Genomic DNA, 72089 nt, shown 5'->3' with positions numbered 1-72089 from the left:
GGTTATGAAATATGATCATATTTTGAAAAAAAAAATTCAAAAATTTCCAAATTCCCAAGGACAGTTTTTGGGTGATTTTCTTCCATTCACAAAACTTCAACTTTTCTTCAAATAAAACGCATGTCCAGACACAATTTTAACTTTCTTATTTTTTAACACAACTTCAAAAATAATTTTTTCAAGTTTCATTCAAATCTATATCCAAACGCTAGCTAAAACATTTTGGAATTATGTTCATATCAATCTCAAAAGTAATTAAAAAAAACAAAAAAGAGCAGAACAATCTCAAGAGTAATAAAGAGCACACCAAGTTTAGGTTTATTCTACAGTTGCGAAGACAATTCGACTGTAGTTCAGTTGTCAATTTCTTTTTCTAACTATTTATTAGTCGAAACGCTATATTTCAACGTCGCTTGTTGTACTAATGTCCGATTCTGATTAATCAAAGAATTTTCAAGAAAATCCTTGTCGAGTCAGTGTCAGATATACCATTTAGTCTCAAATTACACCTCAACAAAAGACAAATCGCAGTAGGTGCTCGAGATCTCCTCTTATTTACTCTATTTCGCTAAATTTTTTACTTTCTACATCCCAATTTATGTGTTAATGTTTGGCTAAGCATAAAAAAAAATTTAAAGAAATTGAGACGTATGATATATATATATATATATATATATGTCAATAGATCATCTCATTAATAATTAAATGAGTATTTTAAAGTTAAATTATTAAATATAAAATGTGTTATTCATCATATAAGTTTTCCGCATGAAAAGTTTGAGATTCATTTTTTTTAAAGAATAAAAAAAGAAAGGTATTACTCCATCCGTTTCATTTTATATAAACCTATTTTCTTTATCCGTTTAAAAAAGTAATGACATCTTTCTAAATTTGGAAACAACTTAACTTAAACTTTTAATTCTACCCTCAACGAGAAGCTTTTATAGCCACATAAATATTGTGTCATGTTTAAAATCACAAATTTTAAAAGAATTATAGTCACATAAATAATATAATTTTATACCACAAATTTTAAAAGTCTTTATTTCTTTTTTAAATTTTATGCCGAAACAAATAGATTCACGCAACTTAAAACGAATGGCGTATTTTGGGACGGAAGGACTACTACTCACTTTTTATGTAACAGCAAGCGTGTGCCAGTGACGTAGTAATTTCAAAACGTCATCTCATGCGTAACCATTGAGTTCATGTCCATATTTTTTTTTCAAAAGGTCCTTTGTTTTCTATCGTTTTCTTTTCAACTTCCAGTTTGTTAGTCGTCTTTTTTGGCTTGATAATATAAGTCCATGATATTTCTAGAGTCAATTTGAAAATAATTAGTTTTCATATTTATGTCACGTCTCTATATATTTAAAGAAGGATGACATTGGCATAGTGACGTTTCCTTGTGACAATCATGTAGACGAAAAGATGACATGCCAGTTTTTCTGTTGGCTGTCCACTGCTTCATTTCTTTTTTTGGTTGGAATCGCAGAGATGTACAACTGTAGAACATCATCAAGGATTATATTAGAATGAATTAGATGTCTTCACGCTTAATTGTCCACATGGCACATATCATCATTATATATTATCCACGTGGCACATATCAAACACTCTATTGAACATTAATGAATAAAATCGTACCGGAGGCACCCAACACCAAATAGAAAAATCTAAGCCAATAATATCTCAACAGTAATCTATTATACCTTTGGTCTTAAATCAACGGCTCACTTTCCTCGTTTATCCAAGATGATATTTAATTTTGCTACTTAGAAAACATTTCAAAGAAGTAAATTTCACATGAATGGGATGCACATCTACCATTGTCAATGGAGTACAAAATTCACTATTCCTTTTTTTTTTTTACAAAACTTTATATTTGGAGTTAATACCCTAGAATCCCCTAAACTATCATATTTTTATCAATTTCCTATTTAAGCTATTAGAGTCCCCAAACCCCCCTAACTATGTTGCCCTTCATATATATTAAAAATCCCTCATTGCATTCTTAGGAGTGTGTGTAGTATACGCTCCTAATTATTTAAAAAACGTGTCATGTTGACTACACGTGGCTATTCAACTCAACCTAAAACTCGCCTAAACTATCACTTATTGTCAGTTATCTACTTAAACTATCTAGTGTCCTCAAACCCCCTGAACTATATTCCCCTATATATTAAAACCACATGTTGGACTTTTAAAGGTGCGTCTATCTATCTATATTAACATATGATTTTTAAAGAGTTTTTATATAGTTTACTCATGATGTATTACTCTAGGATGATTGAATAATTTTAGGAGTTTTGGCCAAAATAATATTTAATGTATTGTGTTAATTTTAGGTTTAATTGTGATTGTGTTGTATGCTAAACTCCAATTGAACAAGTCATTTATATTCACTTTGTAGCACAGTAAAAATATAATTAAAGGCATATAGTGTTGCATTTCTTAAAAATTATCTTATATTACATAAAAAAAGATTACACAAAATAAAATTTCGTAAATAAAAAATCAATTAACCAACAAATACAATTACATACTCTAATTTCAATATAAAGAAGGTTCAAGATATTCAACTTTATTTTTTACAAGATGTTGAGTTTAATAAGAAGATTTGAATTGGCATTCTTTCAACAATATGTGTAAGAAATAAAAGAAGACTAAAACAAGAAAGAGAATAAATCATTTCAAAGGAAACAAGGGAGGGAGAAAATTTTTCAGAGTAAACCCATATGGTGAACTGAAGGGAAAAGGTTAAAAAATAAAGAAGAAGGTGAAAAATAAAGAAGAAATAAAAAATCAAATAAAAAAGGAAGAATGGTGAAAAAATGAGGAAGAAAAGTGGATATAACTGAAATAAGGAGAATATTTATTAAAAAAATAAATGTGATAGAGGGTTAGGCTAATTAGCCATTATTTTCTGTCATATAAGCCATTTTGATGGCTTTTTTCAACTGCCACGTGCTCCCAAGCGAGTGTTTACACTCGTTATGTTTGGTCAGCAATGAAGGAGTTTTAATATGAAGGACAATATAGTTCAAGAAATTATTGGGGACACCGAATAGTTTAAGTAGAAAACTGACAAAAATGTTATAGTTCAAGGGGTTTTTAGGGTATTAGCTCTTATATTTGTTTACCCTTAAAATCGGATAACAATTAAACTTATAAGTGATTTTAAGGATATGTGATTCACTTGGCACAAACTGATAAATATAAGAATTAATGATAGAAATTATAGTAAAAATAAAGCAAACCAATGTGATGAACAATTATGGCATTCGAGCAGATTGCCCTCGAACCAACTAAACAAGCTATTGAAAGTGTGAACTGAACAACAGAGCTCGCAAGAGATAAAATTGTGATATATTGCTGTGATATGCGTGAATGTAAGATGATTACAAATGTCTAAGACCCTCTTTATATAGTGGAGGAATCCTATTTACGGTATAATTCTAATTACAGAAGGAAATCTCATGATTAGCTAAAAACCCGCCCTTAATTTGATCTGTTCCGAGATTTCCGCCATTATCCTCGACCAGTCACGAATATCTCGCCTTTTCGTTATATGTTATCTTCGGTCTTGCTCGATGTCTGTCCCATTCGATCTCAATCATTACTGGTCTTGATCTCGATAGGTAGCTCGAACCCCCAACTCGGTAGCTTATCCTCGTATCTTGGTCTGATATGCTATGGGAGTAATCCTCGATCCATCCCCCTGGTCTTGGTTAATCAGTAAAATCGAGTATGGCCCAGTTTTAACTGTATACATATAGTCCCGTCATTTTTAGAATGTAATGGCAAGAAACGAATTAAGTTTTTGAACTGGGCCTTGGTTTACCATGACATAAGCATTGTGACGCAAGCGGCAGAGGTGACCAAAACGTCCCATCGGTTCAATTTCCCAGGCATTTAAGGCACGTCAGTTGCCGGTCGGCCACTAGCAACTTTGAATCGTCGCCGTGAAACCCATAAATAGGCCTCTTTTCCACTCTTTCAATCTTTACTTTTAATTTCTTCTGCTCCAATCTTCAATGATCTTTGCATCCTTCAAGTTCTTCTTCTGCACATCTTCAAGTTTCATCGCTAGCCTCTTCTTAAAACGCCAGATATCCTAATCCATGTCCTTCCTCGTTCTCAAAAATGGCTAAGACCTCTAAAAATGTCCCTCACAAAGAAACTGCCTCTTCATCAAAATCTATCGGCGCCGCCCCCACGACAGAACATCCCCTTGCGGACTTCGTTTCGAAGAAGTGTGCCACTGCTGCTGATTTCAATGTGGAGAACACACCCTCGACACCGGACCAATGTGAACCCATGTCGAGGTACATGTGTACGATTACCGAAAGTCTCCTCAAGAAGGTGAAAGAGGAGTGCAACTGGGTAGGCAAGGATGTAGTAGTGCCTAGCCCCGAGGAATCCATCACAACTCACGTGAAGGGTAACTGAGTGTCTATACCTACCCTTTCACGATAAGTCCCTTGGACCCTTTCATCGTTGCCTTTTGCAAGAGGTACGATGTCACTTTGGGCCAAATCCACCCATCATTTTGGAGGATCGTGATCCTCCTCCGATTCTTTGTAAACAAGATCGAGGGGCATCTTTTCACCCTCGATCACCTCATGCGCCTCTACGACCTACAACTTTATCGAGGAGGCATGATCAAACTTTATTGCTGAGCCACCGGATTCCCATTCTCAAGCATAGATGAGACTCAAGACCGAGGTTGGATGGGCAGGTTTGTCCGAATAAAGACCTAGGATCTAATCCCCGCCGAAGATATGTTATTCCCTAAAAAGTAGAACATGAAACGTAAGTATTTCTTAGCCTTTTGAATATCTATTTTTGCCATTCTGCTTTCTTGTCTTTCCCTCATCTAAGTTTTTTGTGTTGTAGCCAAGGTCGTTGTGCCGGAAGTGATCCCCGACCTGAGCAATGGGTCGAGGTATTGGTGTCACAAAAAACTTATTCCGAGCGTGCTTGGATAGAGTTGTCAAGGGGCCAATGGGAGGCTCGTAACTATGGTAATTTTTTTTCTTAGAAAGGTTTTCATTTGGAATTTGTTATTATACTCCCTCATCTTTTTCATTTTGTCGGCCTCGGGAAGGACATGCCAGTGAGGCCCCCCCTATACTGAAGAAGAGGCATTTCTTTCCTCATCTGCCCCGAAGCATGGCAAAGAAAAGAAAAGAAAGGAGGCTCCGAGTTCTCCAGAGCTGGAGAAAAAAAGGCCGTCCAGGAGGTCCCCTAAGCCTAAGGGAATATGATCAACGTATCTCTGGAGTCCATCCAATAGTAATGGATGAGACCGAAGACGAAGATGATGAAGAAGAAAACTCTGGATTGGTGACTCGTGTGCGAGCTGGCACCGAGGTTCAAAGAACCATTGGGGGGGATTTAAGCTGCTTTTCCCTGACTTGATAAGCCCGAACCAAAAAGAGCCGAAGCTTCCTCACCTCGAGGTGAAGAGGCCACCGAGGAAGAGATCGAGGCCGGTGTAGAAACCATGCCTGATGCTTACCGTAACGAATGCGGAGCCCCAAAAGATTCACTTGCGGAATAGAGATTGAAGATTTCTCCTCATTGCCTTAGTTCTTTGATGCGACAATTAAGGACACTTAGGCGATAGAGGCTCATCCTAGCTAAGAGGTCCATAGAGCAGAAGACCTTTTCGGCGGCTATTTTGCTTAAGTGGAAGATGTCGCTGGTCTGGGTGACTTGGACATACCGAGGAAGAGCGTGAACGAGGGTTCCTTGAGCTTTAAACTAACCAACCAATTCTCGGCCCCACCGTCGACCTCGACTACAAGCAACCTCTTATTATCTCGATCTCGGAAGATACTCAAGTTTTCTCTACCCCGTAGGGGTGGCTAGCTATCTTCGATGCTTGGTCACTGAGGAAGACCAAGCCAAAATGGATGCAGTGGATGTTGCCTACTTGTTCAACGAGGCCCAACATGCTCTGAATCGGGTAAGTTCAAGGACCATTATCTTTTCATGACTTTGACTTGTAGATATCTCTAATATTTCTTCCTTTCTCGTAGGCTTCAATGTTTTATCATGAGGACTTTCTTTGAGTCCGAGAGGAACGCAAGGCCGAGGTCCAGGGTCTCACTGAGAAGTGCAATACTTACAAGGTTCTTAGTGAGAATCTTCAAGTAGACCTGGTGGAGGCTCGAGAAGCGCATGAAGAGATGGCCGAGCAGGTATTCCGAGTTCTTCATGATAGTGAGGACGAGTCAGAGATAACTACTAACGATCCCATTCTGCAGGTTCGACAGAGGCTCGAACAAATCAAGGGCAAATAGACAAAGTGCTAGCCGAAGCCAAACAGTTCAAGGGATGTATGGATATTCTGGCTGCACAAAAGGAAACCGTTCAAGTAAAGCTAGATTCTGCCAAGTCACAACTTCGATATGTTAGAGACAATGCCTCGGTTCAGACGAAGAAGGTCGAGGACCTCGAGTCCAATTTAGCCAATTTGACCAAGGAGCTCGAGGTTTCCAGATCTGAAGCAACCGCGGGAAATACTAAGGCCCAGGCTACTTCGTCTCAATACAAAGTCGATGCCAAAGCCACCCTCGAGCACGCCAAAGACATGGTAGATCATTCGAAGTGGCAAGCTTGAAGGGAGGCTCTCGAGGGGGTCCTTGCTCAAAGTCTCGACATATCTGCTAAACTCAAGATCGCCAAGGCTGAGGAAGCAAAGGCTCAGAAGATAGCATTTCCCGATGAGGATTCCGAGGATGCGAGAAGATCTGGTGGAGAAGACTCCGAGGGTGAAGAAACTGCTCCCGAAGAAGACTAGGCCTTTAGGATCAGTAGTGTGTCTTTTAAGGCTGTTTTGGCCTTTCTAAGGAGTTCAGATCGGGCCATGCCGCCCTTGTAATTGATTTTTGATATACAAAACATCTTTTTCCCTTTCTATCTTGTCTTTACTTCATTTTTATTTTATTTATGTCTTATGAAATTGCATTCATAGGTTCGAGGCTTAGGCAATTTGGACCGAAACTGAACTAGTGTTGAGTGAGTGCTTGCTCAAACTCGAAGTAAGGTAACCCTTAGGTTTTAATTGAGTGAAGATGATCCCTAGAACTCAAAACAAAGGATGGCCCTTAGGCTTTTGTATTAGGCCGATGTGGCCTTAATAAAAAGACTGGCTTTTTCCCCTTTTTGGCTTAAAATTTATTATTAATTATACAAAATTTGTTATGCCTTAGCACGATGTGAGAACGTGATTTTTTCCCTTGGTGAAATACTCCTACAAATTAATGAAATAAATTTTTCCAATTGTTTGAAATTTTATAGGATTTTTTGTTAATTGTTTGCACTGTTCAGCAGTCACATGGAACAACCAAACTAACTTGAACATTCATACAAATCTAACTAATAACAGCCTAAAATATCCAGATTTCAGAACATTTACACAAAACATAATGTCAACCAAATAAATTACAACTAACATTCATATAAGAACTATAACATTAACATTCACTTTTTATTACAAAAAAACAAGTAAAACATGATGTACATCTTCATTTGCTTTTCAACAGTTCATGAGTGTACCTGGATACCAAAGGCAAAACAAAATGTGAGGATCTCAGCAAAATCAGAAGTGTGAGCAAAGCAGCAAATCAACAACAATATTCAGCTTCTTTAAACCATCTTTAAATCCAGAAAACCAGAAATTCCGTGAAAGATTTTCAAGTTCTTACTAAAAGAAAAGTCAGAAAACAACTCGAGCCAATTTTCAATGAAGTAATGCAGAAACTTTAGTTCTTTTTTTAGGGTCCAGAATCTGTTTTCAGAAGTGAAAGAAGGGTTCTATATATAGCCCTTGAGGAGTGCCATGTGCTGAAGAGAATCATGGAATTATTCCTTCAGCCACAAGGCATCTTTTTTAATCAACTTGGACAGCTGGTTGTCCCTCATTGGTTTATGCATTTGTGCTAACCAAATGAGGCCAGTTGCCCCTTATTCTAGAACCTACCAGTAAGTTCTTTTACCCTATTAAGTTTACCCACCCCTCAAGTTTTCTTTTGTTCATTTAACCCCTACCAATTCTTAATGACTCAACAGAATGTGACAAACAGAAACCAACAAACAAATATCAACAAACGGATCAAAAGCAAAATCACACAACCAAAAGTTTGAATATTTGAAAGCTTGAAAATAAACCTAAACCTCAAAAATGAACCAAATTCATAATAAACTCCGTATTAACATGAAATTAAACCAAACTAAAGATTTAAACTAATTAAACGATGCAAGCATACTAAACTATGATTCAAAAAACAGCAAAAGGATAACTGAAACTACTAACTATTTTACGAGCTAAACTAATTAAACATGAACTAAGCCAAATTAATAAATCTAAATGAAACCTGAACAAACAACTGGAAGGTGACTCTGAAACAAAATGAACAAATTAATGAACCCTAAAACAAAATTACTGACTAATTTATTGGCTGACAAAACATCACACAAATAGAGTTAAACCAAACGAAAATAAAAATATCTAAAAGAGACAGTAGTTTAACAAGTTGAGAAATAATAACACTGTGGTTTTTTTTTCAACTTTCTCACACATGAATCAGAATACTAATTGAATAGGCAAGTACAAGGGTGTATCTATTTAAGAAAATAGGGAACGAGCTGAGGCGGATCTCTGCTCGGGCTTTGATATAGCTCAAAATCGACCCCAAATGATTGTTCTTGTCAAGAACAAGCATTTGGGGAAAATTTCAAAATCAATCGAATAACAGAAAAGGCTAGAGACTGATATGCAAAGCCCAGTACTCTTAGGACCTCTCAGATCCAACATTTTAAAGAGTTGTAAGAGGTTTTGACGGAGATGTTTGGTGATTTTTAGTGAAGAGGAGAAAGAGGTTGTAGGATGTGAGTTTGGGGCCATTTGGATGATTTAGGGTTTGAGGTTTGATTTTAGATCTAAAATTGGAGCATTTGGGTGGGGATTTTGGAGAAGAAGATTGTGGATTTGGAAAGGGGAGGGAAAAGTTGTTGCCTGGTAAAAATCTGGGGAATTTTGGAGCATCGGAACCTCCGTGAGGCGATTTTCGGCGGGTGGTTAATGGCAGAGGCGGCGATGGGTTTTTAGGCGGCTAGGGTTTGCTTCGGAGATGGGATAGATGAAATGAGGGATGTATGTAGGGGGGTTGGATTGTGTTAGGACAGTTATAAGGGTTTAGGTTAATCAGTTCTGAACCATTGGATCTCAAAGATCCAATGACTATGATCAAATAAGGGGTAAAACGGGGTCGTTTGGTTTAGTGGGGAGGGATGGACCGTGTAAGAGGTTTGGGTTTGGGTGGATTTCGGTTAGGAAAAGGTTTTTGGGCCACCATTAATCTGGCCCAATCTCAAATCTAAATCAGCCTTCTTCCAATTTTTTTTCTTTTGTTATCTTTTTGTTTCATAAATTAATAAAAATCCTAAATTAAATTCCTAAATTAATCTAAATTGTAAAAATTAAGCTAATTATCCAATTATAAAATTTATAACAATTAATTGACCCAAAAGTAATAGAGAAAAACTACTAATCTAAATATTAAAAGCTAAAACTGAAAAAGTGACCATTTTTTGTGATTTTTATCTTAATAAAACAACTAATTCACTAATTAATACTAAAATATTAAAACAAATTCTCAATGCAATGCATGATATTTTTGGTATTTTTTCATGATTTTAATAAAAGTAAACATGCACAGAAATTTCAGCTTATGTTCATTATTAAAAGCATGTCAATAGATTAGAAGCCTATAATCTGATTATTCCTGCATGTTTGATTTCTCAGAATTTTGTATAGTATTTTATTTATTTGTGAACTGGAAGAAATGTGGGTTTCAGCTATGGCCTTAGTATGTTAGAAGCCTTCATGTTAAAAATTTCTGGGCCTGGTTTTGGCCACATGAGTTGGCCTGTTCGAGATTTGTATAATATGAAATTGGCAGCTTTGATTTTCAGGTTTTGTGTGATAGTTGTTAATTGTATTCATAAGGCCAGCAGACTTTTAGTAACTAACTGGGCTTAATTTCAAAGCCCAAACAGTAATGGCCCCTTTGTGTCTTTAAATGTTTGTGACCAAATAGTTGGTTGGACCTTCTGTAGGCCCAATTCCCATACCTACTTGATTTGCTTCAGCATTTTATCTAAAGAAAAAAAAAGAGAAACTTTTCTGCTTAGTATAATAAATATGGGCTTCAAAACTGAAGGTTTAGTTGTATAAAATTGGGCCTGGTATTGGCCCAATCGATACTGCCCGGGTAAACCAGGTCATCCGCCTCCTCACCACTTCTTTGGGCTCAATTTCGAGCCCAGCTCTCTCAGTCGTGTTTTCTTCCTTTTTAAGTTTCTCTTAAAATGGCGTGAGACTTGTCTGCAGGCCCGAAATCTGCCTAAACAATTAAATGCCTAGTATACTATCCCATGCATACTTGCAATTAGTAGATTTGGATTGAACTTTAATTTAGAATAAACATAAGCATCCTTAATTTACTTTAGTTGAATACAAATCTCTTCTTTAAATAAATTGAGGTGTGCAATCCAATCACATAGTCTATGGCCCTCACATAAATACCTTTACTAATGTAGAAAATGTTTGAACATTCATAGTTTGCTTTAGGCATGTATTTAAAACATCACAATTACGAGTACGATTCCCGTGGCGTAGTTGTGATACCTAATTAGTTTTGAATATCCGTAGTTCTTTTAATTGAATGCATTTCCTTTGAAAGAAATTGAGGTGCGCCATTCACACAATTGAATCACATAGCCTATGGACCTCGTATTAATTTTCTTAACTAATGTAGAAAAACGCCCTGAATTTAAATTAAACTATTTCTAATCTCACCATTCATTGTTCTTAGGTGCTATTGATAATATGGGTTTCACGGATAGCCAATTAGCCATAGTGTAAGGGACCCCGATAACTTGTATGGGCCCAAAACCATTATAAGCATCCAAGGAGCGATAAAGATTTAGGAAATTTTTCTTATATATACTATAATAAGAACTTATTTATCTATTTTTTCTCAGTTTTGTAGTTTTTAAAAAGTATCTAGGCTTTTTTTATAAATTTTATACATTCCCTATTAAAAATCTTCTAACCCATTATTAATGCCTTCAATTAAGGGATTCAATTATATTCTTTTCCTTTTTTCTCTCATCTCCTCTCTCCCGCCTCTTCTACCAGATCTGAATCCAAATTTTTCTTCAAATATTGTTTTACCAAATTCTTCTTCCAATTTTTCAAAAACCTAATACAAGATTTTTGCTATTAGTACAAGAATCCACAAGAGAAAATACAGATGGACGAATGCAGTTTGGAAGCAAATATGAAGCCGTAATCACTATTGAAATGGAAACAAATAAATCCACATCAAAGAAATGCTTATTTTTTATACGGTGATATTTTCTAAAAAAAGTAAACCATATACAATTCATATTCAATTATCATACATTTATTATACAATTTGAAAATAATTCCGATACAATTCTGATATATATGTAATATGATTACGAACTTCTTCCTTTTCAAGTTTCAATATAAAATTGTCACGACCCGGATTTTTCACCCTCGGGAGTCGTTGTGGCGCCTACTAATGGGAGCTAGGCAAGCCAAACCTTAACTACTTGCTTCACTTTCATTTTTTTGCTTCTTTTTAACAAACACAAGTCGATAATATGATAAAAGCAGAATTTTAAATAAATAAGCGGAAGTCAACAATTATATAACTTAAGGCTACGTCTATTACAACTTTTAAAACCTCAAATAACCAAAACCTGGTGTCACAGCGTCACAGACTGTCTAAGAGTTACTATATACAAGGTCTGAAGAAATACAATACACTGTTTCTGAACAAAGAAAAAGAAACAAGAAATAGAGATAAGAGGGAGACGCCAGGGCCTGCGGACGCCTGCAGTCTATCTTGGGTCTCCGGGTGGACTGAAGGAAGAACTTCAACTACTGTCTGAAAGCTGCTCCTAGATCTGCACACAGTGCAGAGTGTAGTATCAGCACAACCGACCCCATGTGCTGGCAAGTATCTAGCCTAACCTTGACGAAGTAGTGACGAGGCTAGGACCAGACTACGAAATAAACTTGTGCAGTTCAAATGTATATACAACGGAAAAGAAATACAGAAAAATAACCAGTCAATGTGGGAGGGGGAAACATGTTGTGGGGAAGATAATAGTTCCGAATACAAAGGCATCAAGTAAAGAAAGAAACAACATAACGAGAATATCAACAAGGAAGCAGAAATCAACAATTTGCACGGCATCACCCTTCGTGCTTTTACTCTCAGCCTCACCAAAGCAGTTATATAATAAAATATGCACGACATCACCCTTCGTGCTTTTACTCTCGTCCTCACCAAAATAATCAATAGAATTGTCACGGAATGGTACGTCGTGTGGCACGACATCACCTTTCGTGCTTTACACTCTTTCCTTACAATAACAAACAATGCACGGCATCTCCCTTCGTGCTTTAACACTCTTCCTCACCAAAACAAAAATCAGAAGCAAAAGGGCAAGGGAATAAACAAAAGAATAATAGAGATCCCGGCAAGGGAACAACAGTTAAACAATTAAATCCCGGCAAGGGAACAACAATTAAACCATTAAATCTAGGCAATGGCACAACAAATAAATCAACAATAGCCTGGCAAAGGTGACAACATAATGATCTCTTCTCTTTCTCAATTTTACTTCACAATTCACTACACAACTCGAGCTAATGCTCTAGAGGTTTGATTACCACTTATACTTTCACAACTCATTTCACAACTCGAGCCAATGCTCTAAAAGTTCAATTGTCACTTATACTTTCACAATTTCGCTATACAACTTGAGCCAACGCTCCTCAATGTTCATAGGTCACAATTCTTTCCACAAACTTTATACAACAATTACAAATCTTCACCAAGGCATGAATAATACAACGAAATCATGAAAATCACAAAGACTCACGGTCATGCTTGACAACAACGTATAGATACTCGTCACCATGCCTATACGTCTTACTCGACAAGAAGCAAATAGCAACTAGGACACAACTCCTAATCCGTCAAGCTAAGGTTAGACCAAACACTTACCTCGATGCCACGAACATAACTCAAGGTTCAATTATAGCTTTACCCCTTGGTTCCACCGCCAATTCGCTCGTATCTAGCCATGATTTACTTAATTATATCAATAAACGCTAAATGAATCAATTCTGAATGCATGAAAATACGTTTTCCAAAGTTTTACCCAAAAAAGTCAAAATCGCCCCCGGGCTCACGTGGTCAAAACCCGAGGTTCGAACCAAAACTCGATTACCCATTCCCCCACGAGTTCAAATATGTAATTTGTTTTGAAATCGGGCCTCAAATCGATGTCCAAATCCCCAATTTTTGAAAAACCTAGGTTCTACCCAAAACACCTAATTTTTCCCATGAAAATAATTGATTTGAAGTTGAAATCATGTTAAAAGATGTTAATGATTGAAGAAAACTAGTTCAAAACGACTTACAATTGATTTGGAGAAGAAAGGTTGTTTGAAAAATTGCCTCTTATATTTTTGGGGTATTGAAAAATGCAAAATAACTGAAAATCTCGTCTACTTATGCCCCTCTCAGACCCATTGTGCGGACCGCACAAAATGGACTACGGTCGCATGCATAGGCCTTCTTGAGGTACTACGGTCCAGTGCCCTGTGCGGACCGCATGAAATGGACTGCGGCCGCACAGGCCTCCACCACGCACCGCACAAAACCGACCGCGGACCACACTGGCCCCCTTCCGCGGTCACACACGATTCAGTGCGGACCGCACTGGCGGGATCAGAGACCTGCAACTTCTGGCTTTAAGTCTAAAACATCCCGAACATACCCAAAACTCACCCGAGCCCTCGGAATTCCAAACCAAGTGTGCATACTAACTCAAAAACATCATATGGATGTACTCGTGTAATCAAATCATCAAAATAATATCATGAACATCAAAGTAAGACTCGAGATCAATGAAATTTTCTCAAAACTTCTTTAAACATAATATTTTTGCAATTTAAGTCCGAATCATGTCATATGACATCCGTTTTTCACCAAATTCCACAGAAATGTCTTAAATCATATATAAGACTTGTATCGGGCGCCGAAACGAAAATACGGGCCCGATACCTGTCACGCCCCAAAAACCGTAGGACGCGCCCAACGCTCAACCGAGTAAACCTGATTGAGCAAGCCTGCTATATTACCTTCTACCCAAACTAGTTCATAAATAAAGAGGGGATATTATCCCATTTAATCAAACGCTAAGAAATCTGCCGTTAGCAACCTTCATTTCATTCCCGCTAATTACTTCATTTAGTTTTCAAAAATATTACAAGTTTAATGAAAAACAAGCTTATCAAGTACCAACATTTCTAGCCCGGACTCCCAACATCAACCACCACCCACAATAGTCTACGGAGCCTCTAAATACAAGATAAGAGTAATAGAGAAATGCCGGCAATAAGGCTCCGGCTATACCTCAAAATATATTGAGAAATTGAACAAAAGATACATAACATGACCCCGGGATGGAGTAGGGCTCACCAAGACTGCTGGGAAGAGGGTACTACTATCACTGGCCTATGTTGCTCGTTGTGGAATTACCTGTATCATAAAACGATACAGCGCCCCCAGCAAAAGGGACGTTAGTGCCGTTGAATAACACTAGTATGTATAACTAATCATCATCTAATTAGAAAGAACTATCAACAAGAATAAAGGAATCATAAAGGTAGTTCAAAAGCTTTAACAATCACCACAACATCAATTCAAAGAATCATACAATTTCCACAAAATAGTAAGTCAAGATCAAAATTATACTAGCAACCAATTTTAAACCTGTAAATCCTTTAGTTTACAAAAAAATAATATGAATATATAGTTTTTGGTTGGGGGATCATTAGCACCGATATGAGTTATACCACCGTCTTTGTTAGCACGGAGTCCGATCACGACCCGATCGGCTAGGTCGTCCCTTTAGAGACATGTACCACAATTGCGATTTCCAGTTTTTTTTGAATTTCCAGATTTTTGAATTCCCAGATTTTAATTCTCAGCACGATACCACCATGTGTGCGGCATGACGTCCGATCACGGCCCGATCGGCTAGGCTGACTTCCCACTCATGCTGTGTGGGTTGGCGTTACCAATTTAGAAATGTTACCAAATTCATACCAATTAAGGGGAATAGCCATGATTCATCCCTACACCGGCACGTGTAGTTCCAGGAGTGAGCCTTATGACCCACCCTTCCTCGATTTTGCACATGAGAGGAATCATGAATCATGGACATATACAATGTTTCAGAAATCATACACCTCAAGTTTATTAACAATGGAACGTTAAACACAACGGATTCTTCCAAATCAATAGAGGGGATACACCAACCCGTAATAAAACACATCAAAGGCATCACCAAGTACATTTATAATTCAAGTTCTCGGCACATTGGCCACACTCTGTTTCCCAAATTCGTTTGACTTATTTCAACATCCCTACACACATAGGATTTCACATAGTTTGACATAATATATGCATCTCCAATTTCAATTTAAGGTTTTAGCACTTCATTACATAATTCATATCTTTTGCCCCTTTCAAGTTATCAATATAGCACGTTAATCATGTTGAGACACATATTTCATGCATATAAGGTAACAACACCAATTCATGGAAAATAATAATCGACGCACCAATTCAACTTTAATCTTACCATATTTACACAACATCGATGAAGCTCGATTTCTAAAAGACGGAGGTTTAGCCATACATACCTTGTTTAAGCTTTCCTTAAGTTACTACGATGTTCCAGAAATTCTAGCAATCTCAATCTACTTTGAAACATAACAAAATTAAACACAAATTAGGAAGGTATTTATGATTTTAGCTCATTTGAGTATTCTATCAAATACTAGTTGAGCATCTTGATTTCAAATCACTTTTATAAGATTTCCTTCATTCCCCAACCCAATCTTTACTTATTTATGATCAACAATCTTCCCACAAACCTAATTTGTACATGCATGTATACATAATACTATTACTCCCAAGAATCATACCCCAATAACCCATCTCACAATCTCTACAACACCAACACAACCTAGGTTAGGCACATATAGCTTCCAATCACCATCCCATGAGTTACCACACTTAATTCATACTCATATTTCCATAATAACTCCATATATGTAAGCCTAAGGGTAAAAGATTACCTCTTGTAGACCAAATCTTGAAAGACAACTTTGGGGTGTTCTTGAGATTTTTGAAGAAATCCTATGAAATCCAATCAAAATCATGTTGTAACTAGTGATTGAGAAGTGAAATCACCATGAAAACACACTTAAAAACTCACTAGGTGTGCAATTGGATGCCTTGGTCGAGTTGGGGGTGTAGAGGAAGCCCTATGCTTGAGAAATGTCTCAAATTCTCTTATTTCCGATCCTTAGGTGTATTTAAAAGCCTTCCACTACCGCGATCACGCACCTGGTTGCGCTAAAGCAGCGCACCAAAGGCAGAAAGCTTCGCAATATGCGCGTCCACTAGCGCGATCGCGCACCTGGGCGCGCTAGTGACACAGGCTTAGTAAAATGGTCATACCTTTCTGTATACACCTCCAAATGACAAACGGTTTATTGCGTTGGAAACTAGACTCAAAGGGATTTAATATGATAGGTTGTTCATCACACAATTCCATATATAACTGGAGATATTATTGTTCAAAGTGAGGTCTTGTGCGCACTCATTTACAACTTTCGTCTAATATGAAATTTATCAACTTGGCTTAGACTTAGGCCTTTACTTAGACCCCAATTCACCTCTAATATGACATATATGCTTATTAACATATCCAATTGATACCCATTATATCATGAATCCTCATTTGCACTTAAAATAAAATAATTAGCTTACCTTGGCACGACGAAATCTCAAGTTACTTGGAAAAACTTTCCGGGGCCTTACATCCTTCCCCCCTTAGGATCATTCGTCCTCGAATGAGGATCAAGGTTCACTCCTTATTCATCCTTATGTAACCTCTACTTTTTTCACATTATGGAGTATATCAACAACCCCGAATTTGGCTAACTCTTTAAATTTTTGAAAATTTCGGCAGAGTTTCCTTTGTAACTAGGACTATCCACCTGTCAGAGGGCCGCAAATACACATCACAACAGCATATAAATGTTCCATAGACATAACATAATTTGTTCAACACCAACCATGGCCGCATGGGCAACATACATAACCAAAATGGAATAGTTTAACATAGATCGGATCTAAAGATAAAAGTTTATAGGAACCAAATGCATGAAAGCTATTATATACCTATTCAAACAAATGTGGGTACTTATTTCTCATTCCTTCCTTGGCTGCCCAAGTGGCTTCCTCAACCTGCGGGTTTCGCCATAACACTTTTACAGAGGCAATTTCCTTATTTCTCAATTTTTGGACTTGCCTATCAAGAATGGCAACTGGGATTTCTTCATAAGATAGCTCTTCATTAACCTCAATAGCTTCAATTGGCATGATAACGGACAGATCTCCCACTACCTTCTTCAATATAGACACATGGAAGACCGGATGTACCATCAACATCTCGGGTGGCAGTTCGATCTTGTATGCCACTTGACAGATCCTCTGAATGATTCTGTACGGTCCGACATGCCTTGGACTTAATTTCCCTTTCTTCCCGAATCGCATGATGCCCTTCATGGGGGAAACCTTCAAAAATACCCAATCCTCTTCTTTGAACTCCAAATCTCTGCGATGAATGTCCGAATAAGACTTTTGGTGACTCCGAGCAGTTTTTAACCTCTCCTTAATAATCTTGACTTTATCCATGGCTTGATACACGAGGTCCGGCCCTATCAATTCTGCTTCTCCAACCTCGAACCACCCAATGGAAGACCTGCATCTCCTACCATATAGTGCCTCGAATGGTGCCATCTGGATACTAGCATGGAAATTGTTGTTGTAAGCAAATTCTATGAGTGGCAAATGGTCATCCCAACTTCCCTTGAAATCAATAGTACAAGCACGCAATATGTCTTCAAGCATCTGAATAGTCCGCTCTGCTTGCCCATCGGTTTGTGGATGAAAAGTTGTGCTAAGGTTTACCTGTGTACCCAAACCTTGCTAAAATTTCTTCCAAAAGTTGGCTGTGAACTGAGCCCCTCGATCTGAAATGATTGAGACTGGAGTGCCATACAACCTGACTATTTCTTTAATATACAACTGAGCATACTGTTCCGCTGTGTCGGTAGATTTAACTGGCAAGAAGTGCGCTGATTTTGTGAGTCGGTCAACGATCACCCAAATTGAGTCGAACCTGCGCGGAGTGCACGACAGACCTACTACAAAATCCATATTGATCATCTCCCATTTCCACATTGGAATTTCTATGCTTTGAGTCAATCCACCGGGCCTTTGATGTTCGGCCTTCACTTGTTGACAATTTGGACATTTTGCTACAAAATCTGCCACATCCCTCTTCATGTTGTTCCACCAATAAATTTCCTTGAGATCATGATACATTTTTGTAGAACCGGGGTGCACGGAATAACTGGATGTGTGAGCTTCTGCCATGATCCTTTCCCGAAGACCGTCGATATCAGGAACACATAGGCGGTCTTGGTACCGTAGAGTACCATCATTCATGCCAAAGGAAGAAGCTGTGGTATTGTGTTTGTGAATCCCCTCTTTCAATTGTGCTAACAATGGATTGTTGAATTGCTTTTCCTTCACCTCCGCTACAAGCGATGATTCGGCCCTATTCTGTATAATTACCCCTCCTTCACTAGAGTCCGCAAGGCGAACTCCCAAACTGGCCAACTGGTAAACCTCCATGGCCAACGACCTTTGACATATCTCCAAGTGAGCTAAACTACCCTTCATACATATTCAATTTAGAAAGCTCTACTGGCCCGAACAATATGCCGGTACCATCTTTTCTTTCTAACTAGAATATTCATTCCCATTCTATTTTGCTCATATTGCATAATTGATAGCATTATTGTGCCACACACTTTTCTACCTCCCGTGAACTTGTAATATCATTGTGCCTGGTTTAGTGAGTTTATCATACCACAACTTCACCACTATTAGTCTCACTTTCCATTGTATAAACATGATCTATCTCTAGCTTCTTTAGTTACCATTCAGTGTCACCCAAGTCAGTAGCATTACGGTTAGTCCTTTATACCTTCTATTAACATTTGTGCTCCAGGTGAGTCCACCATTATGATATGAACTATTTTGCGATAACCATGGACATCTCAATTTATAGGTTTTCTTCCTATTTCCTCTCGCCTTGTTCTTCCTAGATAGTGAATAGCCATACACTCTTCCTTATGTTATGAGGTCTTTTCCCTTAGTTATTTCATTCCGCTCACCTCTTAACTCTCGTTAGGATATCCGTGGGAAAGTGTGTTCATCGTCATATCACTTAACACTTCTTTGCTCGTAATATTCTTTAGAGGCTCTCCATCAAGCCCAAATATCCTCTTGGGTCATTATAGCCTCACATTTTATTTCTCCCACTCGTTCCAATTTTCTTAACGCCTTGGTACTTTGATTAAATCACAGATCTATGATTAACCCATTCTAAAAACTCGCAACCTTTCACCTTTGACCTATAGTACTTACTTAGGTTCCATTGTTCCTGACCCTCTAACAAGTATAAAATCCCTTTACAAACATACTCTTAGTTTCTACGATCATTGACCTTATCATTCACATTGCCCTATATGAAGAATTTACCTTCCTTAACCTTCCACCTTCTTGGGGGTACTAGCGGTCTATCATTAGCATATCCTTTCAGATAATCACGTCATGTCCGTAAATGTCTACTTTCTTTGTTAAAATGAAAAATAAAATAAAAACACATGTTGCATGCATAATTAGGATTTAATTATGCATTTAAGAGTTAATTAAAAATAAAATCACAAAAAAATACGCATTTATTCTATTTTAAATGTTTCACTGTGTGATTAATGTTTTGTCTATGTGTTAATAGTTGTTAAAAGTAATTAATATTTTGTAAGAGTAATTTTGTTTTTATAATTTTAATTAGGATTTTAATAATTAAAGAATAAAATTGGAAATTGAAAAGAGTTGATTAAAATGTAAAGAAAAACGGACTGGGCCATTTATTTGACAAAAAAATTCAGGCCCAAAACAATACATTTTACCCAGCCCAAGTCAGTCAACCCAAAAACCATCAAACAACGTAGTATAAGGAAAATACTATGTCGTTTGATGATGCCCGGTCATTTAATTACAAATGCAAACCATACGGCGTCGTATGGTTGCAATAGATCGGGGTCGTTCATTACTTCTGATCCAAGGGCTCCCAGGATTTTGACCTAAGCCGTGATCCCTACCCGATCCAGTACCCGGGCCGACCCATTCCCCAACTAAACCAAAATGACGTCGTTCATGTAAGCATATAGATCCTGGCCATCCATTCTGCCTGATCTAACGACCAGTATCAATCCACCCCATCCCTATATAAATCCAAATCCCTACCCGGCCCCCAAACTAAACACCCCCCTCTTCACTATTCATCATCCTCTCCGAAAGTACACCCCTAACCCTAGCCGCCCTCATTCCCCATCGCCTGAAACCCGGCGGAAACAACGCCGCCGGTCACCACCTTAACACCCCTGAACCCCCTGACCATCCTCTATCCGAATCTGTTAGCCACTGGGCTTGAATCCTCCTGAAGGTTCTCGAATCTTCATTTGAAGATTCGAGCCAAACTCGACCCTTTCCGATGACTTCCAAATTAACACCGTAGCTTCCCCTAACTACCCTAGCTATGGATCTAGTGTTGGTTTGGCTCGAATCACCTCAGAGTTCTTCGAATCTTCTTTTGAAGGTTCGAGCCAAACATGAACTCACTCAGATTCGTTCCAAACTAACACCAAATGACCCCTAGGCATCCCTCACCCTTGTGTCATCTTTGGTTTCTTTCGAATCTGCCCAGAAGTGTTCGAATTTAAAATCAAAGAATTTGAAACCCTAAAAATTTCCAATCTTGGAATTTTTCCAATTCGAGTGAAGGATTGAGGTCTAAGAGACTTTAATCGAGGTATTCTCAATTGAGGATACTTCGAATAAAGTCTGTTCAGCCTCAAAAGGGTCCGAATCCAAGTTGAGTTCGAGTCCGTATGAAATTGAAGATTCAGAGGTATTTTCCTATTTCTTTTGTTTCCTACATATGTTGTTGCCTATTTTAGTTGTCTGTTAATTTTTCATATTTTTGTTTGATTAATTCTGTTATTCTGTCTCATACCCGCTTACTTGATCAAAGTGTGAATTATTTCTGTTGGTTATGTTTGTTTACAATGTGTGTAATCGACTCGATTAAGTTCGTCGATTAGTTACATTATGAATTCCCGTTTATGATAATACTGATTGAAACAATCTGTTTACCTATTGTTTGTGGACAATTGTTATAGATAATCAGTTTAATTAATACTCGTCAATTAAATCATCCTTGTTTATAATTCAATAAGTTCATCAAAAGGATGCTGTGTATGTGTTGATTTCTGAGCATAAGTTTCAGGGCATTATCAGTATATTGACAATGCTCCTGTATTTGTTTGGATCTTAGTTCAATGCTGAAATTCAGTTTAACTTGTTATGTTGAATTCAGTGTAATGTTGTTGTGATGTTAGGTTTAAATTCAATTTCACAAATGTTGATTAGATACAATTGTGTTAGAAAAGTGCATTCTCAGTTAAGATTCAGTCCAGAACTTAAGAGAATTAGTTATAGCTGTTTTAAATCAGGTTGATAATTAGGTTTGAACAGATTTTTAAATCTGTTTTGTACTAGATTCTGATTTTTGTATTAAGGGCAGTAATAACAGTAGGATTTCAGGGTTGTTTTGGGAAAGAAACAGTAGGGTAATGTAATAATAGTAGTGTGCTGATAGTGGAGTGATAATGGCTATTACTTAATGAGATAATAGGAAACAAAGGGTAATGGGAATGCTGAAAATCAGGAAAAGATCACTTAATGGGATTTAAAGTAGTAAAAGCAAATTTTAATGGGAATTTCTGATTTTTAAAAGAAGAAGGGGGTCCAAGCAGCACTAAAAGGAAAGGGGAAGACCTGTATAAATACAGGGACTCGGATTTTAAAGGGGAGGAGATTTTTAGAGAGAGATTTCAAAAGAAAGAAAACTGATATCTGCTTTTAAGAGGGAGGAACCAGATTTTTTTTACATTGAGATTTTAAAGGAGATCTGATTTTAAGATAGAAAAGAACTGAGGATCAGATTATTAAAGAAGAAAAAAAACCAGATCTGATTTTTAAGAGAGGAAAACACACACAGAAGCAGAAAACAGAAATCTGATTCAAGAAAAGAAAGAAAAAAAAATAAAAAAAAATCAGAAGCAGGAAAAAACAGATTTCTACAATAGAGGCTAGTGTTAAGGTTGAATTTCTGAGATTGAAATTGTTAGTTTGCCTTCTCTTAAGTCTTGAAAAATCAGAAATATTGTGTTTTATCTGTCTGGATTTGTTCAAATCCCATTGTTGAGTTTAAAGTCTGAAATTTCTTAAAGAGTCATTCTACGTTGTGTCTGGGTTCTCGGGTTCTGTATTATTGCTCAAATCTGTGGAAATACTGGTATTCTGCTGATTTTGTTACTGCTGCTACTGCTGAAATCTACTTCTTCTACCTTCATTTCCAGGTACATATCTGTAAATTCATGCCATGAAAAGCTTTCAACATGACAAATAAATGAAGCTCGAATTGTAATTCTGTCTTTTATTCATTTAAGTTCGTTAGTTTAAATTTCAGCTTTGTTTCATGTTGGTTAACTAGTAGTGAGTTCGACACGATGGCTATAAGTTAATTGTCTTATTTTGAAATTCGTATAAAAGTTTTGTAATAATGTTATCCATTTCGAAATCTCATTAGTATAGTTATATTTGAATTGTCAAAATAGGGAATATGGCATAAAAATGGGCCACTAATTACATCCCGTAATATTTTTAGCTAAATGTAAAGTAGAATGGAAGTATCAAGAAATTACATTATTAGTATATCTTGTAAAAGATATGATTTTGTTTAGATTGATATAAGTTATATGTTCATATATGGCATGATGACGGGTATATATATAATCATATGAGTAAGGTGAGTTGATATAGCTCGTTACGATGTTAGAATATTATGAACGGTTCAGGCGTACAACTATGTTGCATGTAATGCAATTTTATTGAATCGATTCGAATAATAATTTTTTTTACCAACTTGATGCCTATCTACCATCGTAAACAAATTAACCAAATGATTACAACTTTGGATTAAAAACAAGTAATATAGAAGGTAATTAGGTTTGTAGATTATAACAATTTTTTAAAAAAAATATAAAAAATAGTATTCACCTCAAATAGAATAATGAAAATTCTTGGAAAATATCATTTCCTTTCTTACATCAATTCTTTCCCAATGTTTATACGTAATTCACATGTTGTTTATTTGAGTAGGCAAATATTGTATTCACTATAAATGGTAGTATTAATCACGTTGTTCATTTTTACTCCTTAAATTCGAATGGCTTGGAGGAATATAATTTATACGCGAAAAAATATAATTTGCAGTCAACACTCAATAATTGTGAATTCTTTTCAAAGAATTTAAGGGCATCTCAAATAGGGATTTCTCATGATTTTTCACATAAAAATAATATGGATGTAATAAATAATTTGTAAACAAATTTATATTACCATCAAGAATATATTTGTGATTAGGGATACGTTCGCGTAACCTGATTATATTTCTAAAAGCAATTCGGATTATGCGTTCGCGCAACTTCGAGCGAATATTTAATAAAAGAAATTTCTCCGAGGATGTTAAAATAATTTCATATAACCCGAGATGTGCAGTTCACTGTTTAAATATAAGGGTAACGATGTTCTTAATTTTATTTTAAATTTCGAACGTATGATATTTTAATAAAAAAAAATATATTGTCAATCTTATTGTGTACACGTATGTGTGACACGATTCTTTACGTTTATAAAAATAGAAAAGGCGAATATACATACGCGTGATTCGTTTCAAGAAAATCTTTAATTTATAAACAATCTAAACGAAAGCGGTAATAAAATCAGGTAACAAGAAAAAGGGTATTTAGTAAATCAAGATAATTAAGCCAAGAATAAGAACAGTTAAGCGACCGTGCTAGAACCACGGAATTCGGAAATGCCTAACACCTTCTTCCGGATTAACAGAATTCCTTACTCAAGATTTCTGGTTCGCAGAATAACAAACAGAGTCATATTCTCCTCGATTCAGGGATTAAAACTGGTGACTTGGGACGCCTTAAATTCCCAGGTGGCGACTCTGAAACAAATAAACAAATCCCGTTTCGACTGTCCTTCAATTGGAGAAAACTCCCTACGCGCCCTCACGGGGCGGCAAAAAGGAGGTGTGACAGCTCTGGCGACTCTGCTGGGGACCAAAGTGAAAACCGTAACCCAGAATCTCTGATTCAGGGTTCAAGAATTCGAGCTTAAAATAACTGTTATAGTTGGCTTTATTTATTATCTGATTTTTTTACATGATATATGCCAAATGTGCTAAATGACACTTTTACCGCTTTAATATTATTTGAATTGTGAATATATACAACTGCTACGAAACCCCCTTCTTTCTGAGTCTTCTAAATTTATGGTGCACACGTGCGCGTGGCCCACCTTTCTGTTAAAGTCATACCAAATAAGACGAAGTTGGGACAAGTAACTAGGCCGGGTAGACTTTCGTGCTCCCGGTACGTTGCCCCCACTTCGGCTCAAACTGTCCGTTTGGGTGAGCCAGGTTTAGAACAATATGCCTCAGGTTTTTCACCTAGAATAACTCAGCCATGTACCGGATCCCTAGTAGGAACGTCTATTTGCATCATGTACATTTGGCCTTGGAGACTCCACACAGGGGTTGGGTCTGTCTAGGACAGGTGAACCCGAAATAAAAAGACCATCCTAATGCATCCTACTTGTTACCTGTGCATTCATTTGCCTCGGATTTGCTTGTTGACCAGCTTAATCAAAATCATTGTGAGGACCGAGGAATAAAATGGGTTGTTTTAAGAAATTCCCAAAAATAGTTTTAAATCTTGAAATAAAAAGTGTTTAATAAATAAAAATTGAATTTTTTTAGTGTATATTTTCAAAATGAGTCTTGACTTTATTAAAATTAAATTTCAGATACAAAATGAGCACCACACAAAACCCCCCATCCACGAATACAGCCGAGTTTCTATTTCAGCTTCAAATGTGGTGGTATGAATTAGGCGAAGATGGTCAAAAATGGGTCGTCAAGCATTTGGGAAATCTCACGGATATTATGAAAGTTAAACCCCGTGATGATCTGATTGCGGCGTTAGTAACTTTTTGGGACCCTGTTCACAATGTCTTTCGTTTCTCTGATTTCGAGCTTACTCCTACATTAGAGGAGATAGCTGGATATGCTGGTTTTGACGGAAGTCTAAGAAATCAAAACCTGATATTTACAAAGGCTCCCTCGGTACATCGATTCTTCGGTCTTCTGAACATCAGTAATCAAATCAGGAAAAGCAATGTCATCAACGGATGTTGTTCTTTCAACTTCTTGTATTCAAGGTTCGGAAAGCCAGATGGATTTGAAATTCACGAGAAAGGCCTTACTAACAAGCAAAACAAAGACACCTGGCAGATTCACCGTCGCTTCGCCTTCATAGTGGCTTTTCTAGGAATCATGGTCTTCCCAAACAAAGAGCGAACAATTGATATTCGCACCGCGAAAGTTGTGCAGGTCCTCACCACCAAGGAAAATCACACCCTTGTCCCAATCATTCTCTCAGACATTTATCGGGCGTTGACTTTATGTAAATCAGGAGCAAAAGTCTTCGAAGGATGCAAAATTTTGTTGCAAATGTGGGTGATTGAACATCTCCAACAACAGCCCAAGATCATACAGTATGGGCCAAGCAATGATAATTGCATCGAGAGTTATGAGGAAAGAATAAAAGATTATAAGTCCCCAGAAGGGATAGAAGCATGGGTATCTCATCTAAGGGCTTTAACGGCAAATCAAATTGAGTGGACTTTGGGATGGCTCCCGATGAGGGAAGTGATACACATGTCAACCTCAAATAGTTATTTGCTACTATTGGGATTGAGAAGCATCCAGCCATATGCGCCACTAAGAGTCCTAAGACAACTAGGAAGATACCAAGTAGTTCCTGATGATGAAGATTTGAGTATGCAAGTAATCGAATTACACCATGAAGCCACTATTCCCGAGGCTCTAATTCAGCAGATGTGGAATGCATATCGATACTTGAAAAGTGATACTCAAGTCCCAGACACTACAAGGGGTGAAATAAATCCTGGGTATGCAAGGTGGTTTGAGAAACGGTCTCGCGTGGATGATGTACCAGAACCCGAGCTAAGTAGGCCAACAAAAAGACCCCATGTTCAAAACTTTAATGATAAAATCCAAGAGCGGTTGATTTGGGGAGAAAAGGAAAAGGGGTACAAAGCAACTATCCATTCCCTAAAGGAAAATCTGAGGAGCCTCAGTCTGGAGAAAGATTTGCAAGCACAAAAAGCCGAAGGCGAGAAGAAGAGTCTAGCTTGTGAGAAGGAAAATCTTCATGCTCGATTTCAAAAAATGAAAAAGGCTTCTGAAACACCAATGAGGAGTTGGAAGGATCAAAAAACCATCGCCAATCTTTTTGAAAGAATGCAAGATTATGATTCCATTCTTGCTAAAAATGAAAGGGAGTTGAGCAAAGCAAAAGAAAGAATCCAACAATTAAACGAAGAAGCCAGATCTAATAAGGAACGCCAAGTAAGGCAATCCGAAGAAGACAAGGCACAATTCAAGAAGGAAAAAGACCATTGGATACGATCAGAAGACCAACTTCGTGCACAACTAGAAGAGGCAAGAAGATACAACAGAGAACATCAACAAGCGGACATCGACAGAGAAAGAGCGCAGGCAAGATTAGAGCAGGCCAGACTCCGAGCTCTATTAGACTAAGCTCTAGATCGTGAAGACCGTGTCAGAGATATAGCCACCACTCGCCAGCAGCAATTGCAGAACCAAGACCAACATCTCCAAGATTTCAGGGCACAAATCCATGACCTGGCGGTCTACACCTCTCAAAGTTATGTAAACTGCTAAGGAATGGATTATGAAAGGTTTATAGAGCATGCACCCATTTTTGCCCGTCATCTAGCAATGGTGTTGGAAAGGATGTATCGTACGCTGGGAGGTCATCCAGGTCAAGCCCCACATTGAGCAGATAATCCAATGATTGACAACAAAAGTGGAAAGTGGGGCATGTTGTGAGATGTTAAGAGTTGTATCTTTTATTTTGATTTGAGTGTGTGTGTTTCAAACCATTTTCTTATAAAGGTTTTCAAATGTAATGTCTGTTCCATCTTTGTATAATGAATAAAAGTGTTTGCCTTATGACCGAACTACGCAAGGTCTGATTCATGCGGGGGCATGATACGTAGGCAATCTCTATAAGATTCGACCACAATAAATAAAATAAATTAAGAGTGAGTAACAATAAAAATTTCAAGAAAACTGGGACGATACAAGCAGACGAGCAAATGCATAGTAGAAAGGGGTTATTTGTCTAGGAGCATTGCATCTCAACGTGTAATTATATATGTGTTAAACTCTCAAAACTAACAAGTTTGTTCATTTCCAGAATTCAAGCATTTAGTTTCTCTAAAGAGTATACTGGCATATTATCATTATCACACGAGATCAAAAGGACCAATACCCGAAAGTATGTCTATCCCAGATGTTGACACAGGTATTGAGCTAGAAGAGATGGATGTCGGGAAAATGAAAGAAGAGATGTTTAAACTCAAGCAGAAAATGGCTGAGATGTACCAGGCCTGGTCTACAGGGCAGTTACCCCCATCTTACCCAACTAACCCTGCTCCATCAATGGCCCAAACTCAAGATAATCTGACCACTGAATTATCCCCAAATTTCCCCATCTACCAACGCTACCGAGGCACTGCCTCTCAGACACCGCAGTCTCCCCCTCCTAAACCAGTTCCATACTTTCCTCCACCTGTAACTCCTATCTTTGTTACACCTCCCACAGCTACACTCCACAAATCTCCTAGTGAGCCTACATTCCAGGCCCAAGACAACCAATATTACCCCCCGGAGCCCACCCTCAAAGCCTCCGAAATCCATTCAACTACTCATCGTTTTGACCTCCCAACCGAAATTGATAAGCCAGCCAAAAATGCTGAATAAGAAGAGATGTTCAGGAAGGTCAAAAGCCTAGAACAATCATTCCGAGACATGCGAGGGCTAGGTGGGCAAGTCAGTGTAGCATACAAGGATTTGTGCTTGTTCCCAAATGTACAATTACCAGTTGCCTTCAAGATGCCTAAATTTGACCTATACAATGGGCACGGCGACCCAGTAGCCCACTTAAGGGGTTTCTGCAGCAAGATGCGAGGAGCTGGGGGAAAGGACGAATTATTGATGGCTTACTTCAGTCAAAGTTTAAGCGGATCAGCTTTGGAGTGGTATACACGCCAGGACCATGGGAGATGGTACACCTGGGATGACCTGGCACAGGCATTTGCATACCATTTCCAATACAATCTGGAAATCATCCCAGATCGACTATCTTTGACAAAATTTGAGAAAAAACACAATGAAAGTTTCAGAGAGTATGGCTTCCGGTGGAGAGAATAGGCAGCAAGAGTGGATCTTCATATGAAGGAGAGTGAAATGGTAGACTACTTCCTTCAAGCCTTGGAACCAACTTACTATGCCCATTTGGTTTCAGCGGTAGGAAAATCATTCAACGAAGTAGTGAAGATGGGAGGTATGGTGGAAGAAGGCCTCAAGACAAATAAAATCATGAGCTATTCGGCTATTAAGGCAACTACTCAAGCTATTCAAGGCGGGGTAGGAGGAATCGGAAGAAAGAAGAGGGAGGAAGCAGCGGTAGTTGATTCAGGAATTTGGTCGGGACCCAGAGGTTCACCGCCTTACTATAATCAACAACGACCTCGCCAATCAACTTACCACCACAATTCATCCCAACACTACTATCACCCTTCGGAGCCTCATTTTTCCATTAACCATGCACAAGCATACAATCAGCCACCTGTTCACGCTAATTGGCGTGCTCCTACCATACCAGGTACTTACCCACGAGCCTATCCCGGACCAGGTTTCAGGCCTAGGCCAGCCTTCAGGGGAGAAAGGGAACAGAAAAAGAAGACCTACACTCCATTGGGAGAGTCTTACACTAGTCTGTTCCACAGGCTGAGACAGTTGGACATACTAGGACCAATACAATCCAAGCTACCCAATCCTCCTCCAAAGAATCTGGACTACACCATTAGCTGTGAGTATTGTTCCGGTACACCAGACCATGATACGGAAAAATGCTGGCATTTAAAAAATGCAATACAAGAGCTGATTGATACTAATAAAATCGAGGTTCAAACCCCCGAAGCTCCCAATATCAACAGAAATCCAATGCCAGCCCATCAGGAGGTTAATATGATAGAAATCGTACAAGCTGATGGGGAGACAAAGAAGCCGTCACAAACTATCATGATGATCAGGTCTCATGAAGCCAAGCCAGATAAGCAGTTAACAGAGGAGAAGCCGGTACCTAAGCAGAACAGAAATGGTGATGAACCATCTGTGGTAGTCTAGAAGGGATCTTCGAGCAAAGTTTCCACAAAGCAAGAAGGGACGAAAGTGATAGTACGAGGGGTTGCCAGCAAACCCATTGTAGTCGTGTAAGGAGCCCGTATAAATCGGGTTATTATCAAACCTGCAACCCAGCTACCAGTGATCAACAACAAGGCCATTCCATGGAACTATGAATGGGTGACTGTAATGTACAAGGGAAAAAAAGCCAAGGAAGAAGTCTGTGAGGTGCAAGGCTTGACTCGTTCGGGAAGATGTTTTACTCCCGAAGAGTTAAGAAAAACTAAAAATAATCCAACCCCAATAAAAAGAGCTGTGACAGAAGAAGAAGCGGAAGAGTTTTTAAGAAAAATGAAGCTCCATGACTATTCTGTTGTGGATCAACTGAAGAAGACGCCCGCTCAAATTTCATTATTGTCCTTACTGATCCATTCAGAGGAGCATCGTTGGCTTTGATGAAAATCCTTAATGAGGCTCATGTTCCTGAAAAAATCTCTGTAAATCATTTGGGAATAATAGCCAATAGAATCTTTGAGGCGAACAGAATTACGTTTTCTGATGATGAATTGCCTGTGGAAGGGACTGAGCACAACAGAGCTCTTTACCTCACCGTGAAATGTGAAAACTCCGTAGTAACCCGGGTATTGGTTGACAACGGGTCAAGTGCAAACATCTACCCTCTCTCCACTTTAAGCAAATTGAAAATCAAAGAGGAAAGGATCCAGAAGAATAGCATTTGCATACGAGGGTTTGACGGTGGAAGCAGAGATTCATTTGGCGACATAGCGCTGGAACTAACAATAGGGCCAGTTGAATTCACGATGGAGTTTCAAGTACTGGACATAACTGTTTCTTATAATCTATTGTTGGGTCGACCATGGATCCATGCTGCCAAAGCAGTCCCGTCAACACTACACCAGGCAGTCAAGTTTGAATAGGATCATCAAGAAATAGTTGTGCATGGGGAAGAAAGTTTAAATTCTCACAGCAGTGCCATTGTACCGGTCGAGGGAATAGAAAATGACCAGGGACCATGGGTATACCAAGTGTCCGATACAGTGTCGGTAGAGAAACTTCCAGAGGGGAAGTACCTTCCGAATCCAAAGATAACCTCTGCATCAGTCATGGTAGCCTATGAAATGTTAAAAAATGGTTTTATACCCGGCAAAGGTCCGGGCTCATCTTTTCAAGGAATTATATAACCAGTATCTCTCCCCGAGAACTGGGGAACATTTGGTTTGGGATTCATACCCACTGTCACAGACGTGAGGAAGGCCAGAAAGCTGAAACAAAAGGCATGGGTTCTTCCAAAACCAGTCCCACATCTATCAAAGTCTTTTGTCAAGACCGGTGCTAAAGATCGCCCGATAACAACAATTCCTAAATCACTGGTCAATCATGAGGAGGAATTAATTGAAAGATTCGAGAAATTGTTTGACGATGTGAATATGGTGGAAAGCGAGGAAGGTTGTAGCAACGCAGAAGTTCAATTCGTTGGGCCAGAAACAAAGCTTAATAATTGGAAAGCCACTCCTCTCCCCATTCGAAAGGAGTCTTGGTAGTTTATTTTTGATTTTCCCTCAGTTTGTTTGGGTTACCTCAGGGTTGTAATCCCAATGCTTATCTTACAGTTTGTTTGAAGTGTGCAAACCTTGTTATCTTTCATCATCCAATAAAATACAGTTTCCTTTTTCATTATCATTCCTGATAATTTTCTTTTCCTTTTCTTCTTTTTTCTGTACAGTTCTCTTTACACTGGCTCTAGTGATATGGCATGCATGAGGAATCCTCAGCCCAGTCTTAAAAATCAATCAGGTTCCGAAATAATAATTCAAGAAATATATTGTGATTATGAATCAGAAAATGATGAAGATGAGGCTTTTGAAGAGATTAGTAAAGAGTTAATTCACTTTGAAGAAAAGACCAAACCTAACCTGAGTGATACCGAGGACATCAATATAGGGGACACGAATAATATCCGGGAAACTAAAATAAGTGTCCATCTCGAACCAAGGATTCGAGAAGAGTTAATTAAAGCACTCATAGAATTCAAAGATGTTTTTGCATGGTCATATGACAACATGCCGGGCTTGAGCACTGATTTAGTGGTTCACAAATTGCCCACCGATCCAATGGTGCCTCCTGTCAAGCAGAGGCTGAGAAAATTCAAGCCTGATATGAGTGTGAGAATTAAGGAAGAAATCACCAAACAGTTGGAAGCAAAGGTCATTCGAGTCACTCGATATCCGGTTTGGTTAGCTAATATCGTTCCTGTACCAAAGAAAGACGGCAAAATTAGAGTATGCGTCGACTACCGCAATCTCAACAAAGCAAGTCCAAAGGATAATTTCCCATTACTCAATATCCATATTTTGATCGATAATTGCGCCAAGCATGAGATAGGATCTTTCGTGGATTGTTATGCCGGGTATCATCAAATTCTAATGGATGAAGAAGATGCAGAAAAGACGGCATTCATCACACCATGGGGAACTTATTGCTATCGGGTAATGCCATTCGGTTTAAAGAACGTCGGGGCAACTTACATGAGAGCAATGACCACAGTGTTTCATGATATGATACCCAAGGAGATTGAGGTATACGTGGACGATGTGATCATAAAATCAAAGCATCAGGACAACCACGTTGGGGATTTAAGGAAATTCTTCTTAAGACTTCGCAGGTACAACCTCAAGCTTAACCCTGCCAAATGCGCATTTGGAGTTCCATCTGGAAAGTTGTTGGGATTCACAGTCAGTCGGCGAGGCATCGAGCTAGACCCGTCAAAAATCAAAGCCATCCAAGAATTGCCACCTCCAAGGAACAAAACTGAAGTAATGAGTTTGTTGGGAAGGTTGAATTACATCAGCAGGTTTATTGCTCAGCTTACGACAACCTGTGAGCCTATTTTCAAATTGTTGAAAAAGGATGCTGCGATCAAATGGACCAATGAGTGTCAAGAGGCGTTTGATAAGATAAAAGGATACCTGTCGAACCCACCCGTGTTGGTCCCGCCAGAGCCAGGAAGACCTCTGATTCTTTACTTGACGGTCTTGGAAAATTCATTTGGTTGTGTATTGGGGCAACATGACCTCACCGGCAGAAAAGAATAGGCCATCTACTACCTTATCAAGAAATTCACAGCTTATGAGGTTAAGTATACTCATATGGAGAAGACATGTTGCGCCCTGACTTGGGTAGCTCAAAAATTGAAACACTATTTGTCGTCCTACACTACTTACCTCATTTCGCGTCTGGATCCGTTGAAATATATTTTTCAAAAGCCTATGCCAACGGGAAGACGTGCAAAATGGCAAATATTGCTCACAGAATTTGACATCATCTATGTGACTCGAACTGCAATGAAAGCCCAAGCACTGGCTGATCATTTAGATGAAAACCCGGTCGACGAGGAGTACGAGCCATTGAAAACCTATTTTCCCGATGAAGAAATAATGCATATCGATGAGATGGAGCAAATTGAAAAACCTGGCTGGAAACTTTTCTTTGATGGGGCCGCTAACATGAAAGGAGTCGGGATAGGAGCTGTAATCATTTCTGAAACAGGGCATCACTATCCTGTTACGGCTCAACTACGATTTTATTGCACCAATAATATGGCTGAATATGAAGCTTGTATTTTGGGGTTAAGGCTAGCCGCAGACATGGGTATCCAAGAAATCTTAGTCATGGGAGATTCGGATCTTCTGGTACATCAAATTCAAGGAGAATGGGAAACCCGAGACTTGAAGCTCATACCATACCGACAATGTCTACATGATCTTTGTCAGCGGTTTCAATCAGTAGAGTTCCGGCATATTCCAAGGATCCATAATGAGGTTGCCGATGCATTGGCTACCTTGGCATCAATGTTGCACCATCCAGACAAAGCTTATGTGGATCCACTACATATTCAAGTCCACGATCAGCATGCTTATTGCAATATGGTTGAAGAAGAATTTGATGGTGAACCATGGTTCCACGACATCAAGGGGTATATCAGAATGGGGATATATCCCGCACAAGCCATAGGAGATCAAAAGAGGACCATTAGGCGATTGGCAAATGGATTCTTCTTAAGCGGAGGAGTTTTGTATAAAAGAACACCAGATCTTGGATTATTAAGATGCATAGATGCCAGACAAGCTACGACTATCATGTCTGAAGTACATTCGGGAGTTTGTGGACCCCACATGAGCGGATATGTGTTGGCAAAGAAAATCCTCCGAGCTGGTTATTATTGCCTTACCATGGAGCGAGATTGTATCAGTTTTGTGCGCAAGTGTCATCAATGCCAGATACACGGAGATTTGATTCATTCTCCACCATCTGAGTTGCACACAATGTCGGCACCATGGCCCTTCGTTGCTTGGGGCATTGATGTGATTGGACCAATTGAGCCGGCAGCATCCAATGGGCACAGGTTCATTCTGGTAGCCATTGATTATTTTACCAAATGGGTTGAGGCCAAAACATTCAAATCAGTGACCAAGAAAGCTGTGGTCGATTTTGTCCACTCAAATATCATATGTCGATTCGGAATCCCAAAGGTTATCATCACAGATAACGGTGCTAATCTTAACAGTAACTTAATGAAGGAAGTATGTCAACAGTTTAAAATTACACATCGCAACTCTACCCCATATCGGCCCAAGGCGAATGGAGCAGTCGAGGTAGCTAACAAAAACATAAAGAAGATACTTCGAAAAATGGTAGAAGGTTCAAGACAATGGCATGAAAAACTACCATTTGCGTTATTGGGATATCGCACTACTGTTCGCACTTCAGTAGGAGCAACTCTTTATTTGTTGGTATATGGCACTGAAGCAGTGATTCCTGCAGAAGTTGAAATTCCTTCCCTTCGGATCATCGCCGAAGCAAACATTGATGATGATGAATGGGTCAAAACCCGTCTGGAACAGTTAAACTTGATTGATGAAAAACGATTGGCCGCAGTATGTCATGGCCAATTGTATCAAAGAAGAATAGCAAGAGCATACAACAAAAAGGTGTGTCCACGGAAGTTTGAAGTGGGTCAACATGTGCTGAAACGTATTCTTCCACATCAGGTTGAGGCAAAAGGCAAATTTGCCCCGACTTGGCAAGGACCATTCATCGTGACCAGAGTATTATCCAATGGTGCACTATGCTTAACAAATATTGAAGGCAAATGCATAGACATGGCTATTAATTCTGACGCGGTAAAGAGATATTATGCATAACTTTTTGAATGTTTGTACTTGGCATTATTTCGAAGATTGGAATGACAAAGGCAATTTATTCTGCTATCCAAACACTATACCCTTTGCTTCCCCTTTGAGCCACATTTGTTTCTTTCCTACCCTCTCTTGGAATCAATGAAAATCAAATATGAAATAATAAAAAATAAAAAATAAAAAAAATAAATAAAATTGACCTGATTCCTCAAAGAAGGATACGTAGGCACCTCACAGCTCGGTCATAGGGTGCACAATATGCATAATGTGCACAAAAAGAAACATCAAGAGACCCCAATCAAGAAACTGGGGCAGGAATTGTATTGGAAATAAGAAAAAGATTCCAAGAGTTGTAATTTTAAACCCATATCAAAGCTGTTTAACATTTTTGATACCTTTCCATTTCCAACCACATACCAAAAAGACCTTTCGATCAATCTTAGAAAAATGCTGAGTCAAGCAAATAAAGATGGTTCATAACACTCTGGTACAAACAAGAAAAGAAAGAGAAAATGAGAGAGTCTTATAGGTGAAAACCCACACAGGCACCATAAGACGACGAAAGTTGAGAGAAAGTAAAATGAGAGAGTCTTATTGGTGAAAACCTTCGCAGGCACCATAAGGCGAAAAGGAATTAAGAAATGAACAAATGAGGAAGGTTTGTCGGTGAAAACTCTTTAAGATATTGCAAGTCAAACAGGTCTGTAAAATGAAAAAAAGAAGTTGGTTTATGGAAATTTTGGGAAAACAAAATGAGACAATTGAAAGGAGATTGATTAAAAGACCGGGTTGATTAATCCAAAATGCATACCATGATCATTGGTGCCAGTGACTCTAATCAGATAAGTCCTTTATTCCTTCTCCAACAGTCATCCAAATTTGGATTTTTCTTTTCATTCTAGATTGTCGAAATCATCATGTTTTCGTCACTAATAATCTTACTCTTCTAAAGCTTTTGAGATGAGTTTTGTTCCAAACAAATAAGAAAGAATGTCAAGGTATACTACCAAGATTCAAGGTTCCATAGGACAAAAATACGGCCATGATGGGCAGGAGGTAATAAAAAATAATAAGATATAGATGTAAGAAAAGTGGAATCAAAAGCAGATTAGCAATGTCAGGAGAACATATGATTACAGTTAAAAGGGTTTGAAGGAAAACATACATTTGGGGATCCTATAGTTAAGGATCAATTACAAGGACAGACAGTCCTTTCAACCATTCCAAGGCAATAAAACAAAGACGAAGAGAAGCCCCATCGTCGGCGAGAATGCCCCAGTTAACCATCCTGCTTTAAAACTAACAAAGTTTTCTTTGATTTAAAACAGGGGCAAAAACAACATTTGTGTCAGGAAACACCCGGAGAAAGAATTAAAGGAGAAATCAGGCGTCCACCTTGAGAATGAGGATGAAAAATTTAAGAAGAAATCAGGCGTCCACCTGGAGAATGAGGATGAAGAATTTAAGAAGAAGTCAGGCGTCCACCTGGAGAATGAGGATGAAAAATTGAAGAAGAAATCAGGCGTCCACCTGGAGAATGAGGATGAAGAGATAAAGAAGAAATCAGGCGTCCACCTGGAGAATGAGGATGAGAGGTAAAAAAGAAGTCAGGCGTCCACCTAGAGAATGAGGATGAAGAATTAAAAAGAAATCAGGCATCCACATGGAGAATGAGGATGAAGAATTAAAGGAGAAATCAGACGTCCACCTGGAGAATGAGGATGAAAAATTTAAGAAGAAATCAGGCGTCCACCTGGAGAATGAGGATGAAGAATTTAAGAAGAAGTCAGGCGTCCACCTGGAGAATGAGGATGAAAAATTGAAGAAGAAATCAGGCGTCCACCTGGAGAATGAGGATGAAGAGATAAAGAAGAAATCAGGCGTCCACCTGGAGAATGAGGATGAGAGATATTAAAAAGAAATCAGCCGTTCACATGGAGAATGAGGATGAAGAATTAAAAAGAAGTCAGGCGTCCACCTGGAGAATGAGGATGCAAAATTAAAGAAGAAATCAGGCGTCCACCTGGAGAATGAGGATGAAGAATTTAAGAAGAAGTCAGGCGTCCACCTGGAGAATGAGGATGAAAAATTAAAGAAGAAATTAGACGTCCACCTGGAGAATGAGGATGAAGAATTTAAGAAGAAGTCAGGCGTCCACCCGGAGAATGAGGATGAAAAATTAAAGAAGAAATCAGGCGTCCACCTGGAGAATGAGGATAAAGAATTTAAGAAGAAATCAGGCGTCCACCTAGAGAATGAGGATGAGAGATAAAAAAAAAGTCAGGCGTCCACCTGGAGAATGAGGATGAAGAATTAAAAAGAAGTCAGGCGTCCACCTGGAGAATGAGGATGAAGAATTTAAGAAGAAGTCAGGCGTCCACCTGGAGAATGAGGATGAAAAATTAAAGAAGAAATCAGGCGTCCACCTGGAGAATGAGGATGAAGAATTTAAGAAGAAATCAGGCGTCCACCTGGAGAATGAGGATGAGAGATAAAACAAAAGTCAGCCGTTCACATGGAGAATGAGGATGAAGAATTAAAAAGAAGTCAGGCGTCCACCTGGAGAATGAGGATGCAAAATTAAAGAAGAAATCAGGCGTCCACCTGGAGAATGAGGATGAAGAATTTAAGAAGAAGTCAGGCGTCCACCTGGAGAATGAGGATGAAAAATTAAAGAAGAAATTAGGCGTCCACCTGGAGAATGAGGATGAAGAATTTAAGAAGAAGTCAGGCGTCCACCCGGAGAATGAGGATGAAAAATTAAAGAAGAAATCAGGCGTCCACCTGGAGAATGAGGATAAAGAATTTAAGAAGAAATCAGGCGTCCACCTAGAGAATGAGGATGAGAGATAAAAAAAAAGTCAGGCGTCCACCTGGAGAATGAGGATGAAGAATTAAAAAGAAGTCAGGCGTCCACCTGGAGAATGAGGATGAAGAATTTAAGAAGAAGTCAGGCGTCCACCTGGAGAATGAGGATGAAAAATTAAAGAAGAAATCAGGCGTCCACCTGGAGAATGAGGATGAAGAATTTAAGAAGAAATCAGGCGTCCACCTGGAGAATGAGGATGAGAGATAAAACAAAAGTCAGCCGTTCACATGGAGAATGAGGATGAAGAATTAAAAAGAAGTCAGGCGTCCACCTGGAGAATGAGGATGCAAAATTAAAGAAGAAATCAGGCGTCCACCTGGAGAATGAGGATGAAGAATTTAAGAAGAAGTCAGGCGTCCACCTGGAGAATGAGGATGAAAAATTAAAGAAGAAATTAGGCGTCCACCTGGAGAATGAGGATGAAGAATTTAAGAAGAAGTCAGGCGTCCACCCGGAGAATGAGGATGAAAAATTAAAGAAGAAATCAGGCGTCCACCTGGAGAATGAGGATAAAGAATTTAAGAAGAAATCAGGCGTCCACCTAGAGAATGAGGATGAGAGATAAAAAAAAAGTCAGGCGTCCACCTGGAGAATGAGGATGAAGAATTAAAAAGAAGTCAGGCGTCCACCTGGAGAATGAGGATGAAGAATTTAAGAAGAAGTCAGGCGTCCACCTGGAGAATGAGGATGAAAAATTAAAGAAGAAATCAGGCGTCCACCTGGAGAATGAGGATGAAGAATTTAAGAAGAAATCAGGCGTCCACCTGGAGAATGAGGATGAGAGATAAAAAAAAAGTCAGGCGTTCACATGGAGAATGAGGATGAAGAATTAAAAAGAAGTCAGGCGTCCACCTGGAGAATGAGGATGAAAAATTAAAGAAGAAGTCAGGCATCCACCTGGAGAATAAGGATGAAGAATTAAAAAGAAATCAGGCATCCACCTGGAGAATGAGGATGAAGAATTGAAGAAGAAATCAGGTGTCCACCTGGAGAATGAGGATGAAGAATTAAAAGGAGAAATCAGGCATCCACCTGGAGAAAGAGGATGAAAAATTAAAGAAGAAATCAGGCGTCCACCTGGAGAATGAGGATGAAGAATTTAAGAAGAAGTCAGGCGTCCACCTGGAGAATGAGGATGAAGAAATAAAGAAGAAATCAGGCGTCCACCTAGAGAATGAGGATGAAAAAATTAAGAAGAAGTCAGGCGTCCACCTGGATAACAAGGATGAAGGATCGAAAAGGCAATCAGGCATCCACCTGGAGAATAAGGAAATACAATTGAAGGATCAGCAGTCAGGTGCCCACCTGAAGAACAAAATGGCAATATAGTTTGACATTACGGGTAAAGTCAAAAGCCCGCCCATGTGAGAAAGGAGCACACGTAAAGTCAATAAAGCAGAGGATTCCAACCAAATCCCCAGCAAGAACAATAAGAAGTCCCAAACAAATAAAGGAAATACAGGACACAATGAAAGGAAGTGCAGAACAAGTCAGAAGCAAAAGATGTCCAAAAGTCACCAAGACATCAAGACAACAAGAAACGCAAGGGCATGATCTAGATAAGATTCTGTAATTCATATACCATAGTCTAGTTTAGCTTTTGTTTTACCTTTGAAGCAAGGTGTAATAAGGAGGTCAGCAAGCAGTAAAAGCAACACAAAACAGCAGTAACATCACAGTCCCACGGTAGTCCCAGCTACCCAAAACTTCCTGAACTACATTGACCTGATTCCTTTATAGCCAAGGATATGTAGGAAACCTTTGAAGTAGAGGTTCGGTCAAATCTTTCAAAAAAAATGCTTCCCACGGACTATTTAAACGGGCAAAACATCGCTCGTATCCGCTCACTTTATCTTTGCACGAAAACTCTTCGAGTTTCCGCACAAAGAGGGGCAGCTATGAGCACGTGATTTTTGCCTCACGAAAATTACTCCAAAACAAAATAAAAAAAAAGTAATGATAAAACAATTTTTTGCTTAGTGTGCAATTTTTAGAATTTGAGTGGCGTTTATTAAATATTTGTGTTATGTCCGTAAATGTCTACTTTGTTTGTTAAAATGAAAAATAAAATAAAAACACATGTTGCATGCATAATTAGGATTTAATTATGCATTTAAGAGTTAATTAAAATAAAATCACAAAAAAAATACGCATTTATTCTATTTTAAATGTTTCACTGTGTGATTAATGTTTTGTCTATGTGTTAATAGTTGTTAAAAGTAATTAATATTTTGTAAGAGTAATTTTGTTTTTATAATTTTAATTAGGATTTTAATAATTAAAGAATAAAATTGGAAATTGAAAAGAGTTGATTAAAATGTAAAGAAAAACGGACTGGGCCATTTATTTGACAAAAACATTCAGGCCCAAAACAATACATTTTACCCAGCCCAAGTTAGTCAACCCAAAAACCATCAAACGACGTAGTATAGGGCAAATACTACGTCGTTTGATGATGCCCGGTCATTTAATTACAAATGCAAACCATACGACGTCGTATGGTTGCAATAGATCGGGGCCGTTCATTACTTCTGATCCAAGGTCTCCCAGGATTTTGACCTAACCCGTGATCCCTACCCGATCCAGTACCCAGGCCGACCCATTCCCCAACTAAACCAAAACGACGTCGTTCATGTAAGCATATAGATCCTGGCCATCCATTCTGCCTGATCTAACGACCAGTATCAATCCACCCCATCCCTATATAAATCCAAATCCCTACCCGGCCCCCAAACTAAACACCCCCCCCTCTTCACTATTCATCATCCTCTCCGAAAGTACACCCCTAACCCTAGCCGCCCTCATTCCCCATCACCTGAAACCCGGCGGCAACAACGCCGCCGGTCACCACCTTAACACCCCTGAACCCCCTGACCATCCTCTATCCGAATCTGTTAGCCACTGGGCTCGAATCCTCCTGAAGGTTCTCGAATCTTCATTTGAAGATTCGAGCCAAACTCGACCCTTTCCGATGACTTCCAAATTAACACCGTAGCTTCCCCTAACTACCCTAGCTATGGATCTGGTGTTGGTTTGGCTCGAATCACCTCAGAGTTCTTCGAATCTTCTTTTGAAGGTTCGAGCCAAACATGAACTCACTCAGATTCGTTCCAAACTAACACCAAATGACCCCTAGGCATCCCTCACCCTTGTGTCATCTTTGGTTTCTTTCGAATCTGCCCAGAAGTGTTCGAATTTAAAATTAAAGAATTTGAAACCCTAAAAAATTTCCAATCTTTTGGAATTTTTCCAATTTGAGTGAAGGATTGAGGTCTAAGAGACTTTAATCGAGGTATTCTCAATTGAGAATACTTCGAATAAAGTCTGTTCAGCCTCAAAAGGGTCCGAATCCAAGTTGAGTTTGAGTCCGTATGAAATTGAAGATTCAGAGGTATTTTCCTATTTCTTTTGTTTCCTACATATGTTGTTGCCTATTTTAGTTGTCTGTTAATTTTTCATATTTTTGTTTGATTAATTCTGTTATTCTGTCTCATACCCGCTTACTTGATCAAAGTGTGAATTGTTTCTGTTGGTTATGTTTGTTTACAATGTGTGTAATCGACTCGATTAAGTTCGTCGATTAGTTACATTATGAATTCCCGTTTATGATAATACTGATTGAAACAATCTGTTTACCTATTGTTTGTGGACAATTGTTATAGATAATCAGTTTAATTAATACTCGTCAATTAAATCATCCTTGTTTATAATTCAATAAGTTCATCAAAAGGATGCTGTGTATGTGTTGATTTCTGAGCATAAGTTTCAGGGCATTATCAGTATATTGACAATGCTCCTGTATTTGTTTGGATCTTAGTTCAATGCTAAAATTCAGTTTAACTTGTTATGTTGAATTCAGTGTAATGTTGTTGTGATGTTAGGTTTAAATTCAATTTCACAAATGTTGATTAGATACAATTGTGTTAGAAAAGTGCATTCTCAGTTAAGATTCAGTCCAGAACTTAAGAGAATTAGTTATAGCTGTTTTAAATCAGGTTGATAATTAGGTTTGAACAGATTTTTAAATCTGTTTTGTACTAGATTCTGATTTTTGTATTAAGGGCAGTAATAACAGTAGGATTTCAGGGTTGTTTTGGGAAAGAAACAGTAGGGTAATGTGATAATAGTAGTGTGCTGATAGTGGAGTGATAATGGCTATTACTTAATGAGATAATGGGAAACAAAGGGTAATGGGAATGCTGAAAATCAGGAAAAGATCACTTAATGGGATTTAAAGTAGTAAAAGCAGTTTTTAATGGGAATTTCTGATTTTTAAAAGAAGAAGGGGGTCCAAGCAGCACTAAAAGGAAAGGGGCAGACCTGTATAAATACAGGGACTCAGATTTTAAAAGGGAGGAGATTTTTAGAGAGAGATTTCAAAAGAAAGAAAACTGATATCTGCTTTTAAGAGGGAGGAACCAGATTTTTTTTACATTGAGATTTTAAAGTAGATCTGATTTTAAGATAGAAAAGAACTGAGGATCAGATTATTAAAGAAGAAAAAAAATCAGATCTGATTTTTAATAGAGGAAAACACACACAGAAGCAGAAAACAGAAATCTGATTAAAGAAAAGAAAGAAAACAGAAATAAAAAAAATCAGAAGCAGGAAAAAACAGATTTCTACAATAGAGGCTAGTGTTAAGGTTGAATTTCTGAGATTGAAATTGTCAGTTTGCCTTCTCTTAAGTCTTGAAAAATCAGAAATATTGTGTTTTATCTGTCTGGATTTGTTCAAATCCCATTGTTGAGTTTAAAGTCTGAAATTTCTTAAAGAGTCATTCTACGTTGTGTCTGGGTTCTCGGGTTCTGTATTATTGCTCAAATCTGTGGAAATACTGGTATTCTGCTGATTTTGTTACTGCTGCTACTGCTGAAATCTACTTCTTCTACCTTCATTTCCAGGTACATTTCTGTAAATTCATGTCATGCAAAGCTTTCAACATGACAAATAAATGAAGCTCGAATTGTAATTCTGTCTTTTATTCATTTAAGTTCGTTAGTTTAAATTTCAGCTTTGTTTCATGTTGGTTAACTAGTAGTGAGTTCGACACGATGGCTATAAGTTAATTGTCTTATTTTGAAATTCGTATAAAAGTTTTGTAATAATGTTATCCATTTCGAAATCTCATTATTATAGTTATATTTGAATTGTCAAAATAGGGAATATGGCATAAAAATGGGCCATTAATTATATCCCGTAATATTTTTAGCTAAATGTAAAGTAGAATGGAAGTATCAAGAAATTACATTATTAGTATATCTTGTAAAAAATATGATTTTGTTTAGATTGATATAAGTTATATGTTCATATATGGCATGATGACGGGTATATATATAATCATATGAGTAAGGTGAGTTGATATAGCTCGTTACGATGTTAGAATATTATGAACGGTTCAGGCGTACAACTATGTTGCATGTAATGCAATTTTATTGAATCGATTCGAATAATAATTTTTTTTTTACCAACTTGATGCCTATCTACCATCGTACACAAATTAACTAAATGATTACAACTTTGGATTAAAAACAAGTAATATAGAAGGTAATTAGGTTTGTAGATTATAACAATTTTTTTAAAAAAATATATAAAAAATAGTATTCACCTCAAATAGAATAATGAAAATTCTTGGAAAATATCATTTCCTTTCTTACATCAATTCTTTCCCAATGTTTATACGTAATTCACATGTTGTTTATTTGAGTAGGCAAATATTGTATTCACTATAAATGGTAGTATTAATCACGTTGTTCATTTTTACTCCTTAAATTCGAATGGCTTGGAGGAATATAATTTATACGCGAAAAAATATAATTTGCGGTCAACACTCAATAATTGTGAATTCTTTTCAAAGAATTTAAGGGCATCTCAAATAGGGATTTCTCATGATTTTTCACATAAAAATAATATGGATGTAATAAATAATTTGTAAACAAATTTATATTACCATCAAGAATATATTTGTGATTAGGGATACGTTCGCGTAACCTGATTATATTTCTAAAAGCAATTCGGATTATGCGTTCGCGCAACTTCGAGCGAATATTTAATAAAAGAAATTTCTCCGAGGATGTTAAAATAATTTCATATAACCCGAGATGTGCAGTTCACTGTTTAAATATAAGGGTGACGATGTTCTTAATTTTATTTTAAATTTCGAACGTATGATATTTTAATAAAAAAAATATATTGTCAATCTTATTGTGTACACGTATGTGTGACACGATTCTTTACGTTTATAAAAATAGACAAGGCGAATATACGTACGCGTGATTCGTTTCAAGAAAATCTTTAATTTATAAACAATCTAAACGAAAGCGGTAATAAAATCAGGTAACAAGAAAAAGGGTATTTAGTAAATCAAGATAATTAAGCCAAGAATAAGAACAGTTAAGCGACCGTGCTAGAACCACGGAATTCGGAAATGCCTAACACCTTCTTTCGGATTAACAGAATTCCTTACTCAGGATTTCTGGTTCGCAGAATAACAAACAGAGTCATATTCTCCTCGATTCAGGGATTAAAACTGGTGACTTGGGACGCCTTAAAATTCCCAGGTGGCGACTCTGAAACAAATAAACAAATCCCGTTTTGACTGTCCTTCAATTGGAGAAAACTCCCTACGCGCCCTCACGGGGCGGCAAAAAGGAGGTGTGACACTAGGATCATTGACCTTATCATTCACATTGCCCTCTATGGAGAATTTACCTTTCTTAACCTTCCACCTTCTTGGGGATACTAGCGGTCTATCATTAGAATATCCTTTCAGATAATCACGTCATCTATTATCACTTTTCTAGACTACGCATGTCTTCAACAAAATATTCAAACATCATATCTACATGGTCTTACTCTTGTTTCACTGCATTTAAGTGGCCTTACTAGGGCCCTTCCTCCCCAACTTAGGGCGAATATCCCGGATTTTGACACAAGTCTTGAATTTAGCAACTTCATGGACATATGTCTCATTTCTCTATCCCTCACATATATGTTCAACCGTTAGGGAGATTGAAGTCACAATGGTATTAACCTCATAAGTTCTCTGCTCTTATTCAGCCATACGGGCTTGAGATTCCAATTCCTCATATCAATATCCTTTAGGAGTGTAATATCACTTTGTACACTTCTGGATTTTTATAATGTTCGTAGTACATGGGTATTCTCATTATGGGTTTAATTGACTCTCATTTCATAACTTCTTGTCTCCTAGGAGAGACTTGCACTCTCATCATTAATCTCCTAGTCATGTCTCCCATATATCACGTGCTTATATAACCAATTTTCTTTCACACCTTAGGATCATTTACATACTTCTCACACTATCCACATGTGCTATTCAAGCTTACATATCACTTATCAATTCAATGTTTCTTTGGAGGTCACAATCATTTTTTAACACTTCCTCAAATAAAGTATGCTTATGGTACTATGTACGTACCTCATATATTCGTACCATTTGTTAAACATGATACGTATGCCATCTCCTTAATATTCAAGTTTTTGCCCATTGGCCATGCCATACGACAACATTACTTGAAACAGATGAAAGAGCGTTTGAACTTATCTTGAATCTCAATGCACGAGTTAGAAGACAATCTCATAATCAAGCTTTATTGCACGATCTGGAGTGTTGAAGAAGGGTAACATTCCTAAATGTCCGTGTAGCCTCCAATTTATAGATGTGGTCGACAATACACTGATAAGAAGGACTCTACTAGACACGGCTCCGAGACATCCTATGACACTTTAAAACCTTAGGCTCTGATACCAAGTTTGTCACGCCCCAAAAACCGTAGGACGCGACCAGCGCTCAACCGAGTAAACCCTATTGAGCAAGCCTGCTAGATTACCTTCTACCCAAACTAGTTCATAAATAAAGAGGGGATATTATCCCATTTAATCAAATGCTAAGAAATCTTCCGTTAGCAACCTTTATTTCATTCCCGCTAATTACTTCATTTAGTTTTCAAAAATATTACAAGTTTACAAGTTTAATGAAAAACATGCTTATCAAGTACCAACATTTCTAGCCTGGACTCCCAACATCAACCACCACCCACAATAGCCTACGGAGCCTCTAAATACAATAGAAGAGTAATAGAGAAATGTCGGCAACAAGGCTCCGGCTATACCTCAAAATATATTGAGAAATTGAACAAAAGATACATAACATGACCCCGGGATGGAGTGGGGCTCACCAAGACTGCTGGGAAGAGGGTACTGTTATCACTGGCCGATGCTGCTCGCTGTGGAATTACCTGTATTATAAAACGATATAGCGCCCCCAGCAAAAGGGACTTTAGTGTCGTTGAATAGCACTAGTATGTATAACTAATCACCATCTAATTAGAAAGAACTATCAAAAAGAATAAAGGAATCATAAAGGTAGTTCAAAAGCTTTAACAATCACCACAACATCAAATCAAAGAATCATACAATTTCCACAAAACAGTAAGTCAAGATCAACATTATACTAGCAACCAATTTTAAACCTGTAAATCCTTTAGTTTACAAAAAAAATAATATGAATATATAGTTTTTGGTTGGGGGATCATTAGCACCGATATGAGTTATACCACCGTCTTTGTTAGCACGGAGTCCGATCACGACCCGATCGGCTAGGTCGTCCCTTTAGAGACATGTACCACAATTGCGATTTCCAGTTTCTTTTTGAATTTCTAGATTTTTGAATTCCCAGATTTTGATTCTCAGCACGATACCACCATGTGTGCGGCATGGCGTCCGATCACGGCCCGATCGGCTAGACTGCCTTCCCACTTATGCCGTGTGGGTTGGCGTTACCAATTTAGAAATGTTACCAAGTTCATCCCAATTAAAGGGAATAGCCATGATTCATGCCTACACCGGCACGTGTAGTTCCAGGAGTGAGCCTTATGACCCACCCTTCCTCGGTTTTGCTAATGATACTCCCCCAAAATAGTTGTAATTCAATTTATTGTTGCACACAATTATATTATAATTTCAAGTATACGAATATAGCATGAATGCAACCATGCTTACCTCAATATCCTTCACATTTTATAGATTCCAATTAGTGTTTCCAGTCACTGACAACAATAGTATTTCCTTGGCCCATTTGGCCATTCACAAGATTCTTTATTCCTGGCACGGTGGCCGTATTTCATATTTCACATGTTTCACATCGATACCAAATTCATTAACAAGCCATTCGATCCAAAATGTCAAGTGCACATGAGAGGAATCTTGAATCATGGATATATACAATGTTTCAGAAATCATACACCTCAAGTTTATTAACAATGGAACGTTAAACACAACGGATTCTTCCAAATCAATAGAGGGGATACACCAACCCGTAATAAAACACATCAAAGGCATCACCAAGTACATTTATAATTCAAGTTCTCGGCACATTGGCCACACTCTATTTCCCAAATTCGTTTGACTTAATTCAACATCCCTATACACATAGGATTTCACATAGTTTGACATAATATATGCATCTCCAATTTCAATTTAAGGTTTTAGCACTTCATTACATAATTCATATCTTTTACCCCTTTCAAGTTATCAAGATAGCACGTTAATCATGTTGAGACACATATTTCACGCATATAAGGTAACAACACCAATTCATGGAAAATAGTAGTTGACGCAACAATTCAACTTTAATTTTACCATATTTACACAACATCGATGAAGCTCGATTTCTAAAAGATAGGGGTTTAGCCATACATACCTTGTTTAAGCTTTCCTTAAGTTACTACAACGCTCCGGAAATTCTAGCAATCTCAATCTACTTTGAAACATAACAAAATTGAACACAAATTAGGAAGTTATTTATGATTTCAGCTCATTTGAGCATTCTATCAAACACTAGTTGAGCATCTTGATTTCAAATCACTTTTATAAGATTTCCTTCATTCTCCAACCCAATCTTTACTTATTTATGATCAACAATCTTCCCAAAAACCTAATTTGTACATGCATGTATACATAATACTATTACTCCCAAGAATCATACCCCAATAACCCATCTCACAATCTCTACAACACCAACACAACCTAGGTTAGGCAGCTATAGCTTCCAATCACCATCCCATGAGTTAACATACTTAATTCATACTCATATTTCCATAATAACTCCATATATGTATGCCTAAGGGTAAAAGATTACCTCTTGTAGACCAAATCTTGAAAGACAACTTTGGGGGTGTTCTTGAGATTTTGAAGAAATCCTATGAAATTCAATCAAAATCATGTTGTAACTAGTGATTGAGAAGTGAAATCACCATGAAAACACACTTAAAAACTCACCTTAGGTGTGCAATTGGATGTCTTGGTCGAGTTGGGGGTGTAGAGGAAGCCCTAAGCTTGAGAAATGTCTCAAATTCTCTTATTTCCGGTCCTTAGGTGTATTTAAAAGCCTTCCACTAGCACGATCACACACCTGGTTGCACTAAAGTAGCGCGACGAAGGCCGAAAGCTTCGCAATATGCGCGTCCACTAGCGCGATCGCGCACCTGGGCACGCTAGTGACACATGCTTAGTACAATGGTCATAACTTTCTGTATGCACCTGCAAATGATGAACGGTTTATTGCGTTGGAAACTGGACTCAAAGGGCTTTAATATGATAGGTTGTTCATCACACAATTCCTTATATAACTGGAGATATGATTGTTCAAAGTGAGGTCTTGTGCGCACTCATTTACAACTTTCGTCTAATATGAAATTTTCCAACTTGGCTTAGACTTAGGCCACTCCTTAGACCCCAATTCACCTCTAATATGACTTATATGCTTATTAACATATCCAATTGATATCCATTATATCATGAATCCTCATTTGCATACAAAATAAAATAATTAGCTTACCTTGGCACGACGAAATCTCAAGTTACTTGGAAAAACTTTCTGGGGCCTTACAGTACCATCGTGTTCTAATCAAATTTCTTTAAACAATTCTAGAAAACAATTTCCTTTAAAAATTCATTTCTCGGGCTTGGGACCTCGGAATTTGATTTCGGGCATACACCCAAGTCCCATATTTATCTACAGACCCTCCGGGACCATCAAATCGCGGGTCCGGGTCCGTTTACCCAAAACGTTGACCGAAGTCAAATTTGCTCATTTTATAATCAAAACTTATCATTTTTCACAGATTATCATATTTAAGCTTTCCGACTACATGCCAAGACTACACACGCAAATCGAGGTAACTTTAAATGAGGTTTTCAAGGCCTTAGAACACGGAAATTTAGTTTTAAAACAAGTGATGGCCTACATTCTCCACCTCTAAAACAACCGTTCGTCCTCGAACGGACAAAAGAAGGAAGTATCTGTGTCGGGGAAAAGATGGAGATAATGGATTCGCATATCGGACTCGGACTCCCAGGTCGATTTTCCACTAAACACGAACAGAAGGAAAACTCTTCGACCTCAAATGACGAACCTGCCATTCTAGGATAGCTACCGGCTCCTCCTCATAAGACAAGTCCTTGTCCAACTAGACAGTGCTGAAATCTAACACGTGGGATGGATCGTCGTGATATTTCCGGAGCATGGACACATAAAACATTGGATGCACGACTGATAAGCTCGGAGGCAATGCAAGTCTATAAGCCACCTCTCCCACTCGATCAAGAATCTTAAACGGACCGATGAACCTAGGGCTAAGCTTTCCCTTCTTCCCAAATCTCATCACGCCCTTCATAGGCGACACTCGGAGCAATACCCGCTCTCCCATCATAAAAGTCACATCTCGAACCTTACGATCTGCATAACTCTTTTGCCTGGACTGAGCTGTACGAAGCCTATCCTGAATAATCTTGACCTTGTCCAAAGCCTCCTGAACCAGATCCGTACCCAACAATCGAGCCTCTCCCGGCTCAAACCATCCAACCGGAGATCGACACTGTCTACCATATAAAGCCTCATAAGGAGAAATCTGGATACTCGACTGGTAACTGTTGTTGTAGGTAAACTCTGCTAAAGGCAAAAACCGATCCGACGAGCCTCTAAAGTCAATGACACAAGCTTGGAGCATATCCTCCAAAATCTGAATAGTCCGCTCGGATTGCCCGTCCGTCTGAGGATGAAATGTTATACTTAACTCAACCTGGGTGCCCAACTCTCGTTGAACTGCTCTCCAGAAACGCGAGGTAAACTGCGTACCGCGATCTGAAATGATAGATACATGCACACCATGAAGACGAACAATCTCCCGGATATAGATCTTAGCTAACCTCTCAGATGAATAAGAGACCGCCACAGGAATGAAATGCGCTGACTTGGTCAGCCTATCAACAATGACCCATACTTCATCAAACTTCCTCCAAGTCTACAGGAGTCCAACAATGAAATCCATAGTGATCCGCTCCCACTTCTACTCGGGAAGTTCAATCCTCTGAAATAAACCACCAGGTCTCTGATGCTCGTACTTAACCTGTTGACAATTCAAACACCGAGCTACATATGCAACGATATCCTTCTTCATTCTCCGCCACCAATAATGTTGCCGCAAATCCTGGTACATCTTCGCGGCACCCAGATGAATAAAGTACCGGGAGCTATGGGCCTCCTCTAAAATCAAATCTTGGAGCCCATCCACATTAGGCACAGAAACTTGAGCCTGCAATCTCAAAACTCCATCATCATCTAAGGTAACCTGCTTGGCACCTCCGCGTTGCACCGTGTCTCTAGGGACATACAAATGGGGATCATCATACTACCGATCACTGATACGCTCCAATAAAGAAGAACAAGCGACCGTACAGGCCAATACACGACTAGGCTCAGAAATATCCAACCTCACAAACTAATTGGCCAAATCCTAAACGTCCAAAGCAAGCGGTCTCTCACCGACCAGAATATAAGCAAGACTGTCCATACTGGCTGACTTCCTACTCAACGTATCGGCCACCACATTAGCCTTTCCCGGATGATACAAGATAGTGATATCATAATCTTTCAACAACTCCAACCACCTCCTCTGTCTCAAATTCAACTCCTTTTGCTTGAACAAATACTGAAGACTCTTATAATCCATGAACACCTCACATGCCACGCCATACAGATAATGCCTCCAAATCTTCAATGCGTGAACAATGGCTGCCAACTCCAAGTCATGAATCGGATAGTTATTCTCATGAATCTTCAGTTGCCGTGAAGCATAGGCAATGACCTTGCCATCCTGCATCAACACTGCACCAAGCCCAATACGAGATGCATCACAATAAACTGTATAAGGCCCTGAACCTGTGGGAAAAACCAACACCGGTGTCGTAGTTAGAGCTATCTTGAGCTTCCGAAAGCTCACCTCACACTCGTCTGACCATCTGAACTAGGCACCCTTCTGGGTCAACCTGGTCATCGGGGCTGTGATAGATGAAAATCCCTCTACGAACCAACGATAGTAGCCTGCCAATCTCAAGAAACTCCGAATCTCTGTAGTTGATGCTGGTCTAGGCCAGTTCTTGACTGCCTCAATCTTCTTCGGATCAACCTAAATACCCTCTGCTGATAAAACATGACCCAGAAATGCAATTAAACTCAACCAAAACTCACACTTCGAGAACTTAGCATATAACTGACTATCCCTCAAGGTCTGAAGAACCACTCTAAAATGTTGCTCGTGCTCCTCCCGGCTGCGGGAATATATCAAAATATCATCAATGAAGACTATCACGAATAAGTCCAAATAAGTCATGAACACTCGAGTCATCAAATCCATAAACGCTGCTGGGGGATCGGTCAACCCAAATGATATGACCAGGAACTCATAATGCTTGTACCGAGTGCGGAAAGCTATCTTAGGGACATCGGATGCCCTAATCCTCAACTGATGATATCCAGATCTCAAATCAATCTTTGAAAATACCTTGGCACCCTGAAGATGATCAAACAAATCATCGATCCTTGGCAATGGATACTTATTCTTGATCGTAACCTCATTTAACTGCCGCTAGTCAATACACATTCTTATTGATCCGTCCTTCTTCTTAACAAACAACACCGGCGCACCCCAAGACGAAACACTAGGTCTAATGAAACCCTTTTCAAGAAAGTCTAGTAACTGTTCCTTCAACTCTTTCAACTCCAGCGGGGCCATACGATACAGCGAGATAGAAATGGGCTGAGTGCTTGGAGCCAAATTAATGCAAAAGTCAATATCCATGTCGGGTGGCATACTCGGCAGGTCTGAAGGGACCTCCGCACTAGAATCACGAACATATGCCAAATAGGCCAAACACCCCTTCTCGACCATACGCCGAGCCTTCACATACGAGATAACACTGCGGGTAGAATGACCAGGAGTTCCTCTCCACTCTAAACGGGGCAAATCTGGTAAGACTAAGGTCACAGTCTTGGCATGACAGTCCAAGATAGCGTGGTAAGGTGATAACCAGTCCAGCCCCAATATAACATCAAAATCGACCATGTCTAAAAGCAACAAATCTACACAAGTCTCAAGACCCCCAATCACCACAATACAAGAACGATGGACTCGATCTACTAAATAGAATCACCTACCGGTGTAGACACATAAACAGGAATACTCAATAAATCACTAGGCATGACCAGATACGATGAAAAATAAGATGACACATATGAGTAGGTAGACCCTGGATCAAATAACACTGAAGCATCTCTATCACAAACTAGAATAGTACCTGTAATGACTGCATCTGAAGCCTCAGCCTCGGGCTTGGCTAGAAGGTCATAACATCGGGGCTGGGCCCCACCACCCTGAACTACATCTTTGGGACGGCCTGCAGCTGGTTAGCCTCCATCTCTAGGACCTCTACCTCCACCTCTAGCACCTCTACCCCCACCTTTAGCTGGCAGGGTGGGCTGTGGAACACTTGGTGCCTGTACCATAGCACGAGAACCCTAATGCTAAGAGCTACTCGGTGCTCAAGGGAAAAACCTGGCAATGTGACCCGGATCACCACACGTGTAACAAGCCCTCGGCTGCTGAGTCTGCTGGACTTGACGACCTGAATGACCACCCCGAAAACTCTAAAGCGGCGATGCACTAATAGGAGTAGGTGGTGCACTGTAGGACTGCTGATCGGGATACTGCATCTAGGGACTATGACCACCTAGAGTACTATGAGAAACCTGAAGCACTGACTAAAAGGGCCTAGGAGGATGGCCTCTACCATACGAATCTTGATGTCCGGATGAGGTACCACTGAATTGGCCTGAATGACGGGGCCTCTTGTCTGACCCATGACCACCTCCCTGTGACAGAACCATCTCAACTCTACGGGCCACATTGGCCGCCTCCTGAAAAGTAATCTCACTCCCAGCCTCTCTAGCCATCTGAAGACGAATCGGCTAAATAAGACCGTCAATAAACCTCCTCACCCTCTCTCTCTCTCGGTGGGGAGTATGATGAGAGCATGGCGAGCTAAGTCGATGAACCTGGTCTCATACTGGGTAACAGTCATCGAACCCTGCTGGAGGCGCTCAAACTGCCTCCGATAGGCCTCTCTCTGAGTAATAGGGAGAAACTTTTCCAGGAATAACAATGTAAACTGCTCCCAAGTCAAGGCTGGCAATCCAACTGGTCTCGCTAAGCAATAATCCCTCCACCAAGTCTTGGCGGATCCAGACAAGCGAAATATAGCAAAAGCGACTCCATTGGTCTCAACAATGCCCATGTTCCTGAGAACCTCGTGGCAGCTGTCTAGATAATCCTGGGGATCCTCAGTAGATGCACCGCTGAAAGTAGAAGTGAAGAGCTTGGTGAACCTATCCAGTCTCCATAAAGCATTGGCGGACATAGCCGCTCCATCACCAATTTGAGCTATCATACCCGATTGTACTGCTCCAACTGGCTGAACCACTAGAGTCTGAATCGGAGGAGCTACCTGCTCCGGAGTGGGAGTAGCAGGAGTTTGGGCCCCTCCCCCAACTTGAGAGACGACTGGTGCTATAGAAAGCAAGCCTGCTCACTCTCCATAAGGCCCACTAGTCGGACCAAGGCATCCTGAAGAACTAGGGTAGCAATAAACCCCTCTGGGACCTCAGCTGGGCCCACCGAAACTGCTGGAGCCGGAACCTCCTCATCAAAATCAACCTGAGGCTCCGTCACTGGGGTTGCTGCTCTGGGCTGAGATTTGCCCCTACCTCGGCCTCTAGCAGCCTCGACCTTGCCCTCTGCCCCTCGTGGGAGCGGCTGCAGGGGGCTCGGGCTGCTGAGTGGAGGATGGGGAAGAGCGTGTTCTCGCCATTTGCGAAAGAACAGAGTAGAAGTTCAATTAGCATTGAGAAACAAAACCGTACGACAGGAAAGAATGAATGTGAAGTTTTTCCTAACTTTATAGCCTTTGGGGGATAAATACAGACGTCTCCGTACCGATCTCTCAGACTCTATTAAGCTTGTCTGTGAACTGTGAGACCTATGCAACCTAGGGCTTTGATACCAACTTGTCACGACCCGGATTTCCCACCCTCGGGAGTCGTGATGACGCCTACTAATGGGAGCTAGGCAAGCTAAACCTTAACTACTTGCTTCACTTTTATTTTTTTTGTTTCTTTTTAACAAACACAAGTCGATAATATGATAAAAGCGGAATTTTAAATAAATAAGCGGAAGTCAACAATTATATAACTTAAGGCTACGTCTATTACAACTTTTAAAACCTCAAATACCCAAAATCTGGTGTCACAGTTTCATAGACTGTCTAAGAGTTACTACATACAAAGTCTCTGTTTCTGAACAAAGAAACAGAAATAGGAAATAGAGATAGAGGGAGACGCCAGGGCCTGCAGACGCCTGCAGTCTACCTTGGGTCTCTGGGTGGACTGAAGGAAGCACTCCAACTACTGTCTGAAAGCTGCTCCTGGATCTGCACACAGTGCAAAGTGTAATATCAGCATAATCGACCCCATGTGTTGGTAAGTGTCTAGCCTAACCTCAGCAAAGTAGTGACGAGGCTAGGACCAGACTACCAAATAAACCTGTGCAGTTCAAATGTATATACAGCAGAAAAGAAATACAAAAAAATAACCAGTCAATGTGGGAAGGGGAAACATGCTGTGGGGAAGATAATAGTTCCAAATAGAAAGGCATTAAGTAAGGAAAGAAACAACATAACTAGAATATCAACAAGGAAGCAAAAATCAACAATTTGCACGGCATCACCCTTCGTGCTTTTACTCTCAGCCTCACCAAAGCAGTTATATAATAAAATATGCACGACATCACCCTTCATGCTTTTACTCTCGTCCTCACCAAAATAAACAATGCATGGCATCACCCTTCGTGCTTTAACACTCTTCCTCACCCAAACAACAATCACAAGCAAAGGGGTTAGGGAATAAACAAAAGAGTAATAGAGATCCCAGCAAGGGAACAACAGTTAAACAATTAAATCTCGGCAAGGGAACAACAATTAAACCATTAAATCCCGGCAAGGGCACAACAAATAAATCAACTATAGCCCGACAAAGGTGATAACATAATGATCTCTTCTCTTTCTCAATTTTACTTCACAATTCACTTCACAACTCGAGCCAATGCTCTAGAGGTTCGATTACCACTTATACTTTCACAACTCGAGCTAATGCTCTAAAAGTTCAATTGTCACATATACTTTCACAATTTCGCTATACAACTTGAGCCAACGGTTCTCAATGTTCATAGGTCACAATTCTTTCCACAAACTTTATACAACAATTAGAAATCTTCACCAAGGCATGAATAATACAACGAAATCATGAAAATAACAATATAAGACTCATGGTCATGCTTGACACCAACGTATAGATACTCGTCACCATGCCTATACGTCGTACTCGACAAGAAGCAAATAACAACTAGGACACAACTCCTAATCCCTCAAGCTAAGGTTAGACTAAACACTTACCTCGATGCCACGAACACAACTCAAGGTTCAATTATAGCTTTACCTCTTGATTCCACCGCCAATTCGCTTGTATCTAGTCACGATTTATTTAATTACATCAATAAACGCTAAATGAATCAATTCTGAATGCATGAAAATGAGTTTTCCAAAGGTTTACCCAAAAAAGTCAAAATCGCCCCTAGGCCCACGTGGTCAAAACCCGAGATTCAAACCAAAACCTGATTACCCATTCCCCCGAGCTTAAATATGTAATTTATTTTGAAATCGGGCCTCAAATCGAGGTCCAAATCCCCAATTTTTGAAAAATCTAGATGCTACCCAAAACACCCAATTTTCCCCATAAAAATAATTGATTTGAAGTTGAAATCATGTTAAAAGATGTTAATGATTGAAGAAAACTAGTTTAAAATGACTTACAATTGAATTGGAGAAGAAAGGTTGTTTGAAATATCACCTCTTATATTTTTGGGATTAATGCAAAATAACTGAAAATCTCGTCTATTTATAACCCTCTCAGACCCCTGTGCGGACCACACAAAATGGACTGCGGCCGCACAGGCCTTGCTGAGGTACTGCGGTCCAGTGCCCTGTGCGGACCGCGCGAAATGGACTGCGGCCGCACAGGCCTCCACCGCGGACCGCACGAAACCGACCGTGGGCCGTACAGGCCTCCACCGCGCACCGCACGAATCGACCGCGGACCGCACTGGCCCTCTTCCGCGATCACACACGTTTTTGTGCGGACCGCACTGGCGGGTTCAGAGACCTGCAACTTCTGGTTTTAAGTCTAAAACATCCTGAACCTACCCGAAACTCAACCGAGCCCTCGGAATTCCAAACCAGGTGTGCATACTAACTCAAAAACATCATATGGACCTACTCGTGTAATCAAATCATCAAAATAACATCATGAACATCAAATTAAGTCTCGAGATCAATGAAATTTTCTCAAAACTTCTTTAAACATAATATTTTTGCAATTTAAGTCCGAATCACGTCATATGACATCCGTTTTTCACCAAATTCCACAGAAATGTCTTAAATCATATATAAGACCTGTACTAGGTGCCAGAACGAAAATACGGGTCCGATACCATCATGTTCTAATCAAATTTCATTTCAAATTTCTTTAAACAATTCCAAAAAATAATTTACTTTAAAAATTCATTTCTCGAGCTTGGGACCGCGGAATTCGATTCCGGGCATACGCCCAAGTCCCATATTTTCCTACGGACCCTCCGGGACGGTCAAATTGTGGGTCCGGGTCCATTTACCCAAAACGCTGACCGAAGTCAAATTAGCTCATTTTATAATCAAAATTTATCATTTTTCACAGATTATCATATTTAAGCTTTCCGGTTACACGCCCGGACTGCACACAAATCGAGGTGACTCTAAATGAGGTTTTCAAGGCCTCAGAACACGAAAATTTTGTTTTAAAATGCACAGAAATTCCACCTAAAACCAGCAGCGAACTCCATAAAAACTACCACAAAACCACCAATAACCATAATTTTTATTTTCAGATTAAAAATCGAGGAGGAAGAACAAATCATATACAAAAAACATACAAACCAATAAAAATCTGATTCAAATATTGTATTAAACTTGTATTAATATTCCATCAGGTATTATTCTTGTATTGATGCATCAGATACAACTATAATACAATTTTGATATAGTCCTCAAAGAATTTTAATGCAATTGTGACACAATTATCATACAATCCTAATTCAATTCTTCTTCTTCCCCTTCTTCTTCTTCCTCTTCTTCTTCCTGTTCCTATTCTTCTTCTTCTTCTTCCTGTTCCTATTCTTCTTCTTCTTCTTCTTCTTCTTCTTCTTCTTCTTCTTCTTCTTCTTCTTCTTAACCAAATTCCCTCAAAATTGAGATATAAATTCTAAATTAGATTCTCAATCGTTTGGAAGAAAACCCAAACCAAACAAATCACAAATTCGTAAAATCTGAATATTGATATAATTGTGATACAATTAGTATACAATCGTGATACAATTCTAAAACTTCTTTTTCTTCGAGTTTCAATCTGAAAACTTTAACTAAAAACAATTTTGAACTTAACTAATCTCCCTCAATATTAAAGTATAAACTCCAATTTATATTCTCAATCATTTACAAGAACACTCAATCCAAACAACTCACTAATTCGTAAAACCTGAATATTGAATTTAAAGCTTCGAAATTTTTTAATAGTTATCAATGAAGCACCTTTCATGCTGAAATTTTAGTAATGTCGATATATTGTATGAAGTGGTAGAGGTTTGGGTTGATTTATATGAAAGAGAAAGGAATATTTTGAAATCTTTTAAAAAATATGATGAAAACGTGATTGTAGGGGTTTTCTATAATTGATAACATGAGAATGAGAAGGGGAGGGGGCAACGTGGGAGGGGGGACTATATCAGTTATATGCTAAATTTAAAGGATGCTCCTTTTTAAGGTTTTGTATATAAGTAGTAAATATAGATAGAAAATGTAATTTTTTAGGAACCTAAAGAAAAGTGGTAAATAATTTTCTGTTATAGCTAGATAAATATCCCAAAGATGGCATAACCCAACAAATAACAGTACCTAGGCCTCGCTGCTTGGGCTTAGCAGAGTCCAGTTATACTGGACTCAAAAGCTATGTTTCGATTTTTCTTTTCAAATGGTATTCCCCCTGCTTAAATAGTCACGGAATCGCCAACTTGGCAATGGTGGGAAGCTCATAAATTTGTTTTATTTAAATTGTGATTCTTAACTAATAGACTATTACTTTCTTAGTTTTTTAATTTTTTAATAATTCATACAGGCATAATATTTGTGTAGACTTATATTAATGAAACATCAAGAAGAAAAGTAGAAGTAAATAGGGTCAAAACTTACTTTACTACTTAATTGATAGACAAACCCCTTCCAAAACTGGAGACATAATTGTTAGAGACTTACCCATCTAACTCGAAAATTTTATTTGTACGACTGCATGTGCAATTATTTCTGAGAAGCTGAAGTTGTTTGTTTCACAGCTACAGCCTACAGGGACTAAAGCACCAAGCTACACTTCCACCTGTTCTTCAACAACGTCTTGTACAAATTTTCCTCTCCTCATTTGTTTATAAATTAAATTAGGCTAACTAATCTATGAAAAATATATAAACTTGTTCTTTTAGAATGTTTACGCCTCAAAGTTGTCCCAAATGTCGATGCTGAATAAAATTGATATTCTTATTACAGCACATCGATCTAACTATCGAAATAGTGCTTGCTACCAACGAGAAATTTGCATATATAATAAATTGCCCAAGAAATAATGGAATTTTGAGTTGCAGGAACATTCACCAAACATTCCAGATTTTTTATTATTGATCTCTTGCCCCTGATGTTGAACAATTTCTTCCATATTTTCATCATCATCCACATGAATGTTCTCTTCTTTACTATACACCAAAACAAACAGGTAGATCACACGTGACCTAATTGGCCTCTAAATGCAGCTAATGTGTTCGAGGAGCCAATTATTTGACCTTCATTTGTGTAAATTTCAACTAGTGGATGTCCATGTGTTCCTTAGCTGACTCTATTTTTTTTTCATAACGAGTAAAGTTCAATAACTATACGTGAAACTAACCCTCCAGGGGTACTCATAAGAAAAGAGAAATGACCATCCTCTTTTGTTCGTAGGGACAACAATTGGGGCGGGACGGGATAGGGTGGGGCAAAACAAACCTTGACCCGCTAAGATTTTGACCCGACCTACCTTGCCCCATTTAGCCTTCTTTCAAAATCTTGCCATGCCCTACCCCGCCCTGGTAAGCCCTGCCTCGCTATACTTGTGATAACCCAAAAGGTCATCACTTGTTTTTAAAATGAATTCTGCGTTCCGAGGCCTTAAAAAACCTCTTTCAGCATCACTTCTATTTGCGTGCACAGTCCGGGCGCGTAACCGGAAAGCTATTATGTGAAAATCTGTGAAAATGTTGAAATTTTGACTTAAATTGCATTTAAATTGACTTCAGTCAACATTTTGGGTAAACAGACCTGGACCCGTGATTTGACGGTCCCGAAGGGTCCGTGAAAAAATATGGGACTTGGGCGTATACCCGGAATCGAATTCCGAGGTCCCAAGTCCGAGAAATGAATTTTTTAAAAGAAATTATTTTCTGAAAAATATAGAGGTTTTTGAAAGTGAAATGTTATGTGAAACCTGTGGTATCGGGCCTGTATTATGCTTCCGGAGCCCGGTACAGGTTCAATATAATTTATATGTGTTGTCGGTAAGGTTTGGTAAGAAACGGAATCTATTTGGCGTGATTCGGACCTTAAATGCAAAATTTGATGTTAAAAGAACTTTTGAGAAATTTCATTGATTATGAGGTTTAAATTCGATGTTCATGATATTATTTTGGTGATTTGATTACACGAACAAGTCTGTATGATGTTTTTGAGGTTGTGTGTATATTTGGTTTGGAGCCCCGAGGGCTTGGGTGAGTTTTGGATAGGTGTCGGGGTGTTTTGGAACTCAAAAATCTGGTGCCTTAGCAGGTTTCTGGTGTCTGGTGTGTAGTACTATGCGATCGCATAAGTGCATTCGCGATTGCATAGCACAGCGTAGGGGGGGAGAGTCTGTTGCACTATGTGATCGCATAGGTATAGTTACGACCGCATAGGAGAATAGGAAGGTTGGGGTAGCTTGTTATGTGCGATCGCACTTTCTCATTCGCGATCGCGTAGCGTAGGAAGCTAGTCCACTATGTGATCGCATTCCTTTCCTCGCGATCGCATAGACCAAAATCCGCCCAGTTATTTTAAAGTTCAAAAACAGAATGTATTACGGGAACTTTACCATTTTTCACAAGCTTCTTCTTCTCCACACCTCTTGGGCGATTTTTTTGAAAAGAACTTCACCACAAATTCATAGGTATGTAATCTTAGACTCATTTTCTTCAATTTTTATTAACACCCATTAGATTTCTAGGCTTAAATCATGTTCTTAAGGGTAGAAAATTAGGGATTTGGGTAGAGTTAGGGCGTTTTGTATAAATGGAATTTAGACCTCGTTTTGGGGTCGGAGTTTGAAACTAATTACATATTCGGGCTCGTTGGTGAATGAGTGATCGGGTTTTTGTCCGAACCTCGTGTTTTGACCAAGCGGGCCCGGGGTCGATTTTTGACTTTTTGGGAAGAATGATAGGAAATCTGTAATTAAGCATTGGAATTGCATTGTTTAGCGTTTATTGATGTTATTAAGTCGATTATATCTAGATACAATTGATTTGGAGTCGAATTCAAAAGAAAAAGCGGTGTTTGAGGCTTGAGTTGTCCGTGGAAGTTCGAGATAAGTGTTTGGTCTAGCTTGAGGGATTAGGAGTTGTGTCTTATTTGCTACTTGTTTCTTGTTGAGTACGACGTATAGGCATGGTGACGAGTATCTATACGTTGGTGTCAAGAATGCCCGTGAGTCTTATATTGTGGTTATTATGACTTCATTGTATTGTTCATGCCTTGATTGATGATTTATATTGTTGGGCAAAGTTTGTGGAAGTAATTGTGACACTTGAACTCTGAGGAGTGTTGGCTCAAGTCGTATTAAGAGAAGTCAAAGTATAAGTGATAATTGAACCTCTAGAGCATTGGCTCGAGTTGTGAAGCGAATTGTGAAGTGAAAGTGAGAAAGAGAAGAGATCATTATGTTGTCTCCCTTGCCAGGATATTGTTGCTTTATTTGTTATCTCCCTTGCCGGGATATTGATGTTATTGATGTTGTTCCCTTGCCGGGACTTAATTGTTGAACCATTGTTCCCTTGCCGAAATTCTTATTGTAATTTCATTTATTCCCTTGCCCTCTTATTTGTGATTGTTGATTGGGTGAGGAAGAGTGTTAAAGCACGAAGGGTGATGTCGTGTATGATTTGTGAGGAAAGAGTGTAAAGTACGAAGGGTGATGCCGTGCATTTATTGGTTTCTGGTTCTTTGTTGATATCCGAGATATATTGTTTCTTTTATTTACTTGTCGTCTTTCTATTTGGAATTGATATCTCCCCCGCAGCATGCTACCCCTCCCATATTTGACTGTTTATTACTGTTTTCTTTTCCGTTGTATATAGTTGAATTGCACAGGTTATTTGGTAGTCTGGTACTACTTCGCCGAGGTTAGGCTAGGCACTTACCAGCACATGGGGTCGGTTGTGCAGATACTACACTCTGTACTATGTGCACATCCCGGAACAGCTTTTGGACTGTAGTTTGGAGGCTACCTTCTGTCCACGCGGAGATCCAAGGTAGACCTGCAGGCGTCTGCAAGCCCTGGCGTCTCCTCTATCCTTTATTTCATGTTTCATCTATTTGCTTCAGAAACAGTGTGTCTTTTATTTTCAGACTTTGTATTTAGTACTCTTAGATCGTCTGTGGTACTGTGACACCAGTTCTGGGTGATTAAGGCTTAAACTGTTGTAATAGTTACATGTTCAGATATTTTATTGTTTTCTTCCGCTCATTCTAAATTTTTGTTGTTTACACGTTGTTGTTTTATAACTATTAAAAGGTAATAAATGGATAATGAAGTAATTAGTTCAAAGGATTGGCTTGCCTAGCTCACATTAGTAGGCTCCATCACGACTTCCGAGGGTGGGAAATCCGGGTCATGACAAGTTGGTATCAGAGCTCTAGGTTACATAGGTCTCATAGTTCACACACAAGCTTAGTAGAGTCTGAGGAATCGGTACGGAAACGTCTGTATTTATCCCCCCATAGACTACAGAGTTAGGAAAAACTTCACATTTATTCTTTCCTATCATGCGGTTTTTCTTAGTACTAATTGAATTTCACTCTGTTCTTTCGTAGATGGCGAGAACACGCGCTTCCTCATCCACCAATCAACAGCCCGAGCCCCCAGCAGCAGCTCCCACGAGGGGCAGAGGGCGAGGCCGAGGCCGTGCTAGAGGCTGAGGTAGGGGAAGGGCTCAGCCAGAGCAGCAGCACCAGCGGTGGAGCCTCAGGTTGATTTTGATGATGAGGTTCCGGCCCTAGCAGTTCCGGTGGGCCCAGCTCAGGTCCCAAAGGGGTTTATTTCTACCCCAGTGCTCCAAGATGCTCCGGTTCGTCTAGTGGGCCTTATGGAAGTGTCACCCGGGCAGGCTTGCTTCCTGTAGCACTAGCCATCTCTCAGGCGAGAGGAGGAGCCCAGACTCCTGCTACTCGCACTCCGGAGCAGGTAGCTCCCCAGTTCCAGACTCCAGCAGTTCAGCCAGTTGGAGCAGTTCAATCGGGCATGGTAGCTCAGACAGGTGATGAAGCAGCTATGTCTGCCGATGCTTTGTGGAGGTTGGATAGGTTCACCAAGCTCTTCATTACCACTTTCAGCGGTGCATGTTCTGAGGATCCGCAGGATTATCTAGACAGCTGTTATGAGGTTCTCAGGAACATGGGGATAGTTGAGACCAATGGGGTCGATTTTGCTTTTTTTTGCTTGTCTAGATCCGCCAAGACTTGGTGGAGAGATTATTGCTTGGCTAGACCAGCCAGATCACCAGCTTTGACTTGGGAGCAGTTTACTGAGCTATTCTGGAGAAGTTTTCTCCTATTACTCAGAGCGAGATCTATCGGAGGTAGTTTGAGCGCCTCCAACAGGGTTCCATGATGGTTACCCAGTATGAGACTAGATTCATCGACTTGGCTCGTCATGCTCTTATCATACTTCCCACCGAGAGAGAGAGAGGGTGAGGAGGTTCATTGACAGACTTATTCAGCTGATTCATCTTTAGATAGCTAGGGAGACTGGGAGTGAGATATCTTTCCAGGAGGCGGCTAATTTGGCCCGGAGAGTCGAGATGGTTCTATCGCAGGGAGGTGGTCATGGGTCGGACAAAAGGCCTCGCCACTTAGGCCGATTCAGTGGTCCCACGTCTGGAGGTAGGGATTCGTATGGTAGAGGCCATCCTCCTAGGCCTTTTCAGTCAGCACTTCAGGTTTCTCACGGTGCTTCAGGTGGTCATGGTCCTCAGATGCAGTATTCTGATCAACAGTCCTACAGTGCACCACCAGCCCCTGTCAGTGCACCGCCGCTTCAGAGTTTTCAGGGTGGTCATTCAGGTCATCAGGGCCAGCAGCCGAGGGCTTGTTACACTTGTGGTGATATGGGTCACATTGCTAGATTTTGCTCCTGAGCACTGAGTAGCTCTCAGCATCAGGGTTCCCGTGCCATGGTTCAGGCACCGAGTGTTCCACGGCCCGCCCAGCCAGCTAGAGGTGGGGGTAGAGGTGCTAGAAGTGGAGGTAGAGGTATTAGAAGTGAAGCTCAGGCCTCTAGAGGTGGAGGCCAGCCAGTAGCAGGCCATCTAAGAGATGTATTACAGGGTGGTGGGGCCCAGCTTCGATGTTATGCTCTTCCAGCCAGACCCGAGGCTAAGGCTTCCGATGTAGTTATCACAGGTACAGTTCTGGTTTGTGATAGAGATGCTTCAGTGTTATTTGATCCAGGATCTACATATTCGTATGTGTCATATTATTTGCACCGTATCTGGTCATGCCTAGTGATTCTTTGAGTGCTCCTATTTATGTGTCTACACCGGTGGGTGATTCTATTGTGGTAGATCGAGTCCATCGTTCATGCATAGTTTTGATTGGAGGTCTTGAGACTCGTGTAGATTTGCTTCTTCTGGACATGGTCGATTTCGATGTCATATTAGGGATGGACTGGTTATCACCTTACCACACTATCTTGGACTGTCATGCCAAGACTGTGACCTTAGTCTTACCGGGTTTGCCTCGTTTGGAGTAGAGAGGGACTCCTGGTCATTCTACCCGCTGTGTTATCTCGTATGTGAAGGCTCGACGTATGGTCGAGAAGGGTATTTGGCCTATTTGGCCTATGTTTGTGATTCTAGTGCCGAGGTCCCATCTATTGATTCTATGCCTGTTGTTCGTGAGTTTCTTGAGGTATTCCCTTCAGACCTGCCAAGTATACCACCCGATAGGGATATTGACTTTTGCATTGATTTGTCTTCGGGCACTCAGCCCATTTCTATCCCGCCATATCATATGGCCCCGCCTGAGTTGAAAGAGTTGAAGGAGCAACTGCAAGACTTGCTTGAGAAGGGTTTCACTAGACCTAGTGTTTCGTCTTGAGGTGTGCCAGTGTTGTTTGTTAAGAAGAAGGACAGATCGATGAGAATGTGTATTGATTACCGACAGTTGAACAAGGTTACAATCAAGAATAAGTATCCATTACTGAGGATTGATGATTTGTTTGATCAGCTTCAGGGTGCCAAGGTATTCTCAAAGATTGACTTGAGATCTGGCTACCATCAGTTGAGGATTAAGGCATCCGATGTCCCTAAGACAACTTTCCGCACTCGGTATGGACATTATGAGTTCTTGGTGATGTCATTCGGGTTGACAAATGCCCCAGCAGCTTTTATGGAGTTGATGAACCGAGTGTTCAGTCCTTACTTGGATTTGTTCGTGATAGTCTTCATTGATGATATTTTGATCTATTCCCGTGGCCGGGAGGGCACGAGTAGCATCTTAGAGTGGTTCTTCAGACCTTGAGGGATACTCAGTTGTATGCTAAGTTTTCGAAGTGTGAGTTCTGGTTGAGTTCAGTTGTATTCCTGGGTCATGTTGTATCAGCAAAGGGTATTCAGGTTGATCCGAAGAAGATTGAGGCAGTCAAGAACTGGCCTAGACCAGCATTAGCCACAAAGATTCGGAGTTTCTTGGGATTGGCAGGCTACTATCGTCGGTTCATGGAAGGGTTTTCATCTATCGCAGCCCGATGACCAGGTTGACCCAAAAAGGTGCCCAGTTTAGATGGTCGGACGAGTGTGAGGCGAGCTTTCAGAAGCTCAAGACAGCTTTGACTACGACACCGATGTTGGTTTTGCCTACAGGTTCAGGGCCTTATACAGTTTATTGTGATGCATCTCGTATCGGACTCGGTGCGGTGTTGATGCAGGATAGCAAGGTCATTGCCTATGTTTCACAGCAGTTGAAGATTCATGAGAAAAACTATCCGGTTCATGATTTGGAGTTGGAAGCCATTGTTCACGCGTTGAAGATTTGGAGGCATTATCTATATGGCATGGCATGTGAGGTATTCACGGATCACAAGAGTCTGCAGTATTTGTTCTAGCAGAAGGAGCTAACTTTGAGGCAGAAGAGGTGGTTGGAGCTATTAAATGACTATGATGTCACCATCTTATATCATCCGCAAAAGGCCAATGTGGTGGCCGATACTTTGAGTAGAAAGTTAGCCAGTATGGGCAGTCTTGCTTATATTCCGATCAGTGAGAGACTGTTTGCTTTGGATGTTCAGGCTTTAGCCAATCAGTTCGTGAGATTGGATGTTTCTGAGCCTAGTCGTGTGTTAGCTTGCATGGTCGCTCGTTCTTCTTTATTGGAGCGTATCCATGATCGGCAGTATGATGATCCCCATTTGTGTGTCCTTAGAGATACGGTGCAACACGGAGGTTCCAAGCAGGTTACATTAGGTGATGATGGAGTTTTGAGATTGCAGGGTCGAATTTGTGTGCCTAATGTGGATGGTCTTCGAGAGTTGATTTTAGAGGAGGCACATGGCTCCCGGTACTCTATTCATCCGGGCACCGCGAAGATGTATCAGGATTTGCGGCAGCATTATTGGTAGCGGAGAATGAAGAAGGACATTGTTGCATATGTAGCTCGGTGTTTGAACTGTCAGCATGTTAAGTACAAGCATCAGAGGCCCGGTGGTTTATTCCAGAAGATTGAGATTCCTGAGTGGAAGTGGGAGCGTATCACTATGGACTTCGTTGTTGGGCTCCCACGGACTCAGAGGAAGCTCGACACAATGTGGGTTATTGTTGATAAGCTGACCAAGTCTGCACATTTCATTTCTGTGGTAGTCTCCTACTCTTCCGAGAGGTTAGCTGAGATCTATATCCGGGAGATAGTTCGCCTTCATGGTGTTCCCGAGTCTATCATTTCGAACCGAGGTATGCAGTTTACCTCCCATTTCTGGAGAGTAGTTCAGCGAGAGTAGGGCACACGGGTTGAGTTGAGCACAACGTTTCATCCTCAGACGGACGGGCCATCCGAGCAGACCATTAAGATTTTGGAGGATATGCTCCGAGCTTGTGTCATTAACTTTAGAGGCTCGTGGGATCAGTTTTTTCTTTTAGCAGAGTTTGCCTACAACAACAGATACCATTCGAGTATTCAGATGGCTCCTTATGAGGCTTTATATGGTAGGCGGTGTTGGTCTCCGGTTGGATGGTTGAGCTAGGAGAGGCTCGATTGTTGGGTACAGATCTGGTTCAGGATGCCTTGGACAAGGTCAGGATTATTCAGGATAGGCTTCGTACAGCTCAGTCCAGGCAAAAGAGCTATGCTGACCGCAAGGTTCGAGATTTGGCTTTCATGGTCGGTGAGCGGGTATTGCTTCGAGTGTCGCCTATGAAGGGCGTGATGAGATTGGAAGAAGGGCAAGCTTAACCCTAGGTTCATTGGCCCGTTTGAGATTCTTGATCGAGTGGGAGAGGTGGCTTATAGACTTGCATTGCCGCCGAGCTTATCAGTCGTGCATCTAGTGTTTTATGTGTCCATGCTTCGGAAATATCATGGCGATCCATCCCACGTGCTAGATTTCAGCACTGTCAAGTTGGACAAGGACTTGTCTTATGAGGAGGAGCCGGTAGCTATTCTAGACCAGCAGGTTGGTCAGTTGATATCGAAGAGTTTTCCTTCTGTTCGTGTTCAGTGGAGAGGTCAGCCTGTTGAGGCATCGACCTGGGAGTCTGAGTACAATATGCGGAGCCGTTATCCCCATCTTTTCTCTGACTCAGGTACTTCCTTCTTATGTTCGAGGACGAACGGTTGTTTTAGAGGTGGAGAAGGGTCATCACTTGTTTTTAAAATGAATTCTGCGTTCCGAGGCCTTAAAAACCTCTTTTAGCACCACCTCGATTTGCGTGTGCAGTCCGGGTTCGGTCAACATTTTGGGTAAACAGACTTGGGCCCGTGATTTAATGGTCCCGGAGGGTCCGTGGAAAAATATGAGACTTGGGCATATGCCCGGAATCGAATTCCGAGGTCCCAAGTCCGAGAAATGAATTTTTTAAAAGAAATAGTTTTCTGAAAATATAGAGGTTTTTGAAAGTGAAATGTTATATGAAACATGTGGTATCAGACCCGTATTATGGTTCCGGAGACCGGTACAAGTTCAATATGATTTATATGTATTATCGGTAAGGTTTGGCAAGAAACGGAATCCATTTGACGTGATTCGGACCTTAAATACAAAATTTGATGTTTAAAGAAGTTTTGAGAAATTTCATTGATTTTGAGGTTTAAATTCGATGTTCATGATATTATTTTGGTGATTTGATTACACGAATAAGTCCGTAGGATATTTTTGAGGTTGTGTGTATATTTGGTTTGGAGCCCCGAGGACTCGGGTGAGTTTTGGATAGGTGTCGGGGTGTTTTGGAACTCAATAATCTGGTGCCTTAGCAGTTTTCTGGTGTCTGGTGTGTAGTACTATGCGATCACATAGGTGCATTCGTGATCACATAGCACAGCGTAGGGGGGAGAGTCTGTTGCACTATGCGATCGCATAGGTATAGTTGCGACCGCATAGGAGAATAAGAAGGCTGGGGTAGCTTGTTATGTGCGATCGCACTTTCTCATTCGCGATCGCGTAGCGTAGGAAGCCAGTCCACTATGCGATCGCATTCCTTTCCTCGCGATCGCATAGACCAAAATCCGCCCAGTTATTTTAAAGTTCAAAAACAGAATGTATTACGGGAATTTCACCATTTTTCACAAACTTCTTCTTCTCCACATCTCTTGGGCGATCTTTTTGAAGAGAACTTCACCACAAATTCATAGGTAGACTCATTTTCTTCAATTTCCATTAACACCCATTAGATTTCTAGGCTTAAATCATGTTCTTAAGGGTAGAAAATTAGGGATTTGAGTAGAGTTAGAGCTTTTTGTATGAATGGAATTTAGACCTCCTTTTGGGGTCGGATTCGAAACTAATTACATATTCCGGCTCGTGGGTGAATGGACGATCGGTTTTTGGTCCGAACCTCGTGTTTTGACCAAGCGGGTCCGGGGTCGGTTTTTGACTTTTTGGGAAGAATGATAGGAAATCTATAATTAAGCATTGGAATTGCATTGTTTAGCGTTTATTGATGTTATTAAGTCGATTATGTCTAGATAAAATTGATTTGGAGCCGAATTCAAAAGGAAAAACGATGTTTGAGGTTTGAGTTGGCCGTGGAAGTTCGAGGTAAGTGTTTGGTCTAACCTTAGCTTGAGGGATTAGGAGTTGTGTCCTATTTGCTACTTGTTTCTTGTTGAGTACGATGTATAGGCATAATGACGAGTATTTATACGTTGGTGTTAAGCATGCCCGTGAGTCTTATATTGTGGTTATTATGACTTTGTTGTATTATTCATGCCTTGATTGATGATTTATATTGTTGGGCAAAGTTTGTGGAAGTAATTGTGACACTTGAACTTTGAGGAGCGTTGGCTCAAGTCGTATTAAGAGAAGTGAAAATATAAGTGATAATTGAACCTCTAGAGCATTGGCTCGAGTTGTGAAGCGAATTATGAAGTGAAAGTGTGAAAGAGAAGAGATCATTATGTTGCCTCCCTTGCCGGGATATTGTTGCTTTATTTGTTATCTCCCTTGCCGAGATGTTGATGTTATTGATGTTGTTCCCTTGCCGGGACTTAATTGTTGAACCATTGTTCCCTTGCCGGGATTCTTAGTGTAATTTCATTTATTCCCTTGCCCTCTTGTTTGTGATTGTTGATTGGGTAAGGAAGAGTGTTAAAGCACGAAGGGTGATGCCGTGTATTGTTTTTATGAGAAAAGAGTGTTAAAGCACGAAAGGTGATGTCGTGTATGATTTGTGAGGAAAGAGTGTAAATCACGAAGGGTGATGTCGTGCCACACGATGTACCATTCTGTGCCGATTATATTGATTATATGGTGAGGAAAGAGAGTAAAAGCACGAAGGGTGATGTCGTGCACATTTTTGTTACTTGATTTCTTTGGTGAGGACGAGAGTAAAAGCACGAAGGGTGATGCCGTGCATTTATTGGTTTTTGGTTCTTTCTTGATATCCGAGATATATTGTTTCTTTCATTTACTTGTTGTCTTTCTATTTGGAATTGACATCTCCCCCACAGCATGTTACCCCTCCCATATTTGACTGTTTATTATTGTTCTTCTTTTTCGCTGTATATAGTTGAATTGCACAGGTTTATTGGTAGTCTAGTCCTAGCCTCGTCACTACTTCGCCGAGGTTAGGCTAGGCACTTACCAGCACATGGGGTTGATTGTGCTGATACTACACTCTGTACTATGTGCAGATCCCGGAGCAGCTTTTGGACCGTAGTTTGGAGGCTACCTTCAGTCCACGCGGAGATCCAAGGTAGACCTGCAGACGTCCACAGGCCCTGGCATCTCCTCTATCCTTTATTTCCTATTTCATCTCTTTGCTTCATAAACAATGTGTCTTTTATTTTCAGACTTTATATTTAGCACTCTTAGATCGTTTGTGGTACTGTGACACCTGTTCTGGGTGATTAAGGCTTAAACTGTTGTAATAGTTACATGTTTAGATATTTTATTGTTTTCTTCCGCTCATTCTAAATTTTCGCTATTTACACGTTGTTGTTTTATAATTGTTAAAAGGTAATAAATGGATAATGAAGTAATTAGTTCAAAATATTGGCTTGCCTAGCTCACATTAGTAGGCGTCATCACGACTTTCGAGGGTGGGAAATCCGGATCTTGACACTACCCCATTTAGTTTTTTTCATTATTTTTACTCTATATTTTTTATTTTTCTGTATGTTACTTAATCTTATTTGGTTTTACTCTTTCAATTTTTATTGAAACACCTCAAATCAACGTGTCAATAAGACTTGGGTGTATCAGTTGAACAAAGTATGTTTTTGTAAAAAAATTATTTGGTTTATCAATTAGTAATTACATTCCTATACACTATATGAAACTATATTACCCTCCCTACTCAAATTTTACTATAATTACATTTTACATACCAGTTACCATTTATGTTAATTTTAAGGGAATTAATGATAATAATTAGTGTCCTAAAATTACTCTAACATATCTTTCACTCCCCCACGTTTCTCTCTCCACATCCCATCCCCTCCCCCACGTATCTTGTACCTAACAACGATTCTACCATTGACAATCATTAAAAAGCTTTGAAGCTTTGAATTCGAATTTGGGTTTTCAAAAAATATTATTTGTTTAAATTGGATGTTGTTGCAAAGAATAGGGAATTCTCTCTACGTCTCTCTCTATCTCTCAATCCCTAATTTCAGTAATATAAATCAAAGGAAAAGAGAGCAGCAATTCCACCACTGACAGCCATTAAAAAGCTTTGAAGCTTTTAATTCGAATTTGAATTTTAAAAAATCATTATTTGTTTGGATTGGGTATTGTTGCAAACAATTGAGAATATGGTTTGGAGTTTATATCTCAATTTTGAGGGGTTTTGGTGAAGATTAGACTTGTTTTTGGCTGAATTTCAGATTGAAACTCGAAGAAAAAGAAGACATGATACACATTATATTTACGAAATTGTAGTAAAATTGTAGAAAAATTATAGAAACATTGTATTCTGCTGTTTATATATTTTACTTTTATTTATTTAACTATTGTATGAAAGTTGACCAACATTGTATAAAATTTAGATTTAAGTTGTATGATATTGTAGTTGTATATAACTGAGTAGAAATAATATATGAAAATTGTAGATAAATTGTATAATATATAATTAGTTGTATGAAATTTATTTTTACTATGTATAAATTTTTTTTAAAATATTGTATGAAAGTTGAATAATATTGTATAGAAATTATATTTGAGTTGTATGATATTGTAGTTGTATATAACTGAGTAGAAATAATGTATGAAAGTTGTAGATAAGTTGTATAATATATAATTAGTTGTATGAAATTTATTTTTACTATGTATAAATCAGATACAAAATATACAAAAGACATATTATATAAAATTTATATAAAAATTATATTTAAGTGGTATGATATTGTAGTTGTATATTTAACTAGATAGAAATAATGCATGAAAGTTGTAGATACGTTATAGTGTCATAGGCAATTCAAAGCACCACTCATGGCTTTTTAGTAGCAACTTGAATCACTTCCATTTGGAGAGTTTTTACTGACCAATGTGCATACTCAGTGCATTGAATGTCCTACATTATCTGTATTGGGCTACAAAGTACAAGTACGGATCAGTAAGTTCTAGTAAATTAGTTGATTTTAGAGTAGATCTAAGGCCATCTCCAACCCTAACATCAAATTTCACACCAAAATAGTGT

Source organism: Nicotiana tabacum, chromosome 1, assembly GCF_000715075.1.
Source record: "Nicotiana tabacum cultivar K326 chromosome 1, ASM71507v2, whole genome shotgun sequence".
NCBI classification, from domain to species: Eukaryota; Viridiplantae; Streptophyta; class Magnoliopsida; order Solanales; family Solanaceae; genus Nicotiana; species Nicotiana tabacum.
This window is presented reverse-complemented; position numbering follows the sequence as displayed.